A 72,089-nucleotide genomic window follows, 5' to 3' on the forward strand; every position below is an offset into this window, starting at 1 on the left:
GGTGAAAGATTGGACTAAAGAACATTTTGTAAATTTTAAGATAAATGAGGACGAAAATGAAATAGAAACGAGCACGTGGCTTACAGTAATTAAAACAAGAGAACATATCTATTATCACAAAAGTATTTACAGAACACTGCTTGAAAGATAGGCATGCAAAAAGGCTAGCTGTGCCTCTCTGATGTTACAGAAGCTTCAAGAATAATGGAGAATGATGAGCTGAGTTATGATGAGGCTATGACTGCCTTGACAGTGTAAAATTTTTCAAAAACAGAATGGGCAAGAGACCTTTGCTTATAAAGCGTCTTTCAAAAAACGCGCTTAAATGTTGTTTTAAAATGAAAAATTAAATATTTTTCAGTTTTACTATTTTATTCAATATAGGGCTCTTAACAATTATATGTAAAAAATGTTAATATATCATAAAATCCGCCAAAATGCAGATCCATGAATGCCCAATTGTGGAGAACGTCGAGATGTCGAAGTTGAAGGTTTTTCAGCAAAACTTTGGGCTACAGCAGCAATATTCTCGATAGAACGTTCAGTTTTTGGTCTGCCAATGCTTTTTTATCCGCCGAGAACCCGTTGCTTGAAATTTTTTCACCAACCTTTGAAGTGTTGACTCATTCGCACGATTATTTCCACCAACAAAATCACATATTTTGCTATTTGTTGTTCTTTAAAATCGACTCTCTTCATAATAAGTTTCAATAATTTTAGCCCTTCGTTTTATAGAAATTTGTACATAGTAAACTTGTGCACCTGCCTACTTGACAATTCTCAAATATGACATAAAAAGAGTACCGTATAGAAATTATTTACCACTGACATCTAGGCGTCACTTTTGAAAGACCCTTTATTAGCTGACAATGAGGTTATGTACCATAATTGGAGTCATCGGAACAGACCTGTTGTTGTTTTTTTATTTCTTCGGTTCGAACTTTCCATAGGGCAATTTTATGCAAAAGTCGTTGAATTACATTAACAGTTTTTAGACTTGTGCACCCCCATATTAGTGCACAGTGATACCACAATGGTGCTAGAAATGGGTTAAACATAAGTATGTACGAAAATCCCAGAGCGCAAATGAAGATGGATAGGCCATACACTATGGAAACCTGATTCCGAAATTAGTAAAATGACCCTCGATTAGAATCCAAGTAGGTTGCGTAGAATTGGACAACTCCGAGGCTCATGAAGACGCAGTCTTAGTAATGAAATCAGTGCCACCGAAGTTAATACGACGTGGTCCCAATCATAAATTATTATCATGTACTTAAGAATTTTGTTGTAAATATGCTGAAAGATTTGAGTTACGTCCTATAACTGAAATTTAGTGCATTTTGATTTATTTTTGCATGCGGAACAATGACTCAACCCTGGCTTCAATTGAGAATTTCTTTAATAAATGGAGGTATAAATTCGTGCACAGGGTGAACGATATGAAAAACACCATAACTTTTTTATGTGAAATTAGTTTTTAATCATTTCAAAGACAAAATTGTTCGAAAATGATTACAATTTTAACATATATTCACTTTAGCTCCATATGACCACCTTTTGCCTTGACTATAGCCTTCGAACGGTCAAAAAATGAGTTGCATGCTGCACGAATGTGATCTTGAGGTATTTTGGCCCATTCTCGTATAATCGCTTTTTTCAGCGCATCCATACTGGCATATTTTTTAGTCCTCAACTTGCTCTCCAAAATGGGCTAGATGGAATAGTCCATCGGATTTGCGTCTGGCGAATTCGAAAGCCATTGTGTGGGACGAAATGAAGTGTCAAACATGATTTTTTAACCATTCTTGGTTCACACGAGATTTATGAGGCGGTGCCGAGTCCTGTTGGAACGTCCATGGTCTACGACCGAAATTTTGCGTGCCCACGGCTCTAAAGCAGCTTCCAAAACATCTTCCCGATAATAAGTCGCATTCACTTTGACACCAGGCTCGATAAAAACGATTGGCGAGCGTCCATCAGCGGTCACTGCGTCCCAAACCATTACTTGCGACGGGAAATTGCTTCGAGTGGCCATACGTAGACTCAAATTCTCGTATGAGCGTTCGGTCAAGTAAACACGATCGTTTTGAGTGGTTATGAACTGCTCAATTGGGAAATTTTTTTCATCAGAAAACACAATTCGCCACGTTCGTGCAAGCTCAAAAACTCCTCTGCTCTTTCGAACCGAACTTTTTTTTGCTGTGCTTTTTGGGACTTGTCAGCCTGGGCCTTGAGCTCATTTTTCAATATGCGTCGAAGGCTATCTTGCGATATTTTCAGTTTTTTGGCCATTTTTCTTCCACTTCGACGTGGATTTCGTTCAAGTCGAGCCAAATATAATTCAATCACAGTATTACGTTTGATTTCCATCACAGAAAAAAAAATTCAACAAAACTGAGACGCAAATGCTTTTGATGGCTTATAAACAATATATTGAACTGTCTTAGAACAATTTTGACGTTGATGTCATGAGCTGTTTTACAGATGCAAGCAGTGTGAAGTTGGCAACACTTCATATCGTTATATATCACCCTGTAAATATGTCCTCACCTATTGCAGAAAGATCATAAGGAATCACACTCTATTTTTAAGCATGTACCCATGCTTATACATATACACATCATACATACATACTCGCACTGAGCCACCGTTACACCTTTCCCATGTAAGCACTTGAAGTGAGTGCGACGGCAGTCATTCATTTTTTTCATTTAGTCATTCATTCACTCAGTTGTTCCTTTCCATTTTATGCCACTTTGCATTATTGCATAACTTAGTAGCTTTGCTTCGCTTTGCTAGACTCAAATCTACACAATCCCAATTTAATCATATTTCTAAGGCACTTCTTGTCCTTATTATAGCTGCTGCCGTTGTTGTCGTCGCCTTGTCATCTTCTGTTTTACGGTTATTACATTGTTCTTGTACTTTTCCTATTTCTTCATATTCGCACTTGGACTTAAATTACTTGTTGTTGCTGTTGAGTTTGTTGCTGACATGTCGCCACGCAGACGTAATCAAAAAGGTAATCAACATAAAGTCACACTTATCACAATCATAAATGAGTTAAGTGTTTTAGGTGTAATCACACTGGGCTGCATACGGTGCGTCTCTACTCGGTTATATTTAATATATTTACTTGGGTAGATTTAGGTTGGTGGTTTCAAGAGAAAAATTGTGCAAAGCCTCTGAAGAAAGTCACTCTTTATAAAGACAGTTGTCTTGACAACGGGCAATGCCCGTCCTGCGGTGTGACTCAGTTTAACTTCGAAAGTTGGATGAAGTGGGATTACCTGCATTCGTAGCCTCTACTACACTACTCCTCCGCTAACCGGCATTAGGAAGCCTAAGATTAAGACATCCTGGGTCTCACTTTTTTGAATAAGGCCGGGCAGCCGTCTGGAACTCAACACTTTCAAAACACGATTCAAAACTATATTACTAAGCCTCTACCCCATAGACTTACTAGCAAAGAACTCAGCACAGAGGTTCGCGTTGAGGCTTAGAAAACAGGGCACTACAAAATTCAAAGGCCACTCAGCAGAAGTAATATTATGGAGCTAAACCATTCGGAAATGCACAGGTTCGAAACCAATTTATACAAAAAGTTAAAACTCCCTCCCTCCATTTGTGGAAAACCCATCAAGATGAACACCGGAAATAGGAGAAGGAGCTCGACCGAATACCCAAAGAAAGGGTGCAAGTGCAAAGTATATGTATCTATAAACGTTTGAACGGATTAAGTCACTCATTGCATCAGCTCTAAAAATGGATCACACTTGAGGGAGATCACAGAGTAAAATGAGCGAAGGAAAGGGCATCGACTCATTGCCCTACCTAAAACCTCATCAGATATGGATTTAAAATTACTGAAGAATTGGGTGATCCTATATTCTGCTGGTGGTGATCTGGTGGCCCAACATCATAAGTAACGACGATCTATACGATACGTGCCAAATTTAGCCGGTAGCTAAGATGGTAGTTGTACCACGAAAGTGGAGGTGGATTGGGCAAACGCTTCGCAAAGACACAAATGAAATCTGTCGTCAAGCACTGGATTGATTAAAATCCACAAGATGTTCGCAAAGTTAGCTGCTCAAAACTATCTTGGAAAAGAACGGTTGGAGTTTCTTGCAAAAAACAGAACCAGATGGAGGGGTTTTACTGAGGCTCTATGATCCAGTGGGAGAAACCGATAATGATGATGATGTTATTCTGCTTAGTGCTTGGTCTTCGATTGTCGCATTAGCCCTTGGATATCGGCAGCTACTTCCGAGCTGAGATCTGCATTCTATTAAAGCAAACTAATTGCAAAGATGGCAAGTTTTGTTTCTGTATACCAGGTTCCTACTCGCAATAGGATTAAAAGGAATAATTAAGCGGTGGGCTGACTGAAACCAGGGCAATATTATTATTGCTCAACGTCATATGTATCTACTCCTTTCGAACTTAGCTAGACATAAAAATAATATTGAAAGCAAACAACGGTGTAAAACAGGGCTGCCCACTGTCGCCACTTCTATTCGCGGTTACATTTAACGAAGTAATGCAGAAAGTGAAAAAAGCAGCCATAGCATTACTTCCACGCTACTCCGCCAACTACATGCCCGAACTACGCGGATGATATTTGCCTACTCTCACACAGACATTCAGGAAACGTTGGCCTGAGAAACATGGCTTTACAAGCAAATGCCTTCGGATTATATGTAAAGTCTTTTGGTTCAACACTATCCGAAATGCGGGCTTGTGGCAGATCACCGAGCAAGAACCAATCCAAAAGGTGGGAGCTCGTAAATGGCGATAGATCGGGCACACTCTCAGAAAGTACAAGGAAAGCATAAGCAGAACAGTGTTAGAATGGAGTCCGCAAAGCCACAGACGACCCAGTCGTCCACAAAATACCTGGAGGCGTTCCAACCTGCGTGATTTAGAACCAGTTAACCAAACGTGGAATGTGGCAAAGAGAATAGCAGTTAAAAGAATAAGATATAAATGTTTTGTTGAAACCCATCAACTGTCGTCTAATGGAAGCATACAGACTAGTAGTTGGAGACCCTGTGAGATAGAACTAGTATTGGTGCAAAGTGAACTATGCATAGCTTGTATCGAAGGTAACACTAAAAGCATCCTGGAGCACCTTCTGGGTTGCTGCTCAGCATTTTGCAGATCGCGACTTGGCTGTATTGGTATTGTGTTCTTCTTCTCCGTATGAGGTATTGAGGACTAGGCGATCAGAAAAACAAGCTCTCTGAATATGAAGCAAATACAGCACTCAGAAAACATTATGTTCATTATACTGCAATCGGGTTCCCTTTTTAATTTTCTTTGAATCTATCCGACCTCCGAAGAAATCTGTATAGATCTTGTGGTACTAAGGAGCCAAGGTGGTCGCTTCTTAACACATCAGTGCCAAAGACCTTAAGCCTGAGAAACTGGTCTACCATCTCATCTTCTTCTCCACATGCTGGGCAGAGTGCACTGTCTGAGATGCATACCTTTTCCAAGTGCTTTGCCCATAGAAAGTGGCCCGTTATCAGTCCAATCGGCTGCCTACAGCCCCTTAATGACAGGAGGATCTGCGACAGTCGGTCGGACATGACAGGTAACATTAGTTTTGTCTATCTGCAGCCTCTCTCATCCTGCCAAGCTCGCTTGTGGGTTAGAGTAACCCGTTCGCAAACAGTGGCTGTGCTGGCTGCAGAAGAGAGTAGCAGAATGCGCTCTGAGACCAACTTCTTTGGCCCGGAGCCCATCCTAGCTAAAGGGTCAGGGATCTCGTTACCCGCAATACCCACGTGACCCGGAACCCATGTTAGGATCAGGATATTGTGTCAGCCTGAATTTAAAGGACTCAACTAATGACGAAGATTACTTGTTTTCTAAAAATTGTCTCTGATAGTGTGGAGATCCGTGCAAAGCCAGTTCGGCTGGGTACTCTGAAATGCTTGACAAACAGATGACGAAAGAAAATATAATATATCTGGCAACATTTGACTTGGTAGCGAGCCGCACTAGTTTGTATTTCGGGGACCGTTTCTAGCATTTTGCCTAGAAACTCAATTATCTTAGGGCCGATGACGGCTTGAATGGAACCTACAGTTTTAACCCGACTCCGAACGACAAATGGTTTTTTATGAGCAGCTTTTTCATGGCAGAAATACACTCGGAGGTTTGGCATTGCCCGCCTAGGGGCGATCGCTATTAGAAAAAACTTTTTCTATCTCTTAACGGTTTCGTGCACGAATACTCGAACCCAGGCACTTCCGAATGGTAGTCACACACCAATCGACTCGGCTACAGCGGCCGCAAAATATTGACTTATAGTAAATTACATTTTTTTGGTAACAACTCTTCAATTCAATTTTGCTTCACAACATTCAAGTCGATCCAAACTCAAAATGCCTTACAATTTTCCTCAAATTTTAAAATCATCAAACCACTAATATTTAGCAGAACTTCTTTCGATTCACATTCAACTCCAACCTCCGGAATGTCAGCCAACAAACCGCACTATAATAAATCATCGCTTTTCCACCTCAAAAATGCCAAGCCAACAGCTGTGACCATAAAATCAACCTTAAAAGGCATTACATTTATTTTTTCCCAACATATTTACAAAGAAAAATTTACTTTTCACTAAAATAAAAAATACAAAAACAAATAACCACACAAAATTCTTCACGGTTACGCCATGAAATGCAAATACTCTATAAATAATACGAAAAAAAACAAAAGTTGATATAAACAAAAAAGTAAAATATGGAAAAAAACAAAAGTACTTGCGCCTAATAGTATGCAAAATATGACGCCGCGCCCACTCGCGTTGTCTGTCGCGCACGTACTCGCTCATCAAATGTAATTTGAATCCATTTGTCTAACTTGTCTGCGAGTCCTTTGGTGGGGCAACTAGTAGCTCCTCAGCAAGGATAACTTTGCTTTTACAACAAAATGAGTGAAAAAAGCCAAATGCAAATGCTAAGTACCATATTTTGTTACGGAAATCATAAATTGGCTTGGTTTTGTATGTCATTTATTATCATTATTTGTTCGAAATTACGACAGAAAAAAATGGAAAAAAGGAAATTTCAAATAAAAAGGGTGTTTTTTCACAAGAGAAAAATAAAAATAATAAACATTTATGGAGAAGGCCATCGTATCGCAAAAGTAGGCGGGTGGAGAGGTAATAGATTGGGGGAAATATTGTTCGCTTAAGAGGCTATGAGACTACATGAAATTCGCATCTGGTAGAGCTCGTCTGGTACAAAAAGGCACTGTGCTTCAAACGTTGTGCAGTTCAGGAAAAAGTACGAAATTAGCCGCGAGCTAAAATTGATTTTGGTGCTCCTATGAATGCTTCCAAAGTTTCTTTCACTCATAACTAAAAGGATTTATGCTAATCGACTGCTTTAGTATTATATATTGCAGGCAAAATTTACAGAGAAAGTACTGAATAGTCTCCTTCTCTGAAAGGTCCTTACAGCTTCTGCAATTGGGGTTAAATAGTCATCATCATAATGCCATTACAGTCCGGGGTGCACCATTGCCTCCTCTACAATATGCCTCAATTTTTTTCGACAGAGTGCTTTCGCTCTATGTTGTGAGACTCTCATCTTTCGTATATTATCTTCTACGTCTTGCAGGCATCGTCGCCTTGCCCGGAGAGGCCGCCTTTGCTTTTTCAGGATTTGCTTCAAAAACTTTTTTGGCTGCTCTCTCGCTGCTTTTCGTGGCAATCTTTGTGACTTTATAAAGCACGTCACATTTCGTTCCGGGAATAAAACACGGTTATACCGTATACGAATCGTATAGTGCCGAATATTTTTCTTAGAATTTTTCTTTCAAATCGCATCAGTAAATTCACGTCATTTACTTTAAGGACCCATGTTTCGCAGCCGTAGGAGAGGTTTTGTACATCTGGAGCTTTTGTTCGCTTGACATCAATGAAGACTTCATAAGTTTGATATGGCCAAAGTTTCCCTGAATACCGTGTTGTATTGATAAGGACGGATCCTTATTTATGCTTTGGTGCCCGCTGGTCTTATAGCTTGCACTACAAGCATGAAAACGTTCTGAAAAGCCTCCCTATTTATCGCAAGGATTTAGTCGTAAACTTAACTTTTCTGCGTGAGTGTGGATTGTCTACTGACCGATAAACACCGCTACGAGTTTGGAAATTGAATGGCGCAGAGTCCCTAGATCTTTTTGAGTCCTTCGTCTATTGTTCTGGGGACGCAGGATTTTTGAAATAGCACATGAAGAAATGGAGCTCCATCCTTTTCTGCGCTTTTCTGAGAAAAAATTGCGCACATCCACTTTAACAACAATCAGAAGGATGTCATTGACCGGGTAGGAGATGACTAAGACCAGTTCAGTGGACCTCTTCCTGGCAAGCTCATCAGCAATTTCATTTCCCTCTATGTTCCTATGTCCTCGAACCCAGATCAGAGAAATATTACCTGCTTAACCAATAGATTTGATTTCCTCCTTACAGGAGCTGACTAGTTTGGATCTGCATCATTGCCTTGTCAGAAGCTTGATCGCGGCTGGAGTATCGGAAAAAATGTGAATATAGGGTTTTTCAGTAAGAGCGCTTCAACTTTTGAACTTTTTTGAATAAAACACAAACGGTTTGACTTTTTTAACTAATTTTTTTTTATTATCGAGTTTGAAGATATACATTTAAGTATGAAATTCGATTTCTTTTGCATGACCACCGCGTGCACGTTTTACGAAGTCCAATCGTTGAACCCAATTTTCGACCACTCTTTTGCATAAATCGGCCGAAATTCCAGCAATTTCGCGTTCAATATTGGCTCTGAGCTCACAAATCGTCGCCGGCTTGTTACTGTAGACCAATGACTTCACATAACCCCAAAACGGGACGGCTTGTTAAATGGACCGTAAAATGGCCGTAATGCTCTTAAAGTACCAGCAACAGAACGATTATTTTCATAAAAAATTTGCACGATTTGCAATGGTTGCTCAAGTGTGTAGCGTTCCATGATGAAATGTATACTAATGAAGTTTACAAATGACAAGCGAAAAATAAAAATATTGCGTCGTTCGCCCTCCCTATTGGAAAAAAGTTAAAGCGCACCTATTGAATAACCCTATATCACCCTCGCTCCCACGTTTCTAAGCATTTTTCCTGCCTGTAGGATCGCAAAGACCTCGCGTTTTCTCAACTAACCTTTAACATTACTGGCCATTTTATAGTGGCGGTAAACACATTTTCGTTCTCTCAAGCGATTATTAAACTCTCGGGACGATATATTATAAGCACACCTAATATTCGCTTAAAAAGTTCTTGAATTCTTTTGAGTTCAAATGATAATTATCAAATAAATTAAACAAATTTTGGTTTGACGGATGGGATGGCTGAGGAAAGAAAAAGAGTCAAAACGCAATTTAAAGTGAGCAAGAATTTATCGTCTCGATTTGTAAAGCGTAGTCTATTGGCGAGACGGGAAAGCGGCCCTAAATTGTACATTCACGAATGGTTTTCTTTAAGAGTGAACCTCTCTAAGCTATCTCTGCTCGCACTTACTAGATCCTCTTGAAGAGGTGGACTGCAAATAACCTTCGAATTGAGAATATTCTGACCAAGAGATAATCAAATCTAATTCAGTAATAGTTTTTCCTATTCCAATTATAGTGGCTGGTTGGTTGATTGGTTAAAGTGGTGATTCAGAACCCAACTAGCGCTTCCGCACCATTCTATTGACACATCTTAGCTACCACTTTACAGCGTGAGTATTTCTAGTTTGTGCGGTTTAGGAACCTTATTAGGTTGTGAACGTCTAAGCCAGACAGTTCTTTGTGACTCTTGATTAGTGGTGCCCAGAATTAACATGGAAAGAGAAACAGAGCATGCACAGAGGAAATGGAAAAACGTTTACTTTCTCTCTCGTTGTTTACAACTGTGACCGTGTGTGTTGTGAGGGATGCCCATTTTGGTTGCTTGTTCCCCGATAGACCAGAAGCCCATTTTTCGTAACGTTCTGCTAACTCCAAGGTAGCCATCTTCTTGATGATCTCCATATCAACATACCGGAGTAACATGTGTCAAAGCATTAAAAGCCTTCTTAGGACCTAGAAGCACCGAACATAATTGCACAGACTGATCTTTAAATTCTACTTAGTAGAGAGAGCTTTCCACCAAACTACCGATCCCTATGATAAAATTGGTCACACAACTGCCTTATAGAACCATCTTCTTCCAAGCATACGTTTGCAGGCATACAGAGCAATTTCTGCTTTCCTTTTAGTGACAGTACGATATCCGTTTTTTTTGTTTACAAAGGAGGAAGCATCGAAAGCCTTTACCCAGGCAGTGTTGGACTTTAACATGAACTGTTTAATAAATCGTCGCGAGGCGATTTGGGAACTATGCTCTACATCAGTTACTGTTCGTCGGGCAGTCCGCTTAAAGTTCAGTAATCTTCCCACAGTTTTATTTGTTTCTGCCGGAAACCACCCCAATTGGGCCTGCCCGCTCCCTGCCTCTATACTAGGCTCATGTCGACTTCAAAAGAGTGTTTCTTTATCTACTTGTAGTATCATATACTTAGCTCACGCTGACCTCGTAAACTCTTTTATGCGTGCTTTAATGTAGGCCGCATATCGGTGATTATTGGCGAAATCTTTTCCTACACATATTTGGAAGTCTTCGTGATATCGACTATGTTTTCTGGCATTATTGGGTCTGCTGAGAGTGAGGCTAAATTTTATTTTCTAGGCGCACATTGTGGGCATACAAAAAACACATGGCTTGCAAAATCCTATCCATAGCATACCGGACATATAGGCGACTCACATAGCCTAAAGCGATATTCATAGGTACTTCTGGTGGCAACTACGACTTGTCAGAAATTGTGTTAGCTGTAAGTTGAGCTCACTATAGCTTTGATTTAACAGTCTTTCGCTGTTTGAGATTAGCGTATAGGTTCACCCATAGTGGTAGTGCGATAGTATCATTATCTTTATGGGGCTTGGAGTGTACCCTCTGGAGCGAATATTTCAATTGAGTTAACCTAGCGTAAGTCATTGAATACCTTTGACTTCTTCTATGAAAAAGTTGTAAAAATACTTCTCCAAACTATTAAAAAACCATCATTAACATTTCTTTTTTCATCTAATTGAAGAAAGTTCAGCTCAGAAGCTTCTGACGACAATGAAGATAATTCTGGCGTCAATTAGGAGAAGAACCCCAAAATGTTCAAAGATAATCTGCGGTGGAGCTTCTGTAATTTTTCGGGCTTTTTTTGCAGGCCACAACCTTTTAGTAACAGAAATTGTATCTACAAGAATATTCAGGAACTACAAGGTGGAGCAAAATTAATCAAAACATTTTTTTCTTTATTTATAATAGCAAAAAAGTTATTGACAAAAAAATTGGAAGCTTAATTTTGCAGCAATAGCCAGTTACTGAAAAGTAGTTGGCTTTCATATATGGAGAAAAATATAGATTTCAAAAATTGTATGTATGGAGGTTAAGTCTTTGAGGTCTGAATCTGCACGTTTACTACACTCCTTTGGACTTTAAATTTTATTTTATCGCTGTCTAGGAAAGACTGCAACGTATTGATTGGAGTACTGACGATTGGAGGGCACACTCCACACCACGCAGCCAAAATGGGATTACTCCAGAGTAATGCAACGAAGCAAAAGCTAAGGGTACTTTGAAACACCTACTTCGCCACTGCCCTGCTCTTTGTAGGACTCGACAAATGAGCCTAGGATCAGCATACTTATACATCCTTGAAATATTGCGGACAAAAGGCTGAACGGCTTTTTAGAACTCAATATCTTCGCCGCCAAATGGCACCGGCAACACAGTGGATCCTAGTGGTCTAACTGAGATCTTTTTACAGATCAGCCAGCTCTACCTAAGCTAACCTACACTCCTTCCGCCCCGTTTATATTAAAAATATTTGAACTAAATTCTATATTATTTAAAGTCGAAAATCAATAGATCATTTTTTGCGGCATTGGGAGAAAAAGAAAAACAGGCTCACAATAAAGCAGATACAAACGAGTATATCCGCCGCCGGGCATTCAAAGATGGCCATTTACACGCGCAGACTGCGCTTCGCCAGTAGTGGCAATATTTTACCCTAGCGGTCGCACAGCGGGCATATCAGACTCAAATCAAACACTGCTATTTTTTCAGCCAGTCTGTGGGTGTGACTGCGTGGGCGCGTCTATTATACAGCCCTTCCACCCACTCGCGCATAGCGGGAGATTTTGGCAGCAACATCGGTAATATTCTCATTTTACGCTACTTATGTGTGTTGCATGAATTTATTACAACAACAAATACGTGCAACTACAACAGAAACAATAAGCGTTTAATAACAAATATTTTGGCGGCAGCGGTGGCTTGCTTGGGATATCTGAAAAGAATTGGAGAAATGGGAGAAAAATATATTAAGACATATTATTTTTATACGCGTCTAGGGATTTTTTTTCATTCTTTTTCTCTTTTCCAAACGTTTTTAAATACATCTTTGTGCCATTTTTGTTTTTTTTTTGTTTTGCTTTCGTTGTATGTGTATGTTTGTACCGTTAAATGTATGCCTCTACATAATGGAAACGCGTGTATTGATTTCACTTATTGGGGCGTTTGGCTTTATTTACTTTATTCATATTTTATTTTCATCCTCCAGCAATTCTCTTTGTGGAAGGGAATTCATAGAAAGCTTTAAGCGCAACTTTTGTATTTTCAGACTCTGCTGTTGCCAGATTTCTTTCATCCATTGCATTTATATAATATGCTCTGTGTTAATTTTTGATTTTTTATTGACTTCCTTTGGCCGAACGTTAGCGTTATTGATATAGAAGCTTAGCCGCTTATCGTGAGTGCTTTTTATATGCGAGCGAATTGTGGGATTAGCGCTGGTATGCTGAGCAGCTTCTATGCTAAAGTAGGCAAGGGAGGGAAGATAAAGTCGAGAATTGGAGAAATGATTTTGTGTTTAATATCTGAGCTCTTCTGCTTAATATTATCCACTCTATAGGCACTTGCTTTGATATTTTTCACGAAATCTTAAATGTCAATAGATTTGCTATTGGATGAATGGATATTTTGGATAAGATTTGACTGTTATGTGCAATGCAGTATGAATAAAGAAAATTTATTAGCAGAGTTCTGATGCATTGAAAATGCAGGGATGGTAATTGAAGCTCAGAGCTAAAAAAATATTAAATAATTTGCTCAGGAGTAATAATTGTTTGCCGATTTTTAATAATCAGCCTTTATGATATTTTTTCTTAAAATTATTACAAACTATTCTACTTTTGGAGGTAAATAAAGGGTCATTTAAAATAGGTTGTTTTGAATATCAGAAATAAGCATAAAAAAAGTATCGCGAATTTTGTGTTTTTTCAAAAATTATTTATTTATTCATTAATATATATTATATTTAATCTCCTTCAAAGTAATTCCCATGAAATATTATGCACTTGTGCCAACGTTTTTTCCAATCTTCGAAGCACTTCAAAAATCAATTTTCTTATCTTGTTCAGCTCCTCTTTCGGAGCCGTCTTTATCTCGTCAATTGTAGTGTAGCGTCGCCCCTTCATGGGCCTCTTCAGTTTCGGGAACAAACAAAAGTCACAGGGGGTCAGATCTGGGGAATACGGTGGCTGCGGCATCATTAGTGTGTTGTTTTTGCCCAAAAATTCGCGCAGGGGCGTTATCGTGGTGCAAGAGCCAATTTTCGTTCTTCCACAAATCCGGGCGTTTCTGGTGGATTGGCGGATTGCTTCCTGCAAATTGCGCATAACATGCAAGAAATATTCCATATTGACCGTTTTACCCTGTGGCAAGAACTCATGATGCACAACGCCCCTACAATCGAAGAAAACGGTAAGCAAAACTTTTACATTCGACCGAACTTTGCGCGCTTTTTTCGGTATTGGTTCGTGTGGCAGCTTCCATTGAGATGATTGAGCTTTGGTTTCCACATCATAACCATAAACCCACGATTCGCCAGCAGTTATGACCGTCTGGAGCAAATTAGAGTAGACGCGATCAGAGTCCAACATCTCATTAGCAATGTTCATGCGGTGCTGCTTTTGGTCGAAACTGAGCAGTTTTGGTACGTATTTTGCGGCGTTCATGCCCAAATCATTGACAAAAATCGAATGGCACGAGCCAATCGATATGTGTAGATCCACCATTTTCTTCACCTCATCAATTTCTTCGTCTGTTGTTGAAGTGCTCGGGCGTCCGGCACGCTTTTCGTCGTTCCAATCTTCTCGGCCTTTTGAGAACATTTTGTACCACCTATAAACGTTGTTCTCCGTATGACACAGTCAACATTCGGAATGCATCCGCGCACTTAATTTCGTTTTTCACACAAAACTTGGTACAGGTTCTTTGGTCCATCTTTTTGAATAGGTAAAAATCGAAGACGAGCCGAAACACGTGGAAGCAAAGCAGCTGTCGACAATTAACTGAACATTCAAAATGGCCGAACTCGTCGGCATGAAAGAGAGACATGAGCACCAACATATCGCCACAAAAAAATCGAAATTCGAATATACGTAAACTGCGAAAATTCAAAATTCGCGACACTTTTTGAAGACACCTCGTAAATAAAACATGTAAAATTCATTCAGGTTTCAAAGAACCCTTTAAGATGCAGGCTAACCGTATAAGGCAAAACATTGAGTAGGTCATGGAATTCAATTACCTGAACGGCAAAAATAACATCTTGAAAGAATTTCGTGTATGAAGCGCGAAATCAATATAAAAACGCCGTACGGGTGTCCGGGTGTTTATGCGACATTATTGGGAATGGGAATAAATGTCCATCCTTTCTTAGCCAAAGTTGCGAATTATTTAAAGAACTAAATAAGCCACGATATTGTGTGAAATATGTGCCATTGGAAGCTACAACTTGACTCCAACTTTCAGGCAGCATACGGATTCCTCTGACGAAAAATTCGACTTATTTTGATTTGACCCAATCATTGGACTGAACAATAAAGGCTGACTGCATTGATCCGAACAGATGATAATCCGTATGGTATTCCATATGGTACTCAATTGTATGTAGAAAGTTGGCGCTGGTATCAGGTATCAGCTGTACATTCCGCTCCGACCATTTCTCTTCAACAACATATGCGCCCTTGTTCCCCGTGATAAAATCTCTCAAATTCACTTTTTACAAGCTACTCCAATTCTATGGGCAATAAAATCAAAATCCTCTTTAATTTCTCCCCACAGACAGGTTACCAGCAAATTTTTATCGCGGCACACTTCATTCAACGCGAAATAAACGTTTCCAGTCTTGAAACATCGAAAATTTTATTAACTGCAAAATCTTATTTGCATCTTTATTTTACATAATTTCCAAAAAGCGCTTGCGTTAAGCCATTAACCCACCAACAACCCCGACCACCACAACGACACCCATTTCCGGCCATCAAATCTATAGCTTCTTCGAGGCTTGGAATTCGCAAATAATTTCTTTTCGCTTTTCCACTTGTTAACCTTTGGCAAACTGCAGGGGATGATGAAATTCGATTTGCGCGAACCGTTAATGCAACTGTCAATGGCAGCGAGAGTGAGCAAAACAAAGAGTATACAAAAAAAAATTAAATATAAAAATAAAAATGGTAACAGGCAGCAGCAAATGAAATAAAAAAAAGACAACAAAAATTAGAACAACACGCAAACGAAATAAAAGAAAAACAAATTTCACGCTTCATCTCATGAAACTGCGAAACAAAACACAAACGCAACAACAATGATTGGAATACGAAAAATTTGCATACGAAAAAATGAAAATGGGAAAGGCAACACGATGACATTAAATGCGCTGCTACAATTGCTAAGTGCCACTTGCCACATGTCACATAGTGCGGCAACGCCCTATAGCAGAGAAAATTCGTCATAATTCGACGCGTCTTAGGAATCAGAAAACAAAAAAAATACGGAGCACTCAATCGTGACTTTTGCCAAAAACAAAGCGAGCCCTCTGCCACTGGCTGGTATCATCGCCTCATCCAGCGTTCATCCGGAAGCGATTATGTTACTAAAACCTCCCTGCCGCCGCGACGGTTTTGCGGTTTGCACGCATTTCCCTGTCACGCTGTGACGTATCAAATCAGGCTTGCCTAATCAATATGCAATTGCTGACTGACACTTTTACTTCACCCCCACCACTCCGCATTTTGTTTAAATTGTAAATTCATATTTTCCTCGTTTCATATTCAAATTTTGTTTTCCTAATGCCAACAATAGTTGCTGCGCCGTAACAAATTTTTATTTGTTTTCCTTCGATTATTTTTCGACTTTGACATTTTTACGAGCCAACGCGCCCATTCGTGCCATTTTCATTGCTCGTCCTTCTCCACAACAGCATCTGTTTGAATGCTGCATGAATCCCTGCATCTGCATGCCGCTCGTTGGGTGTCCTATAAGTGGATCGCGTAGTCTTTTTGCTGGTTTAATTTTACGCTGATTGGTTTTATGTTGTTGTTGTTCGACTGCTTATGGTATGTTTTCGATTTTGCCTGTGCAAATACGCGCCGAGTGCGATAAGCCATTGCGCAACTTAAAATTGTAAATAAATACCACTAAAGTGGAAAAAACTCAATGGCTGCTTGATGTGAAACAACGATTAATGGGTATTCGGGTGGGGAGAAATGAAGCGGTAGGAAATTGACGAAAAGTTAAGGAACTGGTGTGGGAGAATATTGGAATATATTGTAACAAAAATGATAGTAAGAAAATATATATCGTCCCAAGTTTAGCTGCAGACCTCACTTTTAAGGAGCTATAAAGAACGAAATAGTTTTGTACAAATTGAATAGTAATTTTTTAAAAACTAACAACAATTTATTAAATTATTGTCATTTCTCCTTATTATGATAATATTCGTATGGCTCTATTACGTATGGAACAAAATATTGGCCAAATGGCTGCCGCGGCCTTGGCGGCACACTTCCAAACACCACCAAATGCAAATAGTTCCTTACCTACGACGTACACCTTTTCTTTCAAATAACCCCAAAGAAAGAAGTCCAACGGTGTCGTTGACGTTTAGGTGTGGTTCACATTAAACATCGGCCCTTGAAATTTAAACACCCTTTAGTACGGCCGACGGCCGTCAACATTATAATCACCATCTTTGAAGCGACGGAACCAATCTTGGCACGTTGTTTCACTTAAACCAACATCTCCGTTTTTTTCGAACGAAAGAGGAAAATCAACACTTCCCGCAAATGACAATTATTCGGTACACAATCAGACCTTTTCACGAAACCAAAAGTATACGATACCAAAACAAAATCACTAATGTGTCGAAGCAGTTTGTTTACCATATGTCTAAGCTTGGTTTATGACGTTTAGGTTATGTTAGAATCGACTAGCACACATGCTGGCGACATCTATTGACAAACAGCGAAAACTTAATTGCGCATCTATCGTTACGGATTTGAACTAGGTATTATTTGAAGAATGGTAACACTTAGCTGTCATCTGATTTGACAGAAAATTAGTTTTACTCTTCCGCTGAACGAAAATGGTTGTGTATACGCTCAAAGAACGCTGGGAATTATTGCGACATTACTTTGAAAATCGTGGTAATGTTGCAGAATGTGTACGAAAATTACGTACGGCAATGGGAAGAAGAAAAGCACCGAATGAAGCGTATGTGCGTTACTTTGCGAAAAAAGTAAGAGAAACTGGGTTAACAAACCAACGCGTGACCGACCAAAAACCGTGCGTACACCCGAAAATATTGCTGCTGTGGCCGAGACTGTTCGTGAATCACCAGGAACATCAGTTCACCGTCGTTCTCAACAATTGGACATTTCGGAGACATCATTGAGACGAATTTTGCGGTTCGGCAGCTGAAGCAAACCGACCACCCAATGCGCTTTCGCTTCGCTTCATGGGCTTGGGATCGACTTGAAGAATATGAAGACTTTGACCGAAAAATCATCTTTTCGGATGAAGCTCATTTCCATCTCGGCGGGTATGTTAGCAAGCAAAATTGCCGCATTTGGGGCTCAGAAAACCCGCACGCTTTCGAAGAAAAGTCGATGCATTCACAACGAGTCACTGTTTGGTGCGGATTTTGATCGAGAGGCATCATTGGTCCATTTTTCTTCGAAAATGAGCGAGGAGTGGCCGTAACCGTCAATGGAGAGCGTTACCGGGACAAATTTTTGGTCCGAAAAATTGAAGAGGAGGATATTGGTGGCATTTGGTTCCAACAAGATGGCGCTACTTGCCACACAGCGAATGCTACGATCTATCTTTTGCGCACTGTCTTCGAAGATCGCATTATCAGCCGAAATTCTGATATCGTTTGGCCGCCTCGGAGCTGCGATTTGACGGCGTTGGATTATTATCTTTGGGGTGCCGTCAAAGACCAGTGTTATGCCAACAAACCAGCAACAATTGATGCACTGAAGACCAACATACGCGATGTCATAGCTGAAATACAGCCGCATACAATCGAAAATGTGTTGAAAAATTGGACCGAACGTATGGGATGGTGCATGGCTAGCCGAGGCAGCCATATGAATGAAGTTGTGTTCCATCATTAACCGGAAGGATTGTACTTCAAAATAAAAAAAAAACAGTTCGGAAAAATATTGAGTAGTTTCTTATTTATAGCATTTTTAATTCCGTAAAGTTATATGGCGGACCCTGTATATATTGTATAAAGGGTGGTTAAGTTTCAAGGGCCGATGTTGATTTTGAATTAAGTACAATTTTTTTTAGCAAATTATTAGCATTTCTCCTTATTATGATAGTATTGATACGGCTCAAATACGTACGGCACAAAATATCGGCCAAATGGCCACCGCGGCTTCGGCGGCACACCTCCAAAAACCACCAAATGCAAATAGTTCCTTATCTAAAGGGTGGTTAAGTTTTAAGGGCCGATGTTGATTTTGAATCAAATACAATTCTTTTAGCAAATTATTATCATTGCTCTCTATTATGATAATATTGGTATAGCTCAATTACGTATAGAATAAAAAATATTGGCCAAAGTACCGTCGCAACCTCGGCGGCACACACCTCCATCCGAGGGTCCAAATTTTCGATGACGCTGAGGCATAATTGAGGTTATATGCCGTAATGTGCCGAATAATCTCATCCTTTAGCTCTTAAATTGTTGCTGCCTTATCGACGTACACCTTGGCTTTCAAATAACCCCAAAGAACAAAGTCCAACGGTGTCATTGACGTTTAGGTGTGGTTCACATTCAACATCGGCCCTTGAAATTTAACCACCCTTATATACAAAATTGCAACAATTTTACTATTTCTAGAGGTGCAGAAGAAATTTGTATAGCAAATGGCCATAATGTGTTTGTTGTTGTACTGTATCTACATTGCATTCGTATTCACAAGAAAATGTTTAAAATGAAAAAGATTTTGCAGATAATCCGTTCAAATCAATTTTCATCTCATTTACAAAATACTTTATTCTGCTAAATTTCACCGTTTAATTGCTTTACAACAATTTAAGCTCATACATTAAGCAAATCTCAAAAACACCCACCACTTAGCCGTACTTGGAATTGCAAAAAAAAACCACTTCTACTTACAACAATTATGCTGGTAAATCCCCACAAAAACCCACACAGCGCATACACACACTCACTAAAGCACACATCCTTACTCATCAAAGCATCAATATAATCATCATTGCCAGCAACAACATCTAGTTCTGACGTACAGTCAGCCGCCAGTAGCACAGCCGTCCACACCATCACCAGCAGCAGCAGCAAACAGCTAGCAAAGCAAAGATTTCCAAGTACAAAAATTTTAAGCCTCAAATTGAAATCTCGGAAATTAATCATTTAGCGCACGCAATTAATCCAACTCAAATGACTGCCAACATATCGACGGTGACGTGTGTAGCCTGGCGTGCTTACAGGCAAAACGTATCCTTGCAATAAATTTAGCACATCGTGTTAATTTGCAATTCCGATTTCAATTTCACAAATTTTAAATGTGGCTGTACTCACACATACATACATAGAGTACTTCACGCATTCATACATAGATTTACAAACAGCGGGAGTCCAGTGTAGACAGCAGCGACGAGAGACGGGAAGCAACTTATGGGCTGGCGACCACAGAAATCCCGGTAACCGCAATTGCAGCCAAATATCCCAACCGAAGAGCCTTGATTGTGGTGGTGCAAAGCTCCCACTCAATCATTTATTGTGTCACTCACTCCACAACCAACACTCAATCGACAGTCACTCAAATAGCAATTGGTGCCACTGAGCGATTTCCAATGAACCATTTGCATGGCGAAAACCCTTACTGCTGCTATTAGCCTAGGCTGGTAACAACCTGGGCTTAGGTATGAATATCTATGACCGCCACTGCCACTGCTGCTGCCTCTATGTAGTAGCCTTCAAGCAACCAATCCTCTCACTCACACATGCCATCCATCTCCAACGCTAGCTGCGTCCATCTGTCTGTCGTACTCGTTAAATGTCTGCCTTGCTCATTCAATTGTGTGTCCATCCATTTGTCCAATCATTCAACCGGAAGGTATTCCGGATGACACACATACGACTGGTCATCAATCGGTAGGTAGGCAGGCATCGCAAAAAAGTGGGGTGCCACTGTGTGAAATTGTGAAGTTGACTTCCGTTGTAGAGCCGAGCGTCGAGCTAAGCTACATAACATGAGTATGTATGTATGTATGCATGGACGTTGGTCACTTGTTTGTCGTAGTGTTTGTGTTTGGCGTGATTGTGTTAGTTCCGGGATTGCTGGCGGGTCAGCCACATGTGGCGGCAATAAAACACCCGCATGGACACTTCCGTGACACATGCAAATTTTCATACTGCCACAAGCGCATACAAATAAACATACATACATACTCATGCACACTAAGTTGTGTCTTCTTTTATCACAAACAGAACCGCTCAACAAACCTCCTGCCCAATCCACCGCCTCACCATTACTGCTGCTGTTATTCGATATTCCCTTGCATTGCCTACATCGCCCCGGGGACTTAATTCATCTGCCTTAATTTGGCAATTTCTCGCAATTCGGAACCGACATTCGGATTTGATCAATTAATTTGGATAACACCGGTCATTTATCATGTGAGAAGCGTAGCGAGGCGCACACTCACACGACATTCAACCACTCAGTGGTGTTGCTGCTGTGCTGCTGTTGTGCGCTTGGCGGGCGAAAAAGGGTTCGCGCTTGTCCGCGACGACACGCGCTGGCAGGTGATTTACTTTGGTAGAGCGCTTGGAACGCAAGGGTTCACTCGTTGATATGATTTGTTTGGATTTCATTTATGCACTTAATCATACTCATTTGTGTGGGTTAAAATTTGTAATTCTTTTCTTTCGAATGAGTTATGTAGAATTATTTGCTGGATTGCGCTACGCCGCTGGTTTGATTAAAATGAGAATTAAATTTAAGTGACGCAATATAAAGTCTCAGCAATACCTATAATATGTATTGGAATAAACTCTAAGAGTAGAGAAATTTAAGATAGCTGCTATCCGCTGCCTGACTTGCGTAAAAATGATACACAATTAAAAAAAACAATTTTTTAATGAGAAAGACAAGTAATTTCTATTTTTAGTACCCATTTTTTTGTTTCTATTTTCAGTGACAATTAAAAATTCGAATAGATAAACAGTTGGCTCATCTATTAAAACATAAATCACTTCATTTTCACTTGTTTTTTACCGAATTATGTGTTTTATTATAGCTGGGTGCTCACTTTCGGCGTTAATGAAGGTCGAATGCAGTTGGCAGTTGGAAGAACGCAAAATGTAGGTGCATTTACTTTATATTATAAGACAATTCCAACGCTATTCAAAAAATACCTTTTAATTAAAATCTTCTAAATCATAATTTGCGTGAATATATCCTAATACTTCATTCATCTGTACTACAATTAAAAAACAGAAGTAAAAAATAATAATGATAATAAACACAGCAGCAGTTTTTATGCAAATTTAGTAAATTCTAGATATGTTAATATTTACACGGTAACATAAATCAGAGAATGTTACTACTCAGCGTAATTAATTGCCTACATTGTTTCTCTATGCTCTGTACGTATTAGTTATTTAACATTACAGCCAACACTAACATTAACATTAGCACTTATACCAGAGAATGTTAATGCAAACTGAGCTCAAAGTAAGAGTTATAGCAGAGAATGTTAACAATCATTATCTTACCTGCCATAACTCTTACTTTGAGCTGTACTCAGTTTGCATTAACATCACTAGAGCGCTCTAATTTGTGATTTGCAAGTGCGCAGCGCTGTTATATGGGCGCATATGTTCGATTATATAGAAACTTCAAGATACAGGAGTTAAATTTTTAAGGAATATTAACATTTGTTCTTGTGCATAAGACAGTAAGAAGCCTATACAGAATCTATATATAAGCGAAATTTCAAATGAAAGATATCGGTAAAGCCTTTCTTCGCTTTTCCGAACAGGAAAAAAGTGACTTTCAACGTATACATATATTTTGTATAGATTAGAGCCAAACAGCTTGAGATGCAGATGGGTTGGGGGGCTAGAATTTGCCCGCGGTAACGGATGCTTGTCGTAAGAGGCGACTAAAATCCACTCCTCAGCCTGTTAGCCATGAGCATTAACTCAACCGCAATAGGCTGATCGAAACGGGTACATAAACAGCTTGATGACGATGGGAACACTGCCGTCATTGGAGTGTCTAACTACCTAACAGTTTTCCTGGCAGACATCAGGATCGAGACCAGTAAAATTCTGATTACGGCATACTGGACATGACTTAGAACTGAGGCAATTGGGCTGAGATGTGTTTCCCTGCAACCTTAATAAACGGCTTGAAATCCCGTGGAAACGGCGTGCAAAACGGAACACCATCTCCTCCATCCTATTAAAACCTTGGCAGGTCTTAAGATACGTTCAATGATCCTAACCACTAACACTGGGTGTAAAGATTGAGTTGAGATGACTCCCCATTAATTCCGGTTGCGGTTTGGCTCCGAACTTTGGACCCCATAAGGGCCAGAGTCAACCCTTGCATGACCTCTCTGCTTGCATAAATAATCATGGAGCCTTTTAGGAAACTACATACACCATCTGAGATAGCGGTCTTAAGTTTGGACCCAAAAGCATGGATAAAATTAACGAAACACAAAACACAAAACCAAAAACAAACACCAAATGCAAATATCTTTAGAAGAAGCTCGATTGTGATGAAATAGATCAGGTGATCATCAATCAGATGATGGAACATTAACTACGGTTATTCAATTTTCATTGCGGGTTTGTTGAACTTTTTGAAGCGGAGAATAAGCCTGCGATTTAATATGCTTTCACTTAGGTTAAAATAAAAAATCAAGTAATGCAATGTAAATGTTTGCAATAAAGGTAGATATGTATGGATTGATTTTCACATTAAATTAAAAATAAAAGAAAAACGTTCAAACATATCCTTTTTTGCTAAATAAAGGGAGATTTTTTAAGAGCCATAAGAAAGTTTTTCAAAAAAACACACGTAAAATTCAGAAAAATGTATGAAATTTTTATTTAAATCGATACTAAAGTCCATATAAGTCTCATTCTATATACAACTGCGTTGAGGCATCGAAAGGCAGGCTACCAAGTGCGTTGTGCCAATATTAAAACGACAACAATATAATATAACTTCAAACTAACAAAGATGATATCATATCGCGAGTGATATCCGGTGGTCGTATATGAATATATATCGGTCACTAAGCTATCGCAAAACAAATAAATTCAAGTGTAACTATGTTTAATGTGAATGTGGCAAAATGAGTGTCAATAACATTATAACGAATACACCAAATGAGTATATACTCAGTCAGCAGAACCAAGCGCTGTTTCAAGAGAATTATCAGCGCAGCCAAAATGAACAACAACTATACAATCAATGGCAATATGCTACCAATGGATGGCAAATTGCAAACAATGAAATCATCCGATTGAATGCTTTCACATCGGATTTACAAAAACAAATAGATGAACTGAAGGCAAATCTATTAAAAGGGAGACCAGGTACTCCCTTTTTGATTGCTACAAGATCAGCAACCCCTGCTTCATCAAGACCAAGTACACCAACCCATGTTAATGGCGAAAATATTGAGTATCATACAGATGAGGATGAGCTGGCTAAAGAAACTGAGTGGATAAGGGTTAAGCATAAAACCAAAAAAAGGAAAATGAATACAACACCCTCTCCAGTCACTCCCAAAAATAAAAATAAAAACAAAAACAGCCAAACTAATACCAAAGAAAATAAAAAAGAACCGATGCCACCACCTATTATACTGGAGGATATCACATCATATGAAGTTCTCTACAATCAATTAATATCCACAATAAATGCAGATGCATTTCAAACAAAAATTATTAATGATACAACTGTAAAAATCAATTGCATAGATTCTGAAGCATACAGAATAGTAGTTGGAACATTAAACAGAAATGGAAACTCATTCCACTCTTATGAAAATAAACAAACTAGAGTGATTAGAGTTATGGCAAAAAATTTGCATCACACTTGCAACCCAGAAAATATAATGAAAGATCTGATATGCAAAGGATATAAAATAAAGGCAGCAGTAAATAAGCTAGCATGGAAGAAAAAAACTCCTCTTAATATGTTCATGTTGTTTTTTGAAAATAATGAAGATATTGAGAGAATATACAAAATCACAAATATACTAGGCTGTCAAGTAGAAATTGTGCCGATTAAGGGAACTAAACTTGTCCCGCAATGCAAAAATTGCCAAACATATGGGCATACCAATAAATATTGCAGCAAACCAGCCAGATGCGTTAAATGTGCTGGTCGACATCATACACAAGAATGCAACAAAACAAAAGAACAAGCGCCAAAATGTGTTCACTGCGGAGGAGATCATCCGGCCAACTACAGAGGATGTATTGTAGCAAAAGAGTTGCAAAAAGTGAGAAACAGCAAGATCCAAAAACCTAAAACTAATAGTAATAATAAAGCCAATAAAATTATCCTTAAGCAAGCCCCAGTTATGCAAACTGAAAATAAAATTAAGGGCACACAAAATAAATTGTCATATGCTGCTGTCACTAAGTTGAATACAGCAGAAAAAAATGTGACTGACAATCAAAACAATAATATCAGCCAAAGTCTACAACTCATTCTGAACAAAATGACTATACTTGAAAAATCATTTTCAAACATGAATGAGAGAGTGATCAAATTGGAAAGTAGTAACAAAAAAACTACTTCCAAACCTAAAAGGAGATAATGGCCAATACAATTAAAATTATGTCATGGAATGCAAATGGACTGCTTAAACGTCAAGCTGAGTTACAAGCAATCCTAGACATAAATAAAGTAGATGTGTGCCTAATATCAGAAACACATCTAACTAATCAATCGTACATTAAATTTCGAGGTTATAAAACATATCGCACAATTCACCCAGAAAATACTGCAAAGGGTGGAAGTGCAATAATTATAAAAGAAAATATATATCATCACGAAGAAAACAAATTTCAAGCAGAAGATATACAAGCAACTATGTTAAGTATTAAAACTAAAAATCAAAATATTACCATAGCTAGCTTATATAGTCCCCCAAAACACAATATCAAACAAGAACGTTACTTTGAACTATTCAGAGCTGTTGGAAATCGATTCATCATAGGTGGTGATTATAACGCTAAACACACACATTGGGGATCGAGACTCACAACAACAAAAGGAAAAGAATTGCTAAATGCAATACAAACATACAAGTGTGACGTAATTTCTACAGGGAAGCCCACCTACTGGCCCACTGATCCTGACAAAGTTCCAGATCTAATAGACTTTTTCGTCACCAAAAACCTAGGAAGTAATTATATGCAAATAGATGAAATCTTAGAGTTAAACTCAGACCATTCGGCAATAGTATTAACACTAAGCGAAACTATAATTTCTAAGCCAACAAATCCAACTTTAGTCAACAAAAAAACGGACTGGGAAAGCTTTAGAATAACATTGGAAAATAGAATTGAACTAGCGGTTCCACTACAAACCGAAGAACAACTGGACCTTGAGGTGGAAAAACTAGTCAACGATATACAGTATTCAGCATGGGAAAATACACCTGAAGTCAAAAGAAAACTGAAAGGCAATTGCTATCCTAAAGAAATAGTAGAGCTTATTTCAGAAAAAAGAAAAGCGAGAAAAAAATGGCATCAAACCAGAAACCCGCGGGATAAAACAATACTGAATAATTTAACATCACAATTAACAAATGAAATTAGACAGTTAAAAAATGACTCTATGAGTGACTTTCTTCGTGAGCTTACTAACGACTCCAGTACTGAATATTCGCTTTGGAAGACTACAAAAAATCTAAAGAGACCAATCATACAAACACCTCCAATTAAAAATGTGGATGGAAGCTGGGCCAGAAATAATGAGCAAAAAGCAACAATATTTGCAAATCATCTTGAAAACATATTTCAACCAAATGCAGCTAATGACATTAATCCCTTACCATACATTGCAGAACAAATGGACGGGATAATACCATTCGTCACTCCGGCTGAAGTCAAAAAAGAGATCAAGAGTAATATCAACCCTAAGAAAGCACCTGGCTTTGATCTTATCACTGGCCAAATACTAAAAGAACTTCCAAAAAAAGCGTTAATGAAAATAACCAACATAATTAATGCATCACTTCGGTTACAATATGTTCCACAACTTTGGAAAGTTGCCGAAGTTATAATGATACCAAAGCCAGGGAAGCCGCCACATGAAACAACCTCATATCGACCAATATCATTGCTGCCGATTATGTCAAAGTTGTTCGAGAAACTTCTCTTGAAAAGGTTAAAACCAATTATCGAAGAGAAACACCTCATTCCTGATCATCAGTTTGGTTTCCGAAATCAGCACTCTACAATTGATCAGGTACACCGAATCACCGACATAATTGAAAAGGCGATAGAAGAGAAAAAAGTTTGTTCGACAATATTTCTGGATGTTGCACAAGCTTTTGACAAGGTTTGGCATGAAGGATTAAATCATAAATTACAAATACTTCTTCCTGCTCAGTACTCAAAAATTTTAAAATCATACATAACAGAACGTTACTTCAGAATAAAACAAGAAGACACCTATTCTGACCTGAAAAAAAATTCAAGCGGGAGTACCACAAGGAAGTGTACTAGGACCAATCCTATATCTCCTATACACTAGTGATATCCCTACATTTACAAATAATACCGTTGCTACGTTTGCTGATGACACTGCAATAATGGCCACTGGTGAAAACAACATTGAATCAACAGAAAAATTACAAACAGCCATTACTGAGATACAGCGCTGGACAGTCAAATGGCGTATAAAACTCAACGAAACCAAATCTGTGCACGTCGACTTCACTAATAAAAGAATCGACCATAAACCAGTATACATCAATCAACAAATCATTCCGTACGAGAATTCAGCGAAATATCTTGGCATGACCCTTGACGCAAAACTCAGGTGGAAACCGCATGTCAAGAAAAAACAAGAAGAGTTGAAAATAAAGTACAGAAAGATGTACTGGCTATTGGGTAGACATTCTGCCTTGTCAACATACAACAAGCTGCTCTTGTATCAGCAAGTCCTTAAGCCAATCTGGACTTATGGTATTCAGCTCTGGGGATGTACCAGTCAAAGCAACAGAATGATCATTCAACGATTTCAAAATAAAGTGCTCCGTGCTATTGTTAATGCTCCGTGGTACATCAGAAATGACAACTTACATAAGGATTTGGATGTTGAAATTGTCGACAACGTTATCAAAAAGTTTGCGCAAAGTCATGAACAACGACTTCAACAACATGTCAACATTGAGGCCCTCCAGCTCCTCGAAAACGATGACTTAACCAGAAGATTAAAACGAGTGAAACCATTTGAACTTGTGTAAAAAATAGTGAACTATCTATAAACAATACATAATAAATAAACCAGTCACAAACAAAAGTAGTGACCAAAACATTTACAGAAACAAAAAGTGCATATATCATAGGATAAGTACTTTGTAATTTTAACCGTATCAAATTAAGTCAAATTCAAATAGCTTATTAGTATTTGTGCTAGATTGCTATATAATAAATACACCAATAGGTGTTTAAAAAAAAAAAAAAAAAAAAAAAAAAAAAAATATAATTTAATGTTTGAAGATTATTTCATGCAAATGTTGACCGCGACTGCGCTTCAAGTGGTCTATCCGCTTAGTCCAATTTTGGCATACTCTTTCCAATGTTTCGGCCGGTATCTCACATATAAATGCTTTAAGGAGCTTTAACATAGCCCCACAAAAAAAAATCTAAAGGCGTTATATCGCACGATCTGGGTGGCCAATTGACAGATCCCGAACGTGACATAAAATGTTCCCCGAACTGCCTCTCAACAAGTCCATTGTTACGCGTGCTGTGTGGCATGTGGCACCGTGAAACCACATGTCATGCAAGTCAAGCTCTTGCATTTTGGGCAGAAGAAAGTTAGATATCATTTCACGGTAGCGCTCACCATTCACAGTTACGTTACGAAGAAGTACGGTCCAATGATACCTCCAGCCCTTAAACCGCACCAAGCTGTGACCTTTTCTGGATACATTGGTAGCTCTTGCAATTCTTCTGGCTGATCTTCACTCCAAAATCGACAATTCTGCTTATTTACGTACCCATTGATCCAAATATGAGCTTCGTCGCTGAACACAATTTTTCGATAAAAAAGTTGATCTTCGGCCAACTTTCCAAGAGCCCATTCACAAAAAATTCTGCGTTACGTCTGGTTAAATTATAGACCAAAATGAAGATGTTTGACAGCGAAAGAAAACACGAAACGTGCGTTAGCTGTTTAAATCCCGGAATTTCCTAATCCTCTGACGGCTTATCTCTCTTTTAAACTTTTCATCAATATTGGGCAACGGACGAGTTCTTCTAAATTGCGTCAATTTTGATAGAGTTTTCTAAAAGTTTTTCATGTTGGTATGTACAACAGTTTCAAGCGAAAAATTAAAAAGTGATAGAGAATATCAGACTATATCTAGTTCCTGGCTTACCGAATAACAGCTCGAACAAAAAGTTCCCGGAACAACCGCCAGATGACGTAAGTCACCAGGAATTGAGTTCCGTTTTTCTTTTGTTAGGTTGCAACATCTGTGATTAACATTCGTATTAAAACTTTGTAGCCACTGCTTGACATTTGTAAAAGTTACGCCGTCTTGAATAAATCTACCTCCTCGCGAGCTTTAGATTTTCTAGAGTTTTAAAAATGGATTTGAATTTTCAACAACAGGTTTGCATTAAAGTTTGCATTAAACATGGATTTAATGGCATGAAAACTTTCGAAAAACTTTTTCGGCAATGATACTTTAAAGAAATCAGCCATTTTCGAGTGGAATGAACGCTTCAGAAGATATCGGGAGTCCATCGAGGATGACGAAGGTAATAGCAGCCTGTCAACAAGAAAAACTGATGAAACATCAATAAAGTTGATCAATAACCGCAAATTAACATTCAGCCAGCTGACAAAGGACCTAAACATTGCTTATGGATCCATTCGGGATATTGTAGTTAATGATTTGGAAATGTGAATTGATTTGGGTTTGTGCCGTGTTGCTGCAAATTTGGTCCCAAAGAACTTGCAAAAAAGGGAAGGCGTTGATACCGCCAAAGGCGTGACCCGAGCCAACATTCATCAAACGCATCATTACTGAAGACGAGACGTGGGTTGAAGGGAATGACACGCAATCCAGACATCAGGTGAGTGAGCAGAGAGCTCCGAATGAACCAAGCCCAAAAAACATAGTTGTTTGCAGTGAAAAAAGAAAGCGGCTCGAGGTGTTTGTGGATTACAAGGGTAGTGAATACCGAAAATTTTTGAAAGAAAAAGCAAACATGGAGCCGCTAGACATTAGGATCAGAATATTTATGTATTGGTAGGTGAATTGATCAAACTTTACGCAAGGAAGACGGCGAAGAAAGCAATGGAATGGAACCCACTCACAGCGAGAAGAAGAATGCCTGGCAGGCCAAGGGAAACCTGGAAAAGAACTGCGGATCGCGATACGGCTCAGCTCGGGCTAAGCTGGAAGCAGGCGAAGGCGTTATCCAGTAGTCGGACGGGATAGCGCGCAGGTGCCATATGTCTTGCTAAGGATTCAGGGGATTCATTCTTTCGGCGTCATGAGACGTTTACGTGAAGGAATTCTCTAAGCCAGAAAGGATTCGTGGGAAAACAACGTCGCATAGTTCCTTCATTGCCCATGAATATTGGGCCAAGAACAAAACGAATGCCATCCAACAGCCAACAAATTCACCTGATATGGCTCCGAGCGATTTTTTTCTCTTTGATGGAGTCAAAAAAATAATTACGGGTTACGGCTCGATAACGAAAGTGAGAAATGTTTCGAGAGCTGGCTCAAACGCTAGCATAAGTGTATTGCAGTTAATGGGGAGTACTTTGAAGGTGATAATATCACTTTGAGGAATAAACTTGTATTTTGAATTTTATGAATATGAAAATGAATTTACCTATGATCAAAAAGTACCGGAAATGTTCAAGTAAAACAAAACAGATTTAAATTTCAGGCAAATTTATTTTATCTTCTTCAAGATATGACCTGTCTGAAGCAACACACATGTGCCAACGTTTAACCCAGTCCTCCATGCACCCCTGGTAGGCCGACGAAGAGATGGCCTTCAGCTCCTTCGACGCATTCTCTTTGATCTCCTCTATCGCTTGAAATTTTCTTCCACGAAGTGGTAACTTCAACTTGTGAAACAAAAAAGAATTGCACGGGGCCATATCAGCTGAATACGGTGCTTGCACGATTGTATTTACTTGGGGGTTGGTCAAATAATCCAGCACAATTTGGGCTCGGTGCGATGGCGCGTTATCATCAATGCAAAATCCAAGAATTATTTGCCCACATTTCCTGCCCTTTTCGACGTACAGCATCTCTCAAACGCTTCAAAAGGGATAAGTAATAGTATTTATTGACTGTCTGGCCCGATGGAAGGTACTCAAGGTGCACTACACCTTGGCAATCGAAGAAAACAGCCAACATCACCTTCCCGGTACTTTTTGATCAAGGATATATATTTATTTCTGAAAAAAACTTCTCCTCAGAAGAAAAAGGTTAATGAAATTATTGCAATAAAATCTGCATGCAGCTCCTTTGTACTGTTCTATGATAGGTTTTCTTAGAAACCCCCCCCCCCCCCCCGCCCCCCTTCCCCTTTCTCTTATCAACACTTAGTACAAGAACTGCATCAAAAGGGGCTATTACTGACTTTTTTAACACTCCTAACTTTTTAGATTTTCAATAATTCCAATCAGGGGACACAATTTAAATATTCCAAGGAAAGAACCAGAAAAGGTTCACTATTTTTAGAAATAAATAAGTGCATAAAAGAAGATAAATTCGCAAACCTTTCCTAAAACAACATACAAACCGCCTCCTCAAAACCACAACAAAGCAATCAAATTAAAAAAAGTAACTAAAGCATTACCAAATAACACCAATTGGGCAAAGTACAACAACACAAAAGGTTATGCGCAAAAAGCCGGATAAACACACCCCTCAAATGTTATCCGCCTGGGAAAGTGTCAAAGCCACTTAACACCTCCACAAGCGACAAACGACAACCAGGCAGTCAACCTCACACACATAAATCCTCTTAACTCGACAATAATTCAAACCAAAAAGTGCCGAAAAAACTGCCAATTGAAAAGCGCAAACGTACATTGTGCGAAAGTTTCTTCTGCAAAATTTAACAAAAACAACAGAACGCCGGCTAAAGGAGTAGAAGGACATCTGCACAAAAAGAAGCACGCATAGCCAGCCATGCGACTGGGGGAGAAGTGTGTGGGCACAATGCGGGCAACAGTCTCAACTAAATACAATAAAAACAACCACAATTTAAGGACCTTTTTTCGCAGAACTATCAACATCAGTCACACACACACACACACATGAGAGTTGAAGGAAGACTTGACGCCAGCACACACTCACACACAAATGCACCCTGCTTTTGTCAACCCAGCTCAGCTCAGCTCAGCTCAAGGCAGCCCATCACCTCCGCTCAGCTGTAGGCAAGTGGCTGGTGCTTTTCGGTTTTATGTCTAAAAGGGTGCCTCACAAGTGCTTAAAGGATATTCAACAAGTATTCACAACTAAAATGGGATTTCAATTCCAGCGGAAGAATAACAGTAAAACCGAGAAAAAAAATTATTATTCACCCAACCCAAAAACCTGTTTTGGAAAAACAACAAGGAATTGTGTGAGAAAATTGCAAGAAAAACAAATGCAAAAATTAACCAACATCAAAAAGCTAAACTCTGGTACAGCATCACCAACAACGCCAACAACAACAGCAATAGCAAATAGACATTCAGCCAACAAATCGGAAGCCACAACGGAAGTTGGCATTCGTAGCAGTGCATTGGCTTGTTAGTGAAAGGCGGGAGTGGCGCGCTTTGTTTGTGGCATGGCTGTGCACAATTTTGTGGTCTTTTGTCCTCGAGCTGGCATGTAAACATGCAACCCTGGACAGCTGGCATTTAAATTGTCACCCCTAAAGAATAATAGTTGGTGTTGACAGGAATATCAGAAAAGAAGGTGTAAGGTGCGAAGACAATTGGAATTGGCAGAATGTTGCAAATTTTTTCCGAATGCGATGACATGAGAATTGATCGAAAAAATACGGTTTGTTGAATAAATAATGTAAGTTTGCTGCGATAGGTAAGAGACTGAGACTGAGATTTTCAGGTTTTTCAATTGCAAATATTAATTCAAAGCGCGCTAACGAACTTAGAATAAAATTCACAAGGTACAATAAGAGCAAATAGCAGAGAAAAATATTTCGACTCAATTGCGCTGAATCAGAAAGGGGTTAATTCATTTTAGGGAAGCCTGACAACGAAATTTCAAAAGACTTTGTTGAAGGTATCTTACTCCATCTCAAGAATGGCTCTTACGATATTCGCGCTAGAATCTAGATAGTTTCTCAGTTATCTACACTAGACTGATCTTTAACGACACCCTTCCATAATCTACTATAGTCAAATACCATAAATTTGTTATGCCTCTAAACTGAAAACTGTAGACCGCAACGAAGATCTATGGGTATTTTTCGAATCTAAACTCACATCCAATAGTCATATAATACATTTCCAAGTTTCTCATCCACTAAAAAAGTTGTACACAGCATATGTTGGGACTCGTTTAGAATAGATAAAAGCGTCACTTACATCAAAATAATGGAGCGTATACAAAAAGTTGTTGTAATATTTGCTTCCGGCGATGAACTTTTCAAAGCTTTTGTCTTCATACGACTCCCAATATCAACTTATGAATTGAATATCACTACACACTAGAAGAGCACTTTTGTCGTGTTCCTTTGTATGATATTAAATCCTCGCTGACATTTCGGAGCTTCCCGGACTGGTGAACTATGCACTCTCGCCTACACCTGCCGTTACGACGTTCACAACCTTCCTACTCTCAAGGCAAGAGTGGGAACGGGATTATGTAAGACAAGGCGAATCCATCCATGTACACACAGATGGCTCAAAGGCCAAGGGCAGAGTGGGCGGAGGTATATATTTCGAACAACTGAGGATATCCTTCAGTTTTCAACTCCCTAGCTACTGTAATGTCTTTCAGGCTGAATTGATGGCAATAATGAAAGTCGCGACACGAGATGATATCTACATTTTCACTGATAGCCAGGGGACGATAAAATCTTTCACAAAGCAATCGACAACATCCAAGGTAGCCATGAAATGCAGCACATCTTTTAACGAGATGACTGAGTGATTTCACTTAAAAGTAACACGGGTTCCTGGCCATTGCGACATTGCGGGTAACTGCAGAACCGATGAACTGGCGAGACTCGGCACCAAATTTACTGCTGAATACACAGACAATGGCATAGGCATACCCTTTGAGGAAATCGTAATTACAGCGAATGAAAGATGGCGTAATGAATACACAGACAATGGCATAGGCATACCCTTTGAGGAAATCGTAATTACAGCGAATGAAAGATGGCGTAATGAAATCATCTGCAGAATCGCCCGACAATGGTGTCCGACTCTCATTGCTAAACGCACAGAATCTCTACTAAGCCATAATAAACTCAGTCTTAGCACACTGATTTTCGTTACAACGTGGCACTGCCTAATAGGATGCCGAGGGGATGGGTGTGAAAGCACATCACTTCTGCAGAAGCCGTCTGGATGTGGAAGAAAATGAGACTGTCTGGCACTTTCTGTGTCATTGTCCTGCTCTATCCATACGTATCTAGGTTTACTATTTTAGGTAGACAGTTTTTTAATGAATTGGAAGATCTCAGTTCTGTGGAAATCAAGGATCTTATAAAATTTTTGAAAGCCGCACACTGGTTTTAGGAGAGATAAGGGCAAGTTTCTAAAGCGGCATCACACTGGGCTATAAGCTCGAGCTTACGCAAATTCAATTGTGATATAAATTCACCCTTCGCGCCAACATCAAGTGAACTCAATAATGTAATTTACTGGAGCTGCGTTGAAAATTTAAGTCTTTCGAAACTGAAACTTCAATTCATAGAAAAAGTTTTTTCTTATATCAGTAGCTCCTCGTCAGGAGTTGGACTAAACACCCAATAAAGAGTGTAAGCTCCACATATACATATGGTAAATAGGCGAACCTTAGAACATGGACTACAGCAACTCCGTTATATTAATGGAATTTCAAAATAATCATCAACCTAACAGCGTTACAGCTCGGTGTGAGCTTAAGCTTCATCAACTAGCCTTCTCCAAGTTAAACGATTAAAGGCAGCAGACCACCAGTTATTTAGTTTCAGTTTCTTGATATCTCCGACGACGACGTCGAACCATCGCTTTCTAGGCCTTCCTTTACATCTGTGGTGGTCAGTGTGTTGTAATGTTAGAAGGGTTTTTTGGGTCGTTCCTCTTTGCATTTACATGACGTAATCGTTGCGATTTGAAGAACTTAATGACATCTTCCCCTTTGCAAATCCGCAGCAGCTCCTCGTTGTATCTGATTCTATAAGAACCATCCTCAACCCGGATTGGACCATACACTTTTCGTAAGACTCTTCTTTCGAATGTTCGGAGATTTTGTTCTTCCTTGATTGTCTTATTGGACTTATTATTGCTTTGTAAATATCTCATTTTAGTAGTCTGCCAGTTTGGCGCAGAAGACTCTGTTTGCTGCAACAAGTCGCTCTTGGATGCGGTCCTGAACACTATGGTCATTTTTTAGTAGTATCCCCAGATACTTGAAACTTCCCACTCCTTCAAAAATGTACTGTCCAATAATTATATTTTCAAGCTTCCGCCTTTAAAAGTCGCTTGACATCTTAAGGTATTTGGTCTTATCGACGTGGATATGGCGCTCGACAGCCTTGTCCTTTGTTTCGACGTTAGAGTTCCTCCAAAATTCCTCCAAATGCCTTCGATTTCGAGCGAGAATGGATATGCCTTCAGCATATGCGATAGTTAGGCCAGAGCGGCTGAATAGATGACCCGATTTCTCATCTCTTTTCATCGTTCTTAATTGTCTAGTACGAAATACGCGTCGAAAATCGGTTAAAAAAGTGAGGTATGCGGGGAAAGCGATAGAGTATTTTGAAGAGAAGCTTGAGAGTGGCTTACAAGCAGAAACGTAAGAGAAGGGAGTACAGGTAAACCCCCACTTGTGCTCTTTCCAGAACGAAGCAGCCACCTTGAGTGATGATTTCGAGCCGCATATGCAGTGAAGGACCTGCACAAGTAGATTTGTTTGATTGAGTGATGCGGCCGGAACAGTACTTTTTGATGTGCAACAATTTTCTGGTATAATATTTAAATTGTTTGGTGCATACCTCAGACGCTTACATTTTCATCTGAACCGCGGATCTGCGGTTTTTACTAATTATTTGTTTTCCTTATTTTTATTCACTAAAATATATTTCTTTATAAAAAAAATGTAAGCCCTGAATATACTTACATTTTTTTATATTTTTTTTCACTTATTTTTATTAATTGAGATATATTTTTTAGTATATTCAGGGGTTGAAAAAAAAATTGTTTTCCCTTATTTTTATTAACTAAATGATATTTTTTAATGTTTCCCCTTATTTTTATTAACGAAAACATATTTTTTAATTTTTCCCCCTTTATTTTTCTTAACTGAAACATATTTTTTAATTTTTTCCCTTATTTTTATTAACTGAAACATATCTTTTTATTTTTTTTCTTATTTTTATTAACTAAATGATATTTTTTAATTTTTCCCCTTATTTTTATTAACTAAAACAAATTTTTTAATTTTTTCCTCTTATTTTTATTAACTAAAACATATATTTCTAATTTTTTTTCTTATTTTTATTAACTAAACCAAATTTTTAAATTTTTCCCCCTTATTTTTATTAACTAAAACATATTTTTCCCCCTTATTTTTATTAACTAAATTATATTTTTTAATTTTCCCCTTATTTTTATTAACTAAAAAATATGTTTTTAATTTTTTCGCCCTTATTTTTCTCAACTAAAACATATTTTTTTATTTTTTCCCCTTATTTTTATTAACTAAAACTTATTTTTTAATTTTGTCGCCCTTTTTTCTTAACTGAAACATATTTTTTAATTTTTTCCCCTTATTTTTATTAACTAAAACATATTTTTTAATTTTTCCCCCTTATTTTGATTAACTGAAACATATTCTTTAATTTTTTCCCCTTATTTTTATTAACTAAATGATATTTTTTAATGTTTCCCCTTATTTTTATTAACTAAAACATATTTTTTTAATTTTTTCGCCCTTATTTTTCTCAACTAAAACATATTTTTTTATTTTTTCCCCTTATTTTTATTAACTAAAACTTATTTTTTAATTTTGTCGCCCTTTTTTCTTAACTGAAACATATTTTTTAATTTTTTCCCCTTATTTTTATTAACTAAAACATATTTTTTAATTTTTCCCCCTTATTTTTATTAACTAAAACATATTTTTTAATTTTTTCGCCCTTATTTTTCTTAACTAACACGTGTTTTTAATTTTGTTCCTCTTATTTGTATTAGCTAAGACATATTTCTTATTATTATCTTATTTTTATTAACTAAATGATATTTTTTAATGTTTCCCCTTATTTTTATTAACTAAAAAATATGTTTTTAATTTTTTCGCCCTTATTTTTCTCAACTAAAACATATTTTTTTATTTTTTCCCCTTATTTTTATTAACTAAAACTTATTTTTTAATTTTGTCGCCCTTTTTTCTTAACTGAAACATATTTTTTAATTTTTTCCCCTTATTTTTATTAACTAAAACATATTTTTTATTATTATTATTTATTTAATTAAATTATAATTAAAATTATAAAGTAATATGTTTACTGCACTAGCTACCAGGGCTATCGGCTAAGTCATTACGTGAAATAATTAGTATTACTTATTGTATACTATATACTTATATTTATTTACATACTATACTTATCTATTATAATATCTTAGATTAGATGCGCCATGTTCAAATGTTTTAAAAAGTTGAAAATGAGTTTTACGTTGGTTTCTGATGCATTGGAGAGAATTTCAATTGGGTTTTTATTTGCAAAATATTGCGTGCGTAGATGGGAAATAGCGGTACAACTTAGCAAAATATGACGTACACTTAGATCAGATTTGTTGCAGAAAGTACATGAAGGTGGTTGAGAATTCTTCAAAAGGTATTCATGTGTTAGAAGGCAGTGGCCTAACCTTAGGCGTATAAAACATTTATTCATCCAGGTTGATGTGTTGATGTAAGATGATCCCATTCCCATGATGATTCACTTCTTTGTATTGGTGTTTATAATTGGACCAACTACGTTCTTGTCGTGAACCCATAGCTTTGGAGAATATATTTTTGATGGATTTTTGTCCGAACGGCATGTGGTAGTGGAGACACAATTTTAAAGCACGTTTTGCTGCTTTGTCAGCATATTCATTACCTGTAATACCTGCATGGCTAGGCACCCACATGAGTTTTACTTTTGGTGACAGACTAATTAGTAGTTGCTGTAAACGGTATAGAGGATCGACAGTAATACGAAATCTTTTTGCAGCTTTAAAGACAGATAGACTGTCAGTGCATATTACCGTTTTATTATTGGTGACTTTAGTCATAGACAAAGCTGATAATATACCCTGCAGTTCCGCGTCAAATATGGTTGCATAGTTCGGGAGTAGTCCACAGGTTACAGTGTCGCCATTACTGTTTGTAACAGCAAATGAGACTCCATCATCTTGTTTTGAGCCATCCGTGTATATGAAATTCCAGCCATTCTCTTGCAATGGATTTGCTACGCTATAAAAATGTGACTGGTAAGTAGAGTTATTTGTTATTTCTTTACGCAGGAGAGTTAATTCATTCACAAACACGTTTCTTTTAAGCGCCCATGGTGGAAATTTGGTGGCGGGGATCTTCATTGGGTGTGCGTCCATATTCAAATCAGACGCTAATTCTTTTATTTCGTATAGTGCTGACTTATGTGACATGCAAGTTTTCCTTTGTTTAAGAAGCTGAATTTCTTGATGTAGAATATGTTCATTGGTGCAAAATAGTTTGTAGACAATACGACTGCGTAGATATTGTATGCGGTCTTCAATTGATAGAAAGCCACCTTCAGCTAGAAGATTTTTTACTGGTGTCGACCTGAACGCTCTAAGGCTTCGCCTTACTGCCATGTTAAAGGGCGCCTTGATCTTATTAAGGGTGTCTTTGCTGCATTTACCATATATTTGTAGTCCGTAATCGATTTTGCTCTGTAACGTTAGCCTGGTGACACTAAGAAGAGTATTTGTGTGTGCGAAGCTTTTGTTTGAGCTTAGATATTTAATTATATTAAGCCTGGTAGCTAGTACATATCTTAAATTAGTACAGTGGGCCTTAAAACTATGTTTGTTGTCAAATATAACACCGAGTATGTTTAGAGTAGTTACATTTGGAATTTTAAAATTTATACAGCTTATATTAAAGGTCTTACAACTATGTTTTTTGCATATATGTAGGTGCTTGCATTTCTCTGATGAAATGCCAGCACCGGAGTATTCACTCCAACTTTCAATGGCATTTAGAGCGCTATTGAAAGCATCTTGAATTTTTGTTGTGTCTTTGTGACTGCAAAATATGTATAAGTCATCGGCATATAGGCAATGCTTTACGTTATGTTGTTGGCTAAGCAATAGAATTACATCATCGAATGCTATCAGAAATAGTGTAACTGAGAGAGGTGACCCCTGGGGGATGCCATTTTCTAACGGAAATATTGGTGATAAAGCATAATTAATTTTACACCGGAATTTTCTGTTGCTGAGGAAGGACTTAATGAAGTTGAATATCTTCGGGCCAAGCTTCCATTCTTGTAACTTTTTTAGTACAACGTGACAACCAATTTTGTCGAAAGCTTTAGTGAAATCAATGGAAAGAATAGAAGTGTGGTTTCTCGAGGATATATTTTTAGAGATGTGGTGGTCGAGGAAGAGTAAGACATCTAGAGTGCTTATTCCAGGTTTAAATCCAGTTTGAAATGGAGATATTTTATGTTTTTCCTTCAGAAACCACATTAGCCTTGTCGATATTATCTTTTCCATAGTTTTACTGACACACGAAATAAGGGAAATCGGCCTGTAGTTAGCAATTAAGCCAGGATCTTTATTAGGCTTTGCTATTGGAACAACGAGAGCTGTTTTAAAGCTTTGGGGAATAATGCTAGAACTCAATATAGCGTTGTAAAATTTAATCAAACGTTCTTTGAAAATCACAGGAGTAAAACGCAGCATTTGATAATTTATATCATCAAGTCCTGGTGTAGTTCCTTTCATTGTTTTAAGAATTGATTCTAATTCATAGAAGGTAATATCATGTTCAAGGTGAATGGCCAAACTGTCTATGTAGTCGGCAGGGCGCGCGTGCGAAGTATTTTTTGATTGGTCAATGAATTGTGACGGAAAGTTCGATGTGAGCGATGCCTCGGAAATGTACCTGGCGAATTCTATGGAGATGTCCGATGGGTCGGAAAAAATCTGGCTATTGGAAGTTATGGATTTAGGGATTTTCGGCGTATATGTACCTGTAAGCGTCTTTATTCTTTTCCAAATGCTTCCTGTTGAAGAATTTGGGCTTAAATTTTTTGTGAATTCTTCAAAACTCTTACGTTTAGCAAGTCTTTTTTCTTTGTTGAATCTGGCATTACATTTTTTATATGTTATAAGTGTGAAAGTACAGGGTGACTTTTTGTATGTTCTCCACGCCGAAACTTTTTCGGTTCGCAGAGCGTTGAGCTCGGGTGTCCACCAAGGGACTCTCCTTGAAGCTGTGCGGGAGTGAGCTACTGGAATAGAAGAGTTTGCAGCTTCGCGTAAAGATTTTTGAATCGTGGCTGCTTCTTTGTTGATATTTTGGGCATCAAATGCTGGTAGACGCTTCGTAAGCAAAATTTCTTGATACTTATTCCAGTTAGCCTTTGATGTGTCATATTTTTTGGTTTTGTTGAAGCAAGAGAAGTTTGTGGGACATAGAGTGATAGAGCATATTATGGGGAAATGATCGCTGTTGTGCAGATCATCTACGGTGAACCATGAGGCGAGCGGAAGTAGTTGCGGGGAACATATTGTTAGATCTATGTGCGTAAAGGTTTTGTGTGTAGAAAAGTGAGTTGGGCTATTGTTGTTTAGAATTGCTAAATTGGAATGTAGTATGAAGTCTTCGACTATAGTGCCTCTGCGATTGGCCATGGGTGAGCCCCATAGTGGACTCCAGCTATTTAAATCTCCACAGAGAATAACAGGAGTGGTAATGTTAGATAATAACTGAATTAAATCTGAATCTGAAAAGGCTTGGGCTCGAGGAATATATAGAGAAAAAATAGTTATAGGAGTTTTTAGATTAATTTCAACTGCCACTACTGACAGATTAGAATTAATGGATTTGAATTTATGTGGGATGCTTTTATGGACTAGTAGTCCACAACCTTGTTTAGCATGATTGAAGTGGGAGAAGTTGTGAAAATAAGTTGAGTATTGTTTAGGAGGGTATGGTGTAGAGTTATGTCTCAAGTGTGTTTCTTGGATACAAATTAAGTGGGGGCTACGATCTTTAATCAAAGTTTCTAATTCTATGTAATTGTTAAAATATCCCTTCATATTCCATTGAAGAATATTAAGAATCATTAACGATATTTATAATGGTTACCTATTGTACTATTCAGATTATTTCAGAGCAAAATAACCTATAGTACGGGTTCTTCGTGGTCGCTGTTGAGGATGTCTGTATAAGTTTCTTTAGTCACTTTGTTGCTTAGATGTGAATCTACACATTCCAAGTGCTCATAAGAGATGGTTGTAAGAGATTGTTTTTCTGTTGGATTTAGGTTGGATGAAAGAGATGTAGCGTTATTGGAAGAGCATGTGGTAGCAATGTTATGTTCGTTATTGAGTAAAGAGGAGTTGGGTGTTGAATTAATAGAGTTACGTATCGAAAGAGATTGGGGAGTTACCGTGTGTGTAGTAACTATATTTTGTTGAGTAGAAAAAGATGAGAGGTTTGAATTTACATTAGAGTCGTGAGTAGTAAGAGGAAGAGAGTTGTGTGAAGTAATGAAGGAAGAGAAGAGAGCTTGCAGATCTGTTGTGTTGTAGTTGTTATTGGTATTTTTTATCAAATCGAATGATTTATTGGGTCCGTTAGAGTAAGAGTTATGATTGGTTTGTGATGGAATCGATGGGTCGTTAGAGCTGTTTGAACAGTTAGAAAGAGAGACGGAGTTTGAATTGAGTGTACTTGATTGCGGTTGTGTGGAGTTAGCAACCGATGCATAAGATTGCTTTGAGTTAACGGGTGTGGGATTATGGATTTTGTACAGACGTTTAGCTTCTTTATAATTACACTTGTTCTGTGTTTTTATTTTCAATATATCTTTTTGTTGCAAATATAAAGGGCAGTGTTTGTCAGAAGCTGAATGAGAGCCAAGACAATTTGCACACATGGTACGTTGACATAATTCGGGGTTGTGTGGGGGCATATTGCAATTCTCACAAGTGGGGTTGTTGTTGCATCTTTTGATAGTGTGCCCGAGCAGTTGGCAATTTCTGCATCGCATTGGTGTTGGGAAATATTCTTCTACTCTTACTGAGTACCAAGCGATATCAATGTCATGTGGGACCTTGTAAAGGTTAAATGTCAGAACGATTCGGCCTGTTGGGACTTTTTCTCCGTTACAAATTTTTGTAAATTTATATACAGCAACAACACCCTGGGATTTAAGACCTTCAAGAATCTCTTGTTCTTCTGTGTTCGCAAGATTTAGATCAAAGATAGTACCTTTGCATGTATTTAATGATGCGTGTAATTCAATTGAAACTGGACATAAACCACCGAAATTTTTGCATTTTAGAAATTTTTCCGCCACTTTATTTGATTTAGTTAGTACGAGTAGGCTCCCATCGCGAAGTATGCTCACTGAGCTATATTCTGTACTAATGCTATCCAGTGCCTTCTTTTTAGCAAAAACGCTGTATTTAGCAATAGGGTTGGAGGTATCAGTTGATTTAATTAAAATAAATTTCGGATCATTTGCGTTGATTGTTTTCACTGGTTCCGGTAATACCGGGAAAGAGTCTTCAGTGATGATGGGTTTTTTGCGTTTAGCTTTTGGGGGCTTAGGTATACTGTCGGAGTATACTATACCGATTCCCCGAAGGGATCGGGGAAGCTTTCCCCATTTCAAATACTCACTACACGTTTGTTTTTGTAAACTTCTAATTTGAAGAAATGAAAGAGAAAAGTAACTTACTTATGCGAAGTAAAATAAGAGAATAAAAAAAATAGCACACTTGGAAATGTCACTACGAAAATTGAAAGTCAACGAGAGAACGATTGTGGGCACAACTGCTCGGTACGAAGGTTAATCGGTGACTGACATATTTTTTAATTTTTCCCCCTTATTTTGATTAACTGAAACATATTCTTTAATTTTTTCCCCTTATTTTTATTAACTAAAACATATTTTTTTAATTTTTTCGCCCTTATTTTTCTCAACTAAAACATATTTTTTTATTTTTTCCCCTTATTTTTATTAACTAAAACTTATTTTTTAATTTTGTCGCCCTTTTTTCTTAACTGAAACATATTTTTTAATTTTTTCCCTTTATTTTTATTAACTAAAACATATTTTTTAATTTTTCCCCCTTATTTTTATTAACTAAAACATATTTTTTAATTTTTTCGCCCCTTTTTCTTAACTGAAACATATTTTTTAATTTTTTCCCCTTATTTTTATTAACTAAAACATATTTTTTAATTTTTCCCCCTTATTTTTATTAACTAAAACATATTTTTTAATTTTTTCGCCCTTATTTTTCTTAACTAACACGTATTTTTAATTTTGTTCCTCTTATTTGTATTAGCTAAGACATATTTCTTACTTTTTCTTCCTCATTTTTATGAACTAAATAAAAGAAAGTTTTTAATTTTTCCCCATATTTTTATTAACTAAAACATATTTTATAATTTTTACCCGTTTATTTTTCTTAACTAAAACATATTTTTTTATTTTTTCTACTTATTTGTATTAACTACAACATATTTTTTAATTTTTCCCCCTTATTTTTCTTAACTAAAACATATTTTTCTAATTTTTCTTCACTTATTCTTATTAACTAAAACATATTTTTTAATTTTTCTCCCTTATTTTTATTAACTAAAACAAATTTTTTAATTTTTTTCACTATTTTTATTAAGTAAAACATATTTTTTAATTTTTTTCACTTATTTTTATTAGCTGGAACATATTTTGTAATATATTCAGGGCTTAAAAACTATAAGGCGGCGATTGAGACAAAAATCTGAATAAATCCTTTCTCAAACAAAATTATTATAAAAACTAATTCTCTAATTCTTGAAGCATTCAAAAAGGCAAAGAAATTGAATCAGCCACTATGGCCAGGAAATGTATTGTTATGTATATTAAGATGCTTGAAAATAACTCTTACAAGTCCATAAAATGCACACCTACACCAACAACATACCTTTCTGTATGCAACAACTCAGCCATCCCTCAAAATAAGCTGCAATGGACACATGAGCCCTTTTTGTTTACTTAAGCGTCAATTTCAATTTGCATTCGAGCATATTTTTCTTTCAACTTTTTTTACAATTTTACAATATATTACAATTTGCGTATGCGTAAACACAATAAAAAATACCTACAAACATACGTACATATGAGCAGGCGGACAGGCTTCTGAGAAATTTAAATTTAAAACTGTTTATGGCAGCGAAATGTAAATTTTTATTTGTTTTGCCAACATTTGCTTTTTTTAATTTGCAATCAACATTTCACGCATATTCGCCCGTATTCCGCCACACACCGCTTAGCTCGCCTCTTCAAAGGGCGTGAAGTCTGCACAAATGGACAAAGGTCCTTCATGCACTCATATATTAGACGGCCCTTTGAAAGAATGAGTGTGTGTGCGTATGAGGTGGTTTTCATTCATGTAAGGGTGATTTTTTCTTCGCTTTTTTCCATTTTTTTTTAATTTTTTTTTTTTTATTTTCTTTTTTTTTTTGCCTTTGTGAATACTCAATGTAGTGTTTTCCTGGTGTCACAACAAAAATCAACATCAAGGCAGTTGCTCTCACGTACTCACCCACTCGTTCACTTATTGTGAAGTGCATATCGACCACTCGAAAGCCACTTTCGACAAATTGTGCCAACGAATGCAAAATAAATGGTACGAAATTGTTTCCATGTGTGGGATAATTTGAGAGATCGGTTTTTAGGCGAAATATTTGATAATCTTCAAATCAATAATGAAAAAAAGTTCAAGAAACGGATGCAAACGTTTCATTAATAATCGTAACAATGGACATAACAGCAACCCTTTTCACCAAACTTGAAAATTTCGACTAATACCGAAAAGAATCATTGGTAGGTAGAATATTTCGTGTAGTAAAAAGCCTTTTATATCCCAGTAATGCGTTTCTAAATGACTGGACGGCTTTGTTAAACTCTGTCAAAATCGCTCAAATAAGTATCGCGCTAATCAAGAAGAAGAAGAATGGATCCCGAACCACAGTTAACGAATTATTTATATTCAGCCTTCCCTATTAAAGTGAAACGAGTTCCCAACTGTTAGAAGTTTTATTATAAAGGTTGGTCGATATATTCAAAAATTAAGAAAAAAAAAAAGTTTTTCGGTATTTTACAGGATTATATGAGCTTCACTCATATGAAGCTCGATATCTTTCATGTGGCTGTCTCATGGGCTGTTAAGACGTTTTCCAAGACCTTGGGTGAAGGCTTTTGACTTGAAAAAGAACAGCTTTAACAAATGAGTTATTGCCTTAAGAGTCTGATTCGTTAATTGATTGCTCGCCCAAAAACTATACCTCGGCATCCCACAAAAAAAGGCTAACGGCCTAAAAGCCTGAGATGGTAAATTTGCATCGTCGAGGCAAATGGTAAAACGTTCACCAAACTTGTCGCGCAAACGATCGATTGCGGGATGAGCTGTGTAGCATGCAACGTTATTCGATTGAAACTAAAGACCGTCAAAGTCCTTGTCTGCCCCTTTTAGCACTCAATGATGACGGAAATGGCGTTTCCAACAACATTTTAAAAGAGAAGTGAGCACCGCTGCAAAAGCCGTACTAAACTGTCACTCTCTGAGGAAGCATTCGCTTCTCGATGATCTCGAGCAGATTTTCCTATCCCCAAATGTCGCTGGATCTTTTTTCGCTGCACTATGTACATATGTGTCGTCGTAAAGCTCATACAGCTCATGGTTCCATCGCCTACGATACTTGCCGGCGCCAACGTGTAAAGGTTCAAAAATCTTCCACAGAATCTTTCCCTCAAACACTCCAAAGGACGTCTCATCGGATGTTGTCATCGTCCAAGCTTCTGCTACATAGGGTATGATGAAAGCCTTAAAATGTGTTAGTTATCTTCTGCTAGCAATCTGTCTCAATAACAGGTAAGTAACTATCGAACTATAAGCGCTAGCATAAAAATAATTTCTTTGCTACTGAACCGATAAAGAAACGGCATTCGTAACATAAACACTATCATACACCAGCATTTAATACCCAGCTATGGGTTGAGCCACTCATTAATTACAAATCTTAAAGGTGAAGAGCTAAGACCACAAACAGAGTAAGTTTCAAAGACATTTGCCTGTTATTGCCGGCTCATCGGCCTGCTCACTGAAATCAACACAGCACCCTAGAATCCATTTTTTGCTGTCTGAATAGAAGAAATTGAAAGATCTGTCATCACTCCTTAACCAGTATTGATGGAAACTCGGCTATCTCATGTAGAAGCATCTTCCGAACCGTTGTCGCCGTTTAAGCAGAGACAAGTTGACCTTAGTAGCCTCTTACTAGATTAGATTAGATTAGATTTGTGGGGTGTTGGACAAGACCAAGCACTCAGTCAGGGAGACCATTGTACTACACTCGGATAGATACAAAATGCATGACAAAACGGAAAAATTGGTTTGAGGCCACTCTTCCGTTAATCTTTTGGACTCATATATACTCAATAATATATACTCAATACATCCTCTGATTGTAGAAACGCCGGGCAGCTACAGAGAAATTGCTATGCAGTCTCCTCATTCTCGAGACAGGGAAGGCATATTGGGTGATCGATTTCCCAAGGTAGGCGTGTGCTGACCACAGGCGTTGGGTCCTCTGACTACACCTACCAGTACTCTTAGATCCTCCTAAGGTTTAAAAGAAATGTCGCAAATTTCCTCTTTGGTTCTTTCACAAAGCACTTGGCTACTCTGCAAGAGCCCAACTCAGACCAACGCCTTCTATGAGTAGACCTCATTAGATTGACGACTCCATAATTGAACCGATGCAGAATTGACCCCTAAGAAGGGTTCAGGGCCCAGTGGTGCACTTGCAGAGCCTTCATTAGCCAGTTTATCAGCCAACTCGCTCACTGTAATACCGCAGTGTCCAGGCACCCAAATAAGACAAATATTGTTTTGTTTTGCAACGCTGTTCAATGTTTTCTTACATTCACCGACCAATTAGAGAAGAGCAACGTGGATTAGCAAGGGCTCTCAGTGCTACTCAATGGATTATATTGTAGATCTAGACAACAATCAATTGAACAAACCCAACAGTAATCAAAGCTGAGTGAAGGAATTGCAGTTCAACATCGTTAAATGAGGCATCCACTATCGTAGCGACTTTCGTATGTTTTAGAAAAAATCTCACTAACTTCCGCCAACAAAGTCATCTCAACCAAACTACCTCAACGGTAAGTATGAAAAAGTTTACGGAAGTTCTCAGCAGTAATGTAGAGAGCGTGTAATAGGACAAGTTGTAGTCCATGATCTGTGGACTATTGAGTCATTCTCTGATATAAAAGAAAAATTATGAAGGGCAGCTCCATCAAAAGTCTTTGTTTAATGAGCTGGCCCATCTGTCCTCCATAACTTTGGTATGCACCTAAAATATTTTAAAGTGAAAGCGGAGATGCCACAGCGGATACCGATCTAGGGAGGTATGTAATAGCCTCTGTTACTTTCACTTCCGAGTGAATTTTATCGCCAGGGTGGAAAGTACATATAAAGGTCGTTGGTTCAGTAAATGGTGGTCGCAAACTCAATGGCTCTCTTAAATCCAACAAGATTGGAGGGAGATATTACACATTTGAAGGTAATTCTAAATCATACGCAGACCCCTCTACTCCCACAAGAAAGACAGGACAATTAGTTTTAAAGAACTTTAAAGGCTCTTTTTCCCCCGCTGCGGGATTACTTTTTTTCCAGTATGAGAGTACGACTAATGCCTACAATGGGCACATAAAAACTTGCTGCAATTAATTCGAGTTGCAAAACGGCCAGGGATGATCATCATCTTAATAATCGGTACTTATTTCCATTACTCCAAAATCATCGTTAGAATGCACGCCAACGCAGTTAATTGTTAACATAAACGATTTGCTTTACGTTACGATATGCCATCCATTGGCATCAAGTCCAAGCGAGGCAAAGGGCCGCCATAGCACAATTCGAGAAAATGCAAATTTGTTGCAATCGCAATTTAATTGAGTGCATCCTGCAGCCACATATGAATAGAATGCATATAATATGCAGCAAGTGAAGTTATCAAAGGGTGAACAAATAGAGCAGAAGTGGGGCACGAATGGAGCTACTGTGGAACATGTAAATGGAACAGCTGTTGAAAGGATGCAAAAAAGGGCAACAAAATGTGGGCACGACGAAACGATAGGGCATCTACCAAAAATCACATGTAGCACAATAACAATTAACAACTGCATTTACTACAATAGAGCAGAGGTACATGAATAAACGCCTAAAAGCCTACTAAAGTCTTTTAATAAAAATATGAGAAATGCCGTTATGAGTGCGGCTCGTATTGGCAATGTGTCTGTCGTCCTTTTTGCGGTATTTTAATTTCAGCACAGACACATGCACAGCTATAAATGTATGCATGACGAAGGTTGCATTGAACAATAACAAATATTTGGGGTACTCTACGTAGCAGGACGTGTTTTACGAGTTTGTAGAGGAACGTTGCATACTTTGCGGCCGTGTAGCTGAGTGCATGCAGTGTATGAAAATGCAATTTACACAGTCATCGTTTTCATATTTTTCCATAACCCCAACCACCTACACTGTCGGTTTTTGGCCAACTGATGGAGCTGTCTGTTTTTACGACATTCGAAGCACAAAGGTCTGCCAGTTGTTGTTTTTGTTGCTGCCATATTTGCTGTGCGAGTGCAGTTGCATTTTACGGTTGCAACACATTTGCCGCATTTAATTAATTGTTCAATAAAATTAATAAACATTTACAAGCGACCGAAAACTGGTGATGGGTAGAAAGCAGAAGTTCAACTATGGCATTACCATAGAGGAGAACTGAAGAAAAATAAAGAGTGAGGGAAGACATCGTCATTTGTTCTTCTTCTTCTCTTCATTGGCATACTCTCGTTCCACCAGGCCTGCTATAAAATGTAACGGCATTTTTAGTGCATAAAATTTAAATATCTTCCAAAAACCAAAAAATAGCAGATTTTTAGTAGATTGTGAAAGTGCATTTTAGGGTCACATAAAATTTTGTTGCAGCGGTTACACATGGCAGCTCGTTTCAGTTCAGTCTCTATCCTAACCTACTTGGAAAAATTGCATTGAAATGCAATTAACGTTGCATTTGCTCCGTGTTTCTCTTTTCTTGTTTTTTATTGCTTTTACGACAGTACATTTTGGAAACCATTTACACCCAATGGCTGCCATAAAATTTTTCAAACTTTTAATTTGCTTCATTTTTAGTAATAAAAATAATTGTGTAGTATACTTTGAAGCGGTTAGGCATTGGAAAATGAAATTATTACATATTAATTTAATGCGGCAAATGTTTATGATATCGTAAATCCGATTCCAAGCCACTTTGCAATTAGAGCTGGATTTTGGGTATGAAACCGTTCAGTTAGAATTTAAAACAAGCAGGAAAACAAAGGAATGTCCGGGAATGAAATGAGAGATGAATTAGCTAGGAAAAGGGCGGACCACACATTAAAGACACAGATCTATTTTGTTGCTTAGGAAAGACTATGTTAAAAAATAATAATAATTGGTGCGTACTCTTCTATTAGGTGTTTGCCCGAGCTTCTCCTATTCGTGGCGTACGTCTAAATGTTGTTCCACAAATGCAGAAACTTACAGGCTTAAGCCGCCTCCGAATGGCTAATTATTTTTTATGAGAAGCTTTTTCTTGACAGAAATATGCTCGGAGACTTGCCATTGCCTGCCGAGGGGCGATAGCTATTAGAAAAAACTGTTTCTATATTTTAGTGTAATGGGTCTCAGGTTTCGAGTCCGCATCATGCACCAACCCATTCCGACACCCACTATGACCTATACTATATTAAAATTTAACATCCTCAGACTCATAGAAATACTCCGAATGCATTGAAATTTTTTTGAAATTTGAATTGGTCGAACCAAGGAGCACCCAGAGGTTTGGTGGCTCCTAAAACACTCAGGTTAAAAAGTCCATTGTATTAAGAGTTCTGGAAAGAGGGTAGATAGTCAAGGAGGGAAGGAGAAAAGTATCAGAGAAAGAGATAGCAAACAAAAGAGACAGAGACTGAGGACTTTGAAGATTCTTTGGTAAATTTGTTAATATCCTCCAGTTTTAGAGAATGAATATTACTCATCCTCACGTCATCGGAACCCAAAACTCGTAGCCTTACTCTGGCAAAGGCAGGACACTCGCAGAGAAAGTGCTCAGTGCTATCCGCCTCCTCCAAGCAAGACAGGCACATTGGGTCCTCAATGATTTCTATGGTGGTCTTATGTCGAATACATTACTTTTACTAAAACCAATCGGTTGTAGCAGGAAGTTGGACACCGAAGGCACGAACTGCACATAACTGTTAAATTTGTGGCGTCTAAATGAACCATTCGGTGGCGAAGGATTTGGAGAAACTTTTACAGCAACTTGCTTCTCCTTGCCCCACGCTAGTGAAGGAGGTTCCAAGGCACACCCATTTTTTTAATTTTTTCAGTGTCTCTTCCAGAGAAATAGAGCCTGCCTTGCATGCAGGTGCCCCTGGGCTCCACGTTTTTTGGAACCATCCGCCCTTTTGTTGCCTTCGTAGCATTCAAACTCTTTAGGCTCTAGAACCCACACTGTTTCCTTATTATGAGCGCCCAAATATTTCAGAACAGCTTTACAAGCAACCGCATTCCTTGGTGCTGTTTTATGTAAGTCTACTCTACAAGGCTCCCATCATGCCTGTCCTAACATATGGCACGGAAGCTTAGACGATGGCAATATCCCATAAAGCGTCAATTGGAGTGTTTGAGAGAAATATTCTGCAGAAGATGTTTGGACCTTTGCACGTTGGCAACGTCGAATATCCCAGGCGATGAAACAATGAGCTTTACGATAAGACAGACTTAGCTCAGCGAATAAGGATCCAGCGACCTCGTTGGCCAAAGCAACCTCAATCCACCTCCAGTGATCCTGTGATCCACCACAATCCTGCTTTGCCCTATCCATGGCAGCTAATGTCTAGCCACCACCTTTAACCACAGTGCTATACCGGCAGACCGCTTAGAAGGTCGCAAATGTTTGACAAAACATTTTCTGCTGTAACGGCAGAACTCGTAGTCGATCTATTAAGATTACAGTCGGAAATAGTCAAGCCTAACGCTTTTGACCGCTGAGAAGTGTCAAGGCCAAGTCCAACCAAAGCCTTAGTAGCGCCTCAGCTCAAAGATTGAGTATTGACGGAAGATGCATTGAAGGTGTTGTCTCCTTCCGTTTTTTAAGAGATCCGGACTCTGTTTTGTTTTTTGTCTTTTGTGTTATTTTTTCTTTAAATTCCATGTTTTGGTCCCACGTGTGCGGAGAAAGGGAATGTCCACTCGCACAGAGCCTCCTGTGTACAAGCAAGGCTGAATAATACAGATGATCACCAGTTATTCTGTATACCCCTTTTGCGACAGAGCTATTTGAAGAACTGGAACCCCAGCCATATTAAGTCTTGGCGCGGGTCGTATGACACCTTACTCCAGCCCAGGGGAGAAAGGGAGAGGGAAAGGAGAGACTATGATAGGAAAGAAAGTGGGAATGGGCTGACTACATCTCAGCTGCATAATTCATCTGTATCTTTGACAGACAGCCTTTGCCCTTACTAGGCCCCTGCACGACGCCGACATATACAGTCTTCGCAGAAGCAGTAGTTCTTATTAAAAGAAAATTTTGGGAGCATAGTGTCTGAACAGGATCAATTAGGAATGATTTGACTATCCCTGTATATTCTCAAAAATCGCAATATTTCATGCTGGCTCTTTTGAAGAAGAAATAGAATTCCCAAAAAGATCACCCTACTGGGCAGCTACGCAAAGCTTTTGTAATGGTCAAACAAATTAAATTAGGTGTTTAGAAAGGCCTTGAAAGCCACCTGCAGGCTGAAACACAATGGAAAATGGTACAGCTCCTGTCCGGCATTGACCAACGGAGAAGGCATGGACTTTGATCCATTGATCTTCTTCATGCCCCATGACCCCATGCTATCAGGAGTCGTACTTGAAAAGAGATACAGTGATGCTGTCAGAAACTCAATTGTGGTCAAACACTGAAAATGAGCCCGGCAAACAGTGTTTTCGAATTTTTATGGATAGCTCAAGGACCGAGTACGGTTGCAGCTCTGGTGTCTACGAGGAACCCAGCGGGAAAAACTACACTTTGCACTTGGAATGCACGCATCGGTGTTGTATGCGTAAGTGTATGCTATTCAGAAAGATGAACTTTATTGTGGAAAACAGATGGAGAGGCAGATCTGTATGTGCCTGCAGCGACAGCAAAGCTGCGCTCTTGACCTTAGACAGCCCCCTAACCACTTCATGGGTAGTTGAGTCCTATACATCCCAACAGAATCATGTCGGTAGACTTAATATCCTGATGCTAACATGAGTCCCGGGACATGAGGGTATCGCTGGTAATAAGATCTCTGACTCTTTAGCTAAGGCCAACTTCTTTGGCTTGGAGCCCGTTCTGTCACTCCCTTCTGCCGCGCTCCGAGCCACGGTTAGCAAACGAGTTACTTCAACCCACAAGCGAGCTTGGTATGCTGAGAGAGGCTGCAGATAGACAAAACTGATGTTACCTGTCATGTCCGACCGACTGTCGCAGATCGACCTATCATTGAGCAGAAGGGACTGTAGGCAGCTGGTTGGACTGATAACGGGCCACTTTCTATGAGCGAAGCACAACGAAGACAGTGCACTCTGCGTAGCATGTGGAGAGGTGGATGAGACGACGGACCACTTTCTGTGCGTCTGCCCGGCCTTCGCTCGAATCAAGCTCGAGGTTTTTGCCACTTTGACTCCTTGGCACCACATGATCTACTCAAATTTCTTCGGAGGTCGAGTAGATTTAAAGAAAATTTATAAGGGAGCCCGAGTGCAGTACAATGGACTGAATGTTATGTGAATGCTGTACTTGACAGTTGTCCCGACAAAAGAAAATGTTGGAGCTTACTTAAAATAGCACCGAAGCTTAACATTTGGACATGCGTTCATTACCGAGTATATTCGAAAAGTCTGCGAGTAAAGTAATAAGCACAAAGATTAACTCACTTAAACAGGCATAATCATCTGGTACTCTTGTTGGATAAATAAAAGAACGGCCTGACCTGAGTTGATCAGAGATTGAGTTGATTCGTATTTACTTTCCGAATGAAGCCACTTTACTCAAAAGCGAAAACTAATTTGGCAAAAATCGCTGAGTTTTCTGAAATATTAGCACCACACCCAGCTTAGAAGGTATTGAAGCTGTTGTTATTTTAAATTTAACATCAAAGAAATTATCTAACACACTTTCTTAATATACATTTCCATTAAAATCATTCATTCGCATAAAACACAAAAAATGTTCATATTCGCCGTATCCAACTTTCTTACTCAAGGGATTACCGCCTCAAAGAGAGCAATGAAAGCAAGAAGTAAAAAATTGTGAATGAAATTGAAAAATTTATTACAAATTTAATTTACGCTCAAAAGTACTCGAAAACTGTTCTTGAACCTTTTTATCCAACATTTAACTGATTTTCGGTAAAGTTTGTAATGGGAAAAAGTGAAAAAAAAAGAAATAAATTAGTTACCCTTGAAGCAGGCACTCACTCATATGTACATATATTCGCGTATGTATGAATGTAGGTAAGTACGAGCATGGAACAGGAGATTATCATGCACTCAAGTGCACATTCATTCCGTCATACACTCACTCACACACATACACACGGCACTGCGCTAACTCATTCCATTTATTCATTCATTCATTCACTGCTTAACTTCATTTTCATGCTGTTATGAGTGCGTCGTGCGCAGCTCCTGAGTTTGTTGAGCAGAAAAATACGATTAGCAGCAGTAGAGCGCGGGGTAGCAAGATAGGGAGGAGAGTCGGCAAAAAGCGGGTCATATGAAACGAAATCGAATTCAAATTCAATTTGAACTTTTCAATTTGTTGGTCCAACAAGCGAACAGCTAAGAGGCACGCAGTGAGGCGTAAACCGAAAAAAATACTCATTTCGCCAAAAGATCATGAGATTTATTTGAAATGCGTTTTTGAGTTAGAAAAAAAACCGAAATAAATGTGAGAAAAAGCGAGAATGGGCTACCAACTCTTGGCTGGCTAAGCGCCAACACTGCTGACCATTTTACTAGCACATTTGTGTGACGCTCCCGGCACAAAATATTTTTTTAGCAATTTTCTATTTTTTCAAAGTTAAACGATATGCCGCTCAAAGAAATTAAAAATAAAGCAGAGTGCTTGAAAACATAAATAAACGTAGTGGAAAATGCAATACAATAAAACTTAAATGCCAAACGCCTGAAAGTAGACTAGCGTGACAACCTGCGTTTGTTTATGTGTGTGTGCAAGCGAGTTCAAGTGCGCGTCGCAATAAACACTTGTTCAAATTGTATTTAGTCTGTCAAAAATATGAATATTGCTATGCTTGACGAGTTTCAGCGCCTCAGGGTAGGCAAAAGTGAAGTTTGCATGTTGATATAAGTTATTATCATTGTTGTTGTTGTTATATGTGTGCCACTTTTGCTTGTGTTCCTTGAATGACGATTGAAGTGCCAGTTTTGTCACATCACTTTCTCCGCTTCCCACCCTCGTACAAATACATACAATAAAGTTCACCGCTGCCAAGCGTCTCTTCGACAGACATTAAATGCTTTAGTGTGTGTTGTTGTTGGCGTTGTTGCCCAGTACATGTCAAATGATTTAGTTCTGTGCACTGCCGCCACCCTGCGCAATCAGATTAAAATTAGCCCAAAAGGCATATTTTCGGTGCTCTGGTCGTTTGTTGTTTTGAAGTGTGAAATTGAATTGTTGCCAAATGTATTTAAAATTTGAATTTTAAGTGTTGAATTTTATTTTGAAAAAAAAAACTGTTGCATAATTGTATTATTTTGCTTATGATTATGCATTTAGAACTGTAATTATATGTATGCGTGTCTATGGCCGCCATAGCGGAATGGGTTAGTGCGTAACTGCCATTCGGAAGTGCGTAGGCTCGAATTTCCGTACATGAAACACCGAAATGATTGAAAAAGTTTTTTCGTAAGAAAAGTTTTTTCTAATAGTCTAAAGTCTTCTAGAGGCAAACTTCCGAGTGCATTTCTGTCTTCTAGAGGCAAACTTCCGAGTCCATTTCTCCTCATAAAAATCATTTGCCGTTCGGAATCGCTGTAAAACTGTCGGCCGCCTCATTTGTGGAACAACATCAAGATGCACGCCACAAATTGGAGGAGGAGCTCGACCAAACATCCAAAAAGGATGTAAGCGCAAATTGTTTTATTATTTATTTATGTGTTTACAAAAAATATAAGCCCAATATGCCAATCCTGTCTTGAGAATGACGACACTGCAGATCATTTTCTCTGTAGCTGTCCTGCATTTGCCAGAATCAGACTTAGGATATTGGGTTGCGATACACTGAGTATGGACAAAGTTCATACTCTTCCTGTTGCGGATCTCTAAAATTCATCAATGAATCCAAGAGATTTGTGGAAGAGTGACCTCAAACTAATTTATCCGTTTTTACCATCCACCTTTTATCTTTCCTTAGATAATGGCACAAAGAGAGATATCAGCGGTTCGCTATAAAGATTTTGCGTCCAATTTCTGCAGAAGTTTTTTTGTTTGTTATGCTTAATGGTAAATCTGAAGTACTTAAACGCCTTCAGTGAGCCATATTAGTGTTTTTACAGCAGCTTAAAAATTCATCCGGCCAAAAAGTTCTAATTAAGTCGCCAACATTTTCGTGCGTCAACTTTTCAAAATTTTCGACGAGAATTAATAAGACAAGAATGCATCGGTAAACTAAAATGATTATACGGCGAGTTAGCAACGTCTTTTAGTAGCGTAAAAATTTCTATTGTACGAGTACCAAATTTTTCTCTTGGTCGCTGTTCGGTCACTGATGAATTTGGAAAAAGTCACCCAAAATCAGTTCTTGTGGCAAAAAATATCGATGCTGTTCGTGAAATGATTGAGCAAGATCGACATACCGTGGGACGGAGGAATTCTTGGACATTGGTATAATGGACGGAAATAATATTTCGCATGATCTTCTTCTTTTGCTTTATTCCTGTCAATCTGCTGAACCAATTCTGGCCAACGTTAGTAAAGCACACCAGTCGTTTCTTTCACGTGCGAACCGGCGCCAGTTGTACGCACTAAGTGAAGCCAAGTCTTTCTCCATCTGAGGAGGCCTTTCTCTTTCTCATGATCGCCTTATGGTAAAAAGTGTGTTCGCGTTGGCTTACGCACAAGTTAAAAAACGTGCTGGAAATGCGAATGAAAAAAGTGCCTTGAAAATTGGGCCAAACGGATGCAAAAATGTGCTGATGGCCATGGAAAATATTTTGCAATGAAATGATTTTCAACCACCAACGTTCATTTTTGCATTATTAGGAGAGTAGCAACCCTCGTATTTGATCCTGTAAGTCAAACTGTTGGTCCACATTATTCATTTTCACATCCACATTACACATTCTTGCTGTGCCTCGTGAAATAATGAGGTGAAAATTCATTAAAGAGAGAAGAAATCATAGTTTCCCTACTAAGATTCATTTTGCATTGTCTATCAATAGACATGGTTTCTTATACCCAGTGTTAGACCATACAACTTCTTCGCCAAGTCATGCATCGCTCGAATTGTGTAAGTTTCCTCAAGGGAAATCTGTATTAAAAGAAACGAGATGTGTGTCCATTGAGGTTGTGAAAGAAAAATTGGCACGAGTCCCAAAACATGGTTGGAGGCTGTGTGTGAGAGATCGATTTTGGCACCAAGAAATGATCAAGTGGGACCTAAAGAAAGGAATTTTACTTTATACAATTATTCACGTCAAAACATTAGTCCAATTTGAAAGCATTTTTCACACAATTGTGTGCCATACTGAGGAAAACAGAGGAGAGGAATAGAACAGAGACGGGAAAAGAAAAATGAGCTTTTGGATTAGAACAGGAGGTGGACTAAACAGTGGCTGAATAAAATTGTGTTAGCCGCTTCAATTAAACTCAATAGGTGTTTGATATCTAACCTGCTATATCCGCAGGTGTAGCAAACAAATGAGAGCCAAAATGTCTGAAGCTTAGTCCGACGAGAGCAGATCAGGTGAGCCGAAGGTGCTGAGATGATTCAACCTCATCCTCCAAACAGCTGCAGTAGAAAGGACTTGAAGCAATGCCAAGTTGCACCACATGAATACCTAACGGACAATGTCTGGTAATGATCTATACAAAGTTCAAGAGCTACGTCTTTGTTAGCCTAAAAAGTTCTCTGGTGCGCATCCGATCTATGCCAGAAGGATCTCGCGACTTTGCAGGTTTGCGCACTAATCCAGCGCTCGCTAAATTGACGCGTAGCCTATCTTTCGAAGAGCAGGCCACAGGTTCTCAAAGAAACTGCAATACTCTCTTCCGTCTCGCCAGTTCCCTATCTTGCTAGTTCCTACTAAGCCACTGTAACCGGAAACCCAAATGAGCTTCATATCGAAAAATTTACTTATAACAAATGATAAAAAAAGTAATCAAATGGCAAATGCCAAAAAAAAAATGAAAAAAGAAATGTTGCAAACGAGGAGAACCAGCCAAATGCTCCTCAATAGAAGCCAGTAGAGGGATATTGGACTATGTATTGTGAAACGAAATTTTAAGAAAAATGTGCAAGTTGCTGGTAATCTTCAAAAGTTACAAAAGAAACTGGCTCAAAGCAAGCGGTACGTTTCCAAGATGAGGGTTTGGATGTTTGGCTGAGCTCCTCCTCCTATTTGTGGTGTGCGTCTTGATGTTGTTCCACAAATGGAGGGACCTACAGTTTCAAGCCGACTACGAACGGCAGATATTTTTATGAGGAGCTTTTTCATGGCAGAAATACACTCGAAGGTGTGCCATTGCCTGCCGAGGGCCGATCGCTATTAGAAAAAAGTATTTCTTAATTTTTGATCTTACACCGAGATTCGAGCCGACGTTCTCTCTCTGAATTCCGAATGGTAGTCACGCATCAACCCATTCGGCCACGGCGGCCGACACTTGTTTTACTTGATTCATTAAAAAATCGTTTTTTTAATTATTAACAGTATATTATTATCATTTTTAATTATTTTTTTTATTTTTATTTAATTATTATTATTATTTAATATATTATTATTATTATTATTATTATGATTTTGGTCGCGTTTAACAAAACGCGCCAGTCGTTTCTTTCGCGCCCTTACCGCCAGTTGGAAACACCAAGTGAAGCCAAGACTTTCTCCCCTGATCTTTCCAACACAGTGGAGGCCCTCCCCTTCCTCAGCTGCCACCAGCTGGTACCGTATCGAATACTTTCAGAACCGGAGTGCTTGTATCCATTCGGAAGACATGACCCAACCAACGTAGCCACTAGATCTTAATTCGTTGCGCCATGTCTATGTCGTCGTAAAGCTCAAACAGCTCATTGCTCCATCGCCTCTGATACTCGCCGTCACCAACGTATAGAAGGGCAAATCCAAATCTTCCGCAGGATCTTTTTCTCAAACACTCCAAGGAAAGCCGCATCGGATATTGTGACCATCCAAGCTCCTACTTCTTACTTTTATTTATTATTAATTACTTGATTTATTATTAATTATTTTTAAAGAAAAAAAAAGCATCAAAAATAAAACAAATTCATTCACTTTACTAGGAAAACAATAAGAGCAAGAAGGACAAAAAACGCATATTGAAAATCTATTTACTCGTATCAATAAAAAACAATTTGACATCTTCACAACGAACAAAATTTAGATTGCAGCAGCAGTCTTCAAATATCGAATTTTCTTATTTCAGCGCTGCATGCAATCATTTACCATTAGCAAATTAGTAAAATTCAACTTTGCTAGATTTCCAAACATTTTCCCATTATTCGCTCTACCTGAAGTACGAGGAAATTCTGATGACACAAAATACTTGATAAAACACGCACGAAAATCAGAATTATGAGGCGAACTCGAGCGAATATCAACGAACAATATTTCAGTGAATCAAGGCGCATGTTGTTGTGGCACACGAACAAGCACACTCTCAATGAGCAGCAACGATGATTTTGACTATAGAATTTTTCATTGTTTATGACTGTCTTTTGTGTACCAAATACCGATGACAGCAATTTTCGCTGTTGGCTTAATTGTGGTCATCAAAAAAGGTGGCTGCAGGAGGGGGAAACGCAGTACGGTGGCGCAACGGCGGTTGCAAGCAAACAATGCTGCATATAGGTACATGTATGTATATATGTATTGTATGTATGTATGTGTGTGTGTTGAAATGTTTGCTGTGTTTTCCACATTACTCCGATGCTGATGACGTTTGCAATATTCGATGATGTGCAATACGCGCCTCAGCCCTTTTGCACAATAATAGCAACAACAATCAAAATACAATGCATTGCTGTTGCTGGCAAAAATAATAACGTTGCAACAAACGCCGCCGCATCAACATTAACAGCAGGTATTGTAAAACAAAAAGGATGTACATACAGTTGCTGAGTGGGAGGACAGCACATAAAAGGCAACAGATTCTTAATGTTGCTGTTGAAGCGCTGCCATAATAACGAATACTGCTTAAGCAACAACAAGTGAAGTGGCGTGAAGTGCTGAACGTTTCGCGTTGTCGAGCGAATATAAAACAGAGCAAAACAAAAATTGCTGTCATCAAAAATGAAAATTACGAGAGCAGCGCTGCCAAGTCGACGGATACAATACAGCATATATGGACAGCAATGAATAGGACACGCACTCGGCAAGCGTTTGCAAGCAAAATGTTCCTGAGAATGTATGCTTGTATGGGCCATGTAGGGAAATTATCAAGTTAACTAAAGACAACAAGAACAGAATTTATACTTTCTTCGAGAGGAACGTCAAGTAGGATCTTAAATCTGGATAGGCAGGCCTTAAGAGCTCGTGCTGGATACTATACGAGACATTATAGTCTTCGCACTCTCACAGGCGCCTTCACGGGTCACTTCACCTAAAACAAACACCTACATAAATTAGGCATAACTAACACCAGCACCTACGGATTTTGCTGCGAAGATGAGGAGTCTATAGAACATCTCATCATCGAATGTCCGGGGTTGACGCATAGAAGGAAAAAGTTTTTAAACAAGTTCATGCTTATAGATGAAGACAAGATCAATCATATACAATCACTCCCTCAGAAGGAGCTGGTACAATTCATAAGCATACTTAACAGTCAATAGACAGCATAGAGTGCACAATACATCAATATGGTCGCAGTGCTAAAGACCCATACCTTAACCCTTTACTACCATTAACCATTAACCATTATAGTCTTCGTTATTATTTCAGAAAAGTAGGATTACTAAAATCAAACGTCTGTCATTTTTGCTAACTGGATAAAGAAAAACCAGCGCAAATCCTCTGCGAATGTGCAGCTCTGGCAACGCAAAGACTCACTCACCTAGGTCGTGTGGCTCTGAATCCATAGATGATATGAAAAAAAAAGCTTAAAGAAATACTCAAATTCATTAGAAGATTTCAATTCCTTTCCATCCAGTCCATCTAGGTTAAACTTTTTTTCGTCACTAAATATTACTTTTTTCCATTCCCCGTGATCATTATTTGTAACAGAACTCCAAGCCATGTGGTCTCTTGTAAAATCTTGACGGCGTTCTTTGCGAAATTTATCCTACTTCTACTTCTTAACATCACAGTCCTTGAAGAACCATTGCTTCATTCACAACCTGGAGCCATTTGTACCTATCTAGGCTACTTCCTTTTCCCACCGATCGTTTAGCTTTTCAAGGTCAACTTCAATGTCTTCCCCGGGTCAATTTTTTGAATATCCTTAACTTTTGGTTGCGCGATAATAATTTTGACTTAAGCAACTTCAAATTAGAAAAGTAAGACTTATTTCCTCCTAAAAATCTAGCATTTATTGTCAATGATGTATCCTTATTGGCTGATATTTTGATACCCAGATAGGTAAATTCGTGCACACTCTCAAAATTTATTCAAAGGTGGTTTTTTTTTTTGTATTTTTTATGTGGCGCTTTGAGAATAGCCCACGGTTCGAAGATTTACTGGCCGCAACATTTCCCATTTCTTTGTTTTTGCTGTTGGAAGGGCGCAACTTGATGCAATCCTAAGAATTTTGCGGGTTCTTTTCAGTGTTAAAGCCATCGCAGTTCTGCTTTTCTTGTTCTTGCCATAGGAGGCGCCTTGTTTCACGTAAAGATTCACAACATTTGATTTGAAAGTCCGTCTGAGGTCAAGTAATCGATTTATCCTAGTTAAAACTTTCAGCTTTCCCATTTCATTAGAATTAAGAAGTTTTCGACCAAACACAATGAATGCTTGAAAAACGAACCTGAGTAAAAGTCATGTGGGGACTACTCCGACACATTTGGCTTATGGATTCACTAAAGCGAGCAAGCTTATTAACTGACTATTAGCCTGCGCTGTTTAAGTAGCATTTGCAATGTCAATGAAATCGAAATCACAGCTGTGAATGGGAACACACCGGGACGCGTGTTTTCCGGATTATCGCTCTTTCAAAGAAAAGATGGTTTCTTATGAGGAGGCTTCCAAAAAACATTGTGTTTTTATTCAGCTCAGTGATCGCTTCGTACAGCTGAAACTTTCTTTATTTGAAGGTGCTTAAGGACCTGTTAAAAGGCAGTCTATAGCATCGGGCATATTGGACTACTGGGCTTTGTTGTAAACGAATTGAAGCAATAAAGCGTGCTTTACAAACTGAGTCTGCTCAATTTTGCATAGTGCTGAGGGAGAGTCATGTGAGGGCATCAGATCAGGTATATCACATATCATTCAAGTTTGTGCTCTTTCCGGATCTACAGACTTGCTACGAAATTAAGCTGATTAGAACTGACCATACACGTATTCTGGCTGTCTTAGCTTGCTTTTAGTAGACTGCGATAAGACTCACAGAAACCTCTCTATCAATGAGCGCAAGCCGGGGAAAGATCTGCCACTTTCCTCTTACGCTTTCCTCTGAAGCTCGTGTTTCTAATTCCAGGGAAACTTCTGCAGGAACAAGTAAGGAATGGAAATCGTACACGAGTAGATTCAAATCTCCGTGCATGAATATGGAATATTATATTAGAAAAAGGTGTTCCTAATAGCAATCGCCCCTAGGCAGGCAATGGCAAACCTCCAAGTATATTTCTGCCATAAAGAAAGCTCCTCATAAAAACCGTTCGGAGTCAAAACTGTAGGTCCATCCATTTCTGGAAGAAGGAGGAGCTCGGCCAAACAATTATTTATTTATTTTTAGAGTGATGATTAGGGAGTAGAAAACGTCATGCATTATCTTTGCCACTTTGAGCTATTCCAGCTTCGCAGATCCGGCTGTCGTGGGTGCTTGTATATATAAGATAAGCTCTTTCGAGCTGTTGCTTGAGCTATTGAATTAGAATAGTAAAATTTCAAGTACAGAAAGATTTTACTTAATCTGCGTTTTTCGTACATTTTACCATAACTGCAAGCTTTGTGCTATCCCGATTCTACAGGGTGTGCTTCCCAATGTTTTGGCCTAATAAAAGAAAAAGCGGGCGACTGGCCTGCATTGACTGGCCAACAAGCAAATGGCGCTGATTGAAAACTACAAAATACGCAAGTGAACAACTTGCAACAGCTTCACACTAAATTCGCACATGTACATAATTACATACATACATATGTATGTATATAAGTGCCTGCATGCTTGGTTGCTCAAACACTTATAAAATCCCCGGGAAGCCAATGACGCCAGTGAAATGCCACGAAAATTACAGAAAATAAAATCGTACACCTTCCAGCACCCACTCTCGGCTCTCGCATAGCTACCCAAACTAAACATTTACTTGTATGCACTCAGCAATAAAAAAGCAATGAGGAAATCTACTGCACCAGTGTGTCATACCCGGTCCATCTCTGTGCCTCCCTCCTGTTGTTGTTCATCGGACAGGCTGGCTTTGCTTGGCTTCCCGCACAACATAACTCGTAAATGTTTTTCAATCATCATGAAAATGTCGCAATGAGTTGTTTGACAATGTAGTTCTGTATTGTAGTTGTGATGATGATGATGTTGGCGCAACATTACATAAAACAATGTTATTGGTGTGCAGGAAAATTTGCTATTGTAAGGTCGGAGTGCTTGAGAGACGAATTCTGTGGAAGGTTTTTGTACCTTTACACGTTAGCAACGGCAAGTATCGCAGGCGAGGAAACAATGAGCTGTATGAGCTTTACAACACATAGACAAAGCGCAACGAATAAAGATCCAGTGACTACTTTGGATAGGTCATGTCGTCCGAATGGTTCACCTGGCTCTTCGTGCGACTTTGCAAATTTCTTTATGGTTGCCGTAACTGAATCAATATTGAGGTCCCATTCTAGATCTTGCGTCCTAATATACCATGGAGCACAAACTGCATGCTTGAGTGCCTTAGTCTGAAATCTTTATATTTGCAATGTGTTACTATAGCTGGTGTATCCCCATAGCTGAATCCCAGATAGGTTTGAGAACTTGTTTGTAAAGCATTATCTTATTGTGTGCGGATTAGGCTGATTGTTTACTCATTAGCCAACGCATATTTTGGAATTTTAGATACAGTTCTTCTATTTTCTTTTTCACGTGCGCACTCCACCTAAGTTTCGTGTCGAGCGTCATACCTACATTCTTTGCTGTATTAGAGTATGATTCCTTAATGCTGTTTATGTATTTTGGTAGGTAGTTGGTCTTCTTTTTTGTAAAGTTTATATAAACAGACTTTGTTTCATTCAGTTCAATGTGCCATTTATCTGTCCAATTGTATATTTTATTTATATAGCAAGTTGCAGTTGTGTAGTAGACTCTATTTCTACCTTTCCCACAGTTAGTATTGCAGTGTCATCAGGAAATGTTGCTATAAAGTAATTATTGTTGTTCGGCAAGGCGAAAGTAAAAAGTAAATGGAGAAGGGAGTCAAGCACACTTCCTTGCGGTACACCAGTTTTTATCTCTTTCAGTGCAGAGAACTCATCTTCATATCTGACGCTAAAATAACGCTCGGACAGGTAGGTTTTTAAGACGCCTAAGAAGGTCGATGGACGAGCGAGAATGGAGAGTAAAATTTCAAGGCAATGCAACGTTTTGGGCATTTTCGTTCCGCGAGAAAGAAAAAAGATATAACGTAGAGGAGAAGGAGAGAGAGAGAGCTATACCTTATATATATCTAGACACACTTTAGGCTTTTTTCCTGAGTCTTTACTTGTGGTTGCTTATTTCTAGTGAGAAATAACACAGCCTACTTTTCGGCGCTTGTTTGTTGGTGCAAACTTGTAGGAAATATATTTTTGGTGCCCACTTTTTGGCGTTATATTTCCTTGGTGCCTACTGTTTGGGGCGTTTTTTGGACCCAAATATTTTTGGCGTTTTTCCGGTGCCTACTTTTTGGTGCCTTATTTCCGTTTCCTGGCTATTGCTTGTGTGTACGATAAAGTTCTATCCATTCCGACATCGGATTTATTGGTACTGCTTTGCGATAATTTGTGCCGTTGCCGCGGTCCTGGAATTGCTGCGTTTGTGCGGGTGATAAACGCTCGGAGTAGTGCGCGTTGTTGCCAGGGTTTGTACCCGACGTTTACCTACACCGGTCGACCCTTCTCCGGTTTTTGTAAATTTTGTCTGTTTGCATTCTCTGCAAATGTTGTGAATTTATTTAGATATATATTCTTTCTCTCTCTCTCTCTCTCTCCCCCTTCTCTCTCGGTTCTCTCCCTCTTTCTTTGTCTGCCTTGAAAGATTCACTTGTGTGTTATGTGTACTACGCTACACGCACTTTTTATATTTTCCACAGCAGGCCAGCATGACATACATCGAAAGCTTTAGAGACATCGAGAAATACAGCAAAACAGACTTTTTTTTTCTTCAAAAGTATTCTCAATGATACGAGTAATTCTGTGTGGTGTGAGCGGAATCTAAATTGCCGTGCTGGTATTATTTGTTTATTTTCTATTGTATTGTTCAGGCGCTTTACCAAAAATTTTCCCAACAGTTTTCATAAAATGGGCAACAGTGAAATTGGCCGATATGATGCTACATAGTTTGGAGGCTTTCCTGGTTTTAGAATCATGATAACATCAGCTATTTTCCAATAAATTCGAAAGTATTGCAGCTTAAAGCAAGCATTCATTATGTTTGTTATTGTAGTTTTGTAATGATGTTTTTTGGAACATGTTTGAGGACTTCGCCAGTTATTAAATCAAACCCTGGGGACGCCTTCGACTTTAACTTTTGTATCTCGTTGCACATCTTCAGTTATGGGTAATTATTATCGCTGGATATGCCATCATTATTAGGTGTTGGTGATGTGTCGCTATTGGGTGTATAGCTTTTTGCTAGATAGTCTGAAAATATGTTTGCTTTCTCTATGTTTGTTTTCACGCATCCATTATTGTTTATCTTGATTGGTGGGTTATGGTTAGTAGCTGGCTGTTTAAGCTTTTTGGTGCATTTTCATAGTGTCCTTTTGTGTCACTTTTATTATTTAATTGCTGTACGTAGTTCGAAAACAATTGATTTTTGTATTCTTTAATTTTATGGCTGAGATCTTTCGCTGCTTTGTTCAAAGCTGCTCTACCTACGCTGCATTTTTAGCTTCTTTAGCACCATTTCTTTTATATCTTTTGTGTATTTGGTGCACGCGGAAATTTTCATTAAAGAAGGGTGCTCGACCAAGCAAGGTGTTGTATTTCTCTTGCCTGTTTTGAAACTTCAACATTTATCTTTGCTGTTGGGTCCATTGGCAACGTATTGTCTTCAGATTATTCTAACAGTTGCGGAAATAATCCCAGTCGGTGAATTTTGCGAACTTTAAGTGTTAAATCAAAAATCAGAAATGATCCTTAAACACTTTTCTAGAAACTAAGTGATTTAACCGTTGAATTATTACTCCACAAACTATTATTTTCTCAAATATTCCTCATGGTTTAAAGGGGAACTCCACTGTGAACGCGTGAAAATTAAGTGATTTTCATGAATTTTTTTTATAAGTAGGGATGATTATTTGAGGATCGGACAAATTATAATTTATTTAACATATATTCAACTATACTTACACAACTTTTTATTAAAAAATATGAAAAATTACAATTGTTATTAATACTATTGCAATGACGTCATAAAAAACTGATGCACCCTGGTGACCAAAATACAGCGGTGGAAAATCATCTTAAAGCAAAAAACCAAAAAAATGCTTAATCTATGCATCAATGGGTATCGTAAATGGCGTTTTTTTTTTATTTTATTTTGTGAAAATGGTGCAGGTTTGAAAAATGAGTTGGTGTTGTTCCCCCTTTTTTTGTTTTCGAGAGGCTTGAAAAAATATGGATTTTTGGCCAATACATGTACAAAAATTAAAAAACAAAATTAAAATCGGTTCATAAGTCTTCGAGAAATCGAGGCCACCGTATTCAGAAAAGTCCTTTTAAGAAAAACGCGTTTAAAGTTTTCATTGGACGTTGTAACTCACTACCTGCACTTATTGTATTGGGTATAACATCGTCAATTTTCAAAATTTTAAGTTAAAATTTTTTTTATATATTTTTGAATACATCTACTTTAAGCAAATGCAAAAAACAAAAACAAAATTTTTGAAAAATCACAGTGGTGATTTAAAGTTCAAAGTTTACGAATTTACGAAAGCCACCAATACCAAGTCGTCAAAAAGTGGCAACTTCAGCGGCTCGAAGCGACCATTTAGTTGTCTGCTACAGCCTAGTCTACCCATTCAATAACAGTGGCCAAATTGCCGCCAACAAGTTTCAAAACAACTGTGAATTTGTATTACAGCCTTGGCAATTTCTAACTGCTTTGCACAAAAACAAAAAATGTTGCTTGTGTAACAATAAAAAATAATGTCAACTTTAACAACAATGTCAACATTAAGCAAATACAGAGTGAAAGAAGAAGAAAGATGTACCAAGTAAAGCGCCACTCGCCTTGCTGTTCACCAAGAAACTATGAGCGCCACAAGCAGCAGCGAAAGGAAGAAAGAATTAGCCGCTAAAAACAATTTTTGAAAAAAAAATGATGTCGAAGCGACATTTCCGCGACATTGTTCTCACCATCAACTTTACTAAGCTGGCGCACTCACTCCGAAATGAGCGGGCGGGAGTCGGCAAAAGAAATCTAACGCCAAACATGCCATCCAATCAGCCGCACAATCACTGAGCGGCGCACCCGCTGCCGGCGGTCCTGTTGCTCCAAGGGGTGACATTATTTTTCATGTCAACTCGTCGGCGGCAGTTAAGAACGTGGCAGCCGTGGGAGTGGTGATGAAGGCAATTGCGGTGGAACGGGATGGGGCTGAGGATGTATGTGGCTGTGTGGCGTACGCAGATATCTCGCACACAATCGTTTGCTCTGCTGATTGTATTCGGTTTGTCGCGTGTATTTCGTATCTCCCTCAATGGCCTACACAATTGTACGGATTTTGGCTTTTCAATTGTGCGCTTGTATCCTACCTCCAGGGTAGGCAGGTGGCTTTCTGAAGGTGTTTCCACGTGAGTGCCATCTTTTGGGGATTTTTGCGTGGAGCCAATGCTGCTCACACGCACACCTTTCCATTGTTTTGTTCACTTACACAATGTTCTCATTCTTCGTCCTCTTTTCCGAAAGTTCACCCACTACCGACGCGCTTTTATCTTTTCCTCCACTTCATTCTTTTGTCATCAGCTGGAATTGGTTTTTAATGTTTCCGCTGAGATACGTTAAGAATAATTGTTTTGCCTGTGTTGTTTTTGCGTTTTGCATTTCTTTTTTGTTTCCTTTTTTTTAAATAGTTTCTAAGGCAGAAACTTTTGCGCTAAGTGTCCTTGTTTAGCTTTGGTATTGCCCACAGGTGTTGTTGGCCCTGTTATTTTATTCGATTGCCGAGCGCTATTTTAATTTCTCTTTGTTGCTCTTTTAAATACCTTAAGTGCCGTTATAGTGTTATTTTTTCTAAGCAGTTGGCGAAAAGCTTCAAGTTTTTTCCTTGTGTTTTGAATAATTCATTTGGCATTGGGTTAAGTGTTGGCAAAATGTTTTCTTGAAATTCTTGTTTGCAGAAGTGATTGGGCGGTACTTCGATGTGAGTTTTTGTGGTTTGAAATTTCGTAGCCACATATAAAATGAGGTTAGCAACAAGCACTAAGTTCTTATTTTTGATTGGCGCGATAACGGTTTAAGCTAGTTTGGCCAAGTTGAACAAAGCGCGCCAGTCGCCAGCTGGACACACCAAATGAAGCCAAGTTCTTCTCCAAGTTACTGTGGGCATTTTGTCAGATTCCCAAAGGCGTGAGATTTTTAGTTCACTGATGATTCACAATACAAACAAATGTCCAGAAAACGATTGCATTACACCTTTGATGCTTCGTCGCATTACTTAGTCATCGGAGAAATTTTAAACAAAAAGATCCTGTGCTCAGGAATCAAATTCTACTTCTTCCAGCTGACTCACTTCGCTTCAGCTTATGAGTAGTTATAGGGTGGCCTTGATAAGTTTATTTTAATAATTTTCCTGCTTCACGGTTTTTTCCGTAAACATTATTTTTTAATTTTTAAGATTTATGACGAAATTTTGATACAAAGCATTTTTTACTAATTTAAAGCCCTCACCCATCTGTTTAAGTGTAATTTTTATTTTTCCTACAAGGCGCAAAAACGTCCCATGAGCGAAAGAGTTGGAAGGATAATTTTTTCTAACTAAATTATTTTTGCATTATTCCTCATAAAACTGCTAAACATATTTAATGCCTCAGTTGTAAGGATGTTACGATTTACATATGCTATTTCATCCTAAGAAGAAATAAAATATTAATCTCTCTAAAAACATCAGATTTAATCTTAAAAGAGAGTATTTCAGATGTTATAAAGGGGGCTACCCTTTGCCATAAGCCATTATGAGATCATTCCTATTATTATTATATTTTTTTTCTTTTGTTATTTGTCAGAAAAAGGGATTTTGACAAAGAAATGACCTGTTAATAACGCTGACTTAACCCTTTCGAAGCCGCTGAAGTAAAGGGAACTTGTTTTACGTGTTCAATCGCTACAATAGGGAAAGTAAAAGCATTCCATCATTTCGGGATTTGAATAGGGTAAAAAGGGGTGGTGGGAGGGGCTGGGACATATATATTCCGTCAGTGTTTTTGAATGGGACAGTATTTTCCGGTACCTCATATATATATGCACTTTGGTTTTATATGAAACTAATTTTATTTGGCGGCCACCGTAGCCGAATGGGTTGGTGAGTGATTACCATTCGGAATTCACAGAGAGAACGTTGGTTCGAATCTCGGTCAAAGCAAAATTAATAAAAACATTTTTCTAATAGCGGTCACCCCTCGGCAGGCAATGGCAAACCTCCGAGTGTATTGGGAGGTTGAATTAGTTTTAAAGGTTTTTTTCGAAGATTTAGGGCTTTATTGTGAAAAAACGGTACAAAATATTTTATTTGAAGTATTGGCCATCGCTAGCTACAACTTTCGCCCATCTTTCGGGCAATTTCCGGATGCCGTTTCTCCAAAATTCTGGCCGCTGCTTGGCTATCCATGACTCAACCCATATTTTGGTAGCCTCGTACGAGGAGAACCGCTGGTCCGCCAAATCGAGACTTATATGCCGGAACAAATGATAATCGGAGGGAGCTATGTCTGGACTATACGGCGGGTGGGTAACACTTCCCAGCCAAGCGTTCCAAGGTATTTTTTGACAGGTTGAGCAACATGCGGCCGAGCGTTGTCATGTTGCAAAATAACCTTGTCGTGCCTTTTTACCGTTTCCGGCCGTTTTTCTTTCAATGCCCGGCTTAAACGCATCAATTGCAGTCGGTAACGATCCCCCGTGATTGTTTCGCCCGGTTGGAGCAGCTCAAAATATACGACGCCGACCTGATCCGACCAAATGCAGAGCATGATTTTCTTGCCGTGAATATTCTGCTTGGCCGTCGACGTTGATGTGTGGCCGGGCAAACCCCATGATTTTTTGCGTTTTGGGTTATCGTAGTGGATCCATTTTTCGTCGCCAGTCACCACCCGATGCAAAAAACCCTTCCGATTTTGTCGCTCGATCAGCAATTCGCACGTAAAAAATCGCCGTTCGACGTCGCGCAGCTTCAACTCGTACGGGACCCAATGTCCTTGCTTTTGGATCATTCTCATCGCTTTTAGACGCTTGCAAACGGTTGATTTATCAACGCCCAATGATTCAGCAAGCTCTTCTCGGGTTTGGCACGAGTCCTCGTTTACCAATTCCCCCAATTCCGCGTCCTCGAACTTTTTGGGCTGGCCAAGACGCTCCTTGTCTTCGGTGTGAAAATCACCACTTTTGAATCGTCGAAACCAGTACTCACATGTTGAAATCGACGGAGTATGGTCTGGGTAGGCCTCCTGCAGCAATTCACGGGCTGGGGCTGTATTTTTTTTCAAATTGAAGCAGAAAAGCAAAGCTTCCCGCAAATTGCGTTTCGACGGACCGAAAGTTGACATACTCGGAGCACGAAAACACTGCGTTGTTTATACTTCAGCGAAATGACAGATACTGATAAACAAAGCCTAGGGATGAGGCTTTGTCATGAATATATATTCAGTATTGCCAACGCGATAAAGTGATAAATAGCGCCATCTGTGTGTCACCTTTAAAACTAATTCAACCTCCCATATATATAATTTTATTTGGAGTTCAATTAATTGTTTCGGAAAAAATATAATAGAAAATAATACAAAAGCAATATATTTAACATAAAAAAGTTTGGTCTTTATTTATGGTACGGAGAGAAGCAATCTTTGCAGAGAGGAATCTGACAATCTTCGCAAATCGTTTTTCTTCTCCTCTCTTTTTCTTAATCTGCACAGCCTGTGCAACGACTTCGATTGGGAATTTGAATGGGTAGGTGACCTGCGGCTAGCTTCCTTTTTCTTCCTCACGTGCCACTGCGTTGAACAGCCTCTCTTTCCTTCCCTTCAGCAATCATGTGTTCCGCCAGCTCTATCATAAAGTCTATAAGTGGTTTTTGTTTCCGTGAAAGTTGTGAACTGATTACCCAACAATTTCCTACTAACATCATTAACAATCGGTAAAAAACTTTTTTCCACCATTTATTAGACTTCCGATCCAACTCATATTTGATCAGCTCGGTCAACTCCCCCCATTATCTGTCTGTAAAATTTTATAATTTCGGGGCAGTCCACGTTAACTTTTTGATCATTTTTTTAATTTCTTTTCTATTATGGAGATTTCAGAGGTTTGAAAATTGCTTACAATTACTACTTCCTTGGTATCTTGCCATTTAGCATACTTTATACCAGTGTTGCTTTCTCGGAAAACGCATTGACCTCTGTTCAGTTTTGTACTGATGACTGGCAATTTTTTGCGATTCGACATAACAGTTCCTAACGCTGCGTATTTAATAGTCTCTAGAAGATTGATACTTGTGAAGAACAGATCGAAACCCAGAGTCACACCCGTTTCACGAATTGTTGCAGCTAACTGATTTACCTCGCGCTCGCCTAGAGTTCCATCGACATTTCCATCTTCTCTCCCACAATAGATATTAAAAATTTATTGAATTTCGTCATGCTTTCATCTATACTTTGGTAAGCACTTTCGTTCCCTTGCAAATCGAGACTTTAGGCACTCAACCATATCTTCCACGTAATTAAGTTTGGATGCTCCCTCAGGCTTTTCAGGTGAAGCAAAGTACATTTTCGATGATAGTAACTGAAATCTATCCTTCGTTATAGCCGATTTTACTGCATCGTTTCCCATAGAATTATGTTTTGACCAATAGTGTCTTACAGATGGCAAATGGTTATATGACATAGTTATCATGCAACCAATAACGATTTTAATTTCGCCAATATCTGTTAGCTTTATATTTTTGTACGCTGGTTTTGAGTTTCGCATTATCTCAAAAGGCTTTCAAGGAAAACTTTCATAAATATATTGTAAGGATTGTCAG

The 72,089-nt window shown here is 38.5% G+C and overlaps 1 protein-coding gene across 1 annotated transcript; it reads right to left on the reverse strand.

The window, feature by feature from the left end:
- Positions 1-41,285: 41,285 nt before the first annotated feature.
- LOC128864852 (beclin-1-like protein A) lies at positions 41,286-42,077 on the reverse strand. The gene has a single exon (XM_054104609.1). It carries the CDS (start codon positions 42,075-42,077, stop codon positions 41,286-41,288), a length of 792 nt encoding a protein of 263 aa, XP_053960584.1.
- Between the last annotated feature and the right edge of the window lie 30,012 nt (positions 42,078-72,089).

This window comes from Anastrepha ludens, chromosome 5 (assembly GCF_028408465.1).
Source record: "Anastrepha ludens isolate Willacy chromosome 5, idAnaLude1.1, whole genome shotgun sequence".
Taxonomy (NCBI): Eukaryota; Metazoa; Arthropoda; class Insecta; order Diptera; family Tephritidae; genus Anastrepha; species Anastrepha ludens.

Coding starts and splice junctions, on each gene's coding strand:
- LOC128864852 (XM_054104609.1), bottom strand. CDS start 42,077: ATGCCCCCACACAACCCCGAATTATGTCAACGTACCATGTGTGCAAAT.